This window comes from Triticum urartu, chromosome 3, assembly GCF_003073215.2.
Source record: "Triticum urartu cultivar G1812 chromosome 3, Tu2.1, whole genome shotgun sequence".
Taxonomy (NCBI): domain Eukaryota; kingdom Viridiplantae; phylum Streptophyta; class Magnoliopsida; order Poales; family Poaceae; genus Triticum; species Triticum urartu.
This window is the reverse complement of record NC_053024.1, coordinates 98,461,717-98,531,297: the sequence shown is the minus strand read 5'-3', so window position 1 is coordinate 98,531,297 and position 69,581 is coordinate 98,461,717. Positions and strand designations below refer to the sequence as shown.

The 69,581-nt window shown below is 45.2% G+C and overlaps 3 protein-coding genes across 4 annotated transcripts; all 3 read left to right on the top strand.

Moving 5' to 3' along the window:
* Positions 1-17,225: 17,225 nt before the first annotated feature.
* On the top strand, positions 17,226-18,254 carry LOC125548070 (lachrymatory-factor synthase-like). Its single transcript, XM_048711757.1, has one exon. The coding sequence runs from the start codon at positions 17,466-17,468 to the stop codon at positions 18,000-18,002; it is 537 nt and encodes a 178-aa protein (XP_048567714.1). The 5' UTR covers positions 17,226-17,465; the 3' UTR covers positions 18,003-18,254.
* A 13,392-nt stretch (positions 18,255-31,646) lies between these two features.
* LOC125543099 (CASP-like protein 3A1) lies at positions 31,647-35,259 on the top strand. Its single transcript, XM_048706346.1, has 4 exons — positions 31,647-31,782; positions 32,614-32,987; positions 33,074-33,209; positions 34,854-35,259. The coding sequence occupies exons 2-4, from the start codon at positions 32,716-32,718 to the stop codon at positions 35,067-35,069; spliced, it is 624 nt and encodes a 207-aa protein (XP_048562303.1). The 5' UTR covers positions 31,647-31,782; positions 32,614-32,715; the 3' UTR covers positions 35,070-35,259.
* A 246-nt stretch (positions 35,260-35,505) lies between these two features.
* On the top strand, positions 35,506-38,715 carry LOC125543098 (ultraviolet-B receptor UVR8-like). 2 transcript variants are annotated; one of them, XM_048706344.1, is made up of 5 exons: positions 35,506-35,931; positions 36,040-36,222; positions 36,896-36,931; positions 37,045-37,164; positions 37,262-38,715. In XM_048706344.1, exons 1-5 carry the CDS (start codon positions 35,521-35,523, stop codon positions 38,558-38,560), a joined length of 2,049 nt encoding a protein of 682 aa, XP_048562301.1. In that variant the 5' UTR covers positions 35,506-35,520; the 3' UTR covers positions 38,561-38,715. The 2 variants fall into 2 exon arrangements, with proteins under 2 accessions (XP_048562301.1, XP_048562302.1); XM_048706345.1 differs by having other exon boundaries at positions 35,683-35,931; positions 37,037-37,164.
* The last annotated feature ends 30,866 nt before the right edge of the window (positions 38,716-69,581 follow it).

Below are 69,581 nucleotides of genomic sequence, written 5' to 3'. Positions count from 1 at the left end.
TGTGCTCCCATTCAATTTTTAATAACTAGCGAAAGAGCCTGTGCGTTGTAACGGGAGGAAAAATAATAAATGCCCCTAACTAATAACCGTGATTCCAGACCTCAGTAGGTCCATGTTATTTATTCAAACATGGCATCCCATCTGTATTGCCGCTTATCCTTCTCGCACCCTCGCCAATGAAGGCCTCAATGCTCACACAATCACAACGCGTTTGAATGTGATCAATTCTAAGGCGTCTCTCTCTCTCTCCGCATAAGATAAGAAATATGCTTTCCTTTTCCCCGTGTGAGGTTTTGCCGACATGTCCATGCATTGTTACAGATGATTTCTTTCGTATTCAGTCTAATTTTTACTAATGTGTTCATTTTCAATCTGGACTTACACCGATACAAAAAAGGGGTGGATCGTTCATTATTGATTAAGGCAACTCCATAAATAACAATTTAAAAATAGTTATCATGTAAAATAACATCATATTCAGATTCTACAAAAAAATCAAATTTCATATATAATATGTTAAAATAAGAGTTACAGTTTAAAAGATATGACTATTTGAAAAATGTATGATATGCATTGTGGGGTAATCGGGGAGGGGGGGGGGGGTTGCGGGAAGACGCGACGGTGGATGGGCATAAGCGTTCAACACTTTATTAGTCGGTATATATAAAGAGAAACCCAGCGGGTCGAGAAGACGCAACAGTTAAATTGCAAAATCACGGACAACTATCGAAAATATACAATGACATATGTGATACACATATTAGATATAGGACCCCGATAAGTGCCACACATGTGACACGAACACGTGGCAACTCTGAATGTTTTTTGTGGCAAGTTTAGGACGCGAGGATAACAACTTTAGTTGTCAAGCATAGCAACTTCTTTTTAGATGACAAGTTTAGTTTTTTTGGTTTGCCTTTTCTTTTCGGATGGCAACTTTAGTGGTCAAAACCGTCACGACCGGACACATGTACCCTTCTCGTCCCCTACCTTTTACCCTCAGCCATGGACACACTTCCCCTCTCTCTATCCTTTCCCGACTCTCCTCCATGGGGCGCACTCTCCCTTCAACCATGTTCAGTACATTAGATATAATATTTTTTACAAGTGCTGGACACATCTTTCCCAATTTTAATCATAGCGCAACACAATACAGATTGATTACCAGGTTTGCAAACATGGACCTTGTTGCAAACACATGTGCCCACACATGGTGCTTGTTGCGGTCCGCGTCAGACACTTCCTATGTGTGCCATGCCTCCCTCCCCCCGAAGCCCATGCGTTGCCCATCTTTCTCTTCTCCCTTATCCACACACTGCGGCCATCCTTTCCTTTCTTCCCCGATGTGGTCCCCTTCTCGTCTCCTACCTTTTCCCCTCAGCCACGCAATTTCCCTCTATCTATCCTCTCCCGGCTCTCCTCCATGGGACACATGGCTGTCCTGCGCGCCATCCAACGGCTGCCGAGGCAGTTGATTTGATCAGATTATAAGGCCTTTCATACATTTTGTGCTTAGCCACACACACACAACTAAGTTGCCAAATATTCTAAAAAAGGTAAGTTGTCCAATAACAAAACAACAAGTCTTTAGAACTCATAAGACATTATATATATTTTCTACTTACCCACACACCTAGCTAAGTTGTCAAATATTATTAAAAAATGTAAGTTGTCAAATAACATTTTTCACCACAAACAATTTTCTCACCACCATGATTTTGAGAACACGACAAGTCCACCAACAATTTGGACAACACATCCAACCCAACCGAATGTTCTTCTATCCAAACAAAACCTAGCACAATTGACCATTATATTGTTTTAGGAATTTTTAGAACTGAAAGGACACCTTTATCCATTGAGTGTGTCTCGGTAATAATGACGATTGATTAGGGGAGAAATTGTACTCATAATATATGAAAAAGTTATCGGCCTGAAGTAAATGTGGTCGGGGGCTCCAAGCAAAAAGGATAAAAGAAGACAATAACTTTATATTTTGTCGTTTATTTATCTGTTTTCATTTACTAGGGAAACTGTACTATTAACATGAATTGTGAAGGACGAATAATGTTTTTTATTGCCATATACAAATCCTATGCATTTCAAAAAGGCCCGAGATAAAGTCCCAAAATGCACCCCTAATAACTGAAGTAACCAGAAAAGACAACTTAGAACTCCAATCCTACTCCGAGTTTGGGTTGAATTAATCCTTGTGTTCGGTTGGAGTATTTCCCTAATGGACCCGAATATTCGGGATGCCCCAGGGTCTTCGGGTAGGCAAGAATGGCTATGTAATGGGCATATTTTTGGGCCCCATATAAGAGGCGCCCCTTCTATCCTAAATGGAGTGCATACCAGACTTGAGCATTCCACCGTTGTTGACCTATTTGAGCTTACATTCCTTCATCAACAACCAACCAACCTTTGATTTTAGTAAGCGAAAATAAGTAGAAACACTAGGTTTGTGATTCCACGGAGCCAATCTTGAATCTGCATTGAGGTTTTCACAAAGGTTAATACTCTTGGTTTCGTAGGGAGCCCCAGAAGGCTAGAGGTGCTTGGAACCTTCCAAGGTTATGGGAAAGCTTTGGGAAAGTTTATGAAGATGGTGATCACCTCGAGACGCATGCTTAGTGAAAGAGCATGGTGCCCCCAATGTTTTGGGAAAGTTTATCCCGTGAGGTTTTAATACTATGCGTAGTGATTGAGCAAGATACATGGTGACCGAGGCTCAAGGAGAAGAAGCCTAGGTCAATGTGGCTATTGGATATCTTTGTTTTCCAAGCCTCTTCAATGGAGATTATAGTCCTCCCAAGGACTTGAATTTCATGATACATCTTCTTCGTCCTTGTCCCATTAATTAATTTGTTCCCTGTTTTTTGTTACCCGCTTAGTGGTAACCTAACTTGTTTATCTAATTTGCTAGTGTTCTTTGACTTATATGATGATTCTCTTGGTTGCATTTTGGAGAACTCATAATCCCTAAATCCCTAAAATCAACTAAGAAAGTTAAAATTTGTAGTCACCTATTCACCCCTCGCCTTTAATTGACACATTTGATCATTCAAGAAGCATAAGAGAAATACCGCAAAAAGGCAACAACAATGCATTAGTTAATCTTTCATCTTGTGATGAACTATTGAGAAGAGCTTTAACCAACTCATAAGCAGCGCAAAATAGTACAATAACATGCACAATTGACACAAGTGATATATGCCATAAAACCTACTCAAGAGGATGAGTTAAAAACCACGTGACCAACTAATCTACTTCTTCCATTACAATCAATAATGGATACAAAGGAGTTCTTCTCCAGAACCTCTAGAGATTTACAACATCAATAACAACACTTTTAAAGTGCAAGCCTAGTATAATCAACAACAATAACCATAACAACTAGCAAGAGATAAGATAAATATTGAACCAGAGATGATGCAGCTTATGCTCATTGGGTTGTTATCTCACAAACAATTAGCTCCCGGGTCAGAATATTTTCTATGGAGAAGACTACGCAACCACACATTCAAGAGATAAGATAAATCATAGCTTGCATCGCGTCTACGACCCATAGGTTGTTGATTGTTCAGTTGGTCGCTACCTCATCCCCCAGGATGCCGGTCGTTTGGTTTAGTCATCGGTGCTTGCATCACCCTCATGTTCTCCTCTAGTTTGTGCTTGCATCACCCTCCCTACGACCTGGGTGGGGGCATGGTACGACGATGTTGGGTTGGTGGCCTCTTGCTTGGTGACATCATCATTCCTATGCTCGTATAAATTGAAGGAAATATGCCCTAGAGGCAATAATAAAGTTATTATTTATTTCCTTATATCATGATAAATGTTTATTATTCATGCTAGAATTGTATTAACCAGAAACATGATACATGTCGAATACATAGACAAACAGAGTGTCACTAGTATGCCTCTACTTGACTAGATCGTTGATCAAACATGGTGATGTTTCCTAACCATAGACATGAGTTGTCATTTGATAAACGGGATCACATCATTAGGAGAATGATGTGATTGACTTGACCCATTTCGTCAGCTTAGCACTTGATCATTTTAGTTTACTGCTATTGCTTTCTTCATGACTTATACATGTTCCTATGACTATAAGATTATGTAACTCCCGATTACCAGAGGAACACTTTGTGTGCTACCAAACATCACAACATAACTCAGTGATTATAAAGGTGCTCTACAGGTGTCTCCGATGGTACTTGTTGAGTTAACATAGATCAAGATTAGGATTTGTCACTCCAATTGTCGAAGAGGTATCTCTGGGCCCACTCAGTAATGCACATCACTATAAGCCTTGCAAGCATTGTAACTAATGAGTTAGTTGCGGGATGATGCATTACAGAACAAGTAAAAGAGACTTGTCGGTAACGAGATTGAACTAGGTATTGAGATACCAATGATCGAATCTCGGGCAAGTAACATACTGATGACAAAGGGAACAACGTATGCTATTATGCGGTTTGACCGATAAAGATCTTAGTAGAATATGTGGGAGCCAATATGAACATCCAGGTTCTGCTATTAGTTATTGACCGGAGATGTGTCTCGGTCATGTCTACATAGTTCTCGAACCCGTAGGGTCCACACGCTTAAAGTCCGGTGACGGTCGGTATAATGAGTTTTTGTGTTTTGATGTATCGAAGGTAGTTCGGAGTCCCGGATATGATCACGGACATGATGAGTAGTCTTGAAATGGTCGAGACGTAAAAATCGATATATTGGACGACTATATTCAAACACCGGAAGTGTTCCAGGTGATTTCGGAGAAAACCGGAGTGCCGGAGGGTTACCGGACCCCCCCGGGAGAAATAATGGGCCTTATGGGCCTTAGTGGAGAGAGAGAGGGCTGGCCTACGGCAGGCCGCGCGTCCCTTCCCCTCTGGTCTGAATTGGACTAGGAGAGGGGGCGGCGCCCCCTTTCCTTCTCCCTCTTCCCTTCCTTTCCCCCTCTTAGTAGGAGCAGGAAAGAGGGGAGTCCTACTCCTACTAGGAGGAGGACTCCTCCTCCTGGCGCGCCATAGAGGGCTGGCCGCCCCCCCTTGCTCCTTTATATACGGGGGCAGGGGGTGAAGGAAATATGCCCTAGAGGCAATAATAAAGTTATTATTTATTTCCTTATATCATGATAAATGTTTATTATTCATGCTATAATTGTATTAACCGGAAACATAATACATGTGTGAATACATAGACAAACAGAGTGTCACTAGTATGCCTCTACTTGACTAGCTCGTTGATCAAAGATGGTTATGTTTCCTAACCATAGACATGAGTTGTCATTTGATTAACGGGATCACATCATTAGGAGAATGATGTGATTGACTTGACCCATTCCGTTAGCATAGAACTTGATCGTTTAGTTTGTTGCTGTTGCTTTCTTCATGACTTATACATGTTCCTATGACTATGAGATTATGCAACTCCCGTTTACCAGAGGAACACTTTGTGTGCCACCAAACATCACAACGTAACTGGGAGATTATAAAGGTGCTCTACAGGTGTCTCCGAAGGTACTTGTTGGGTTGGCGTATTTCGAGATTAGGATTTGTCACTCCGATTGTCGGAGAGGTATCTCTGGGCCCTCTCGGTAATGCACATCACTTAAGCCTTGCAAGCATTGCAAGTAATGAGTTAGTTGCAGGATGATGTATTACGGAACGAGTAAAGAGACTTGCCGGTAACGAGATTGAACTAGGTATTGAGATATCGACGATCGAATCTCGGGCAAGTAACATACCGATGACAAAGGGAACAACTTATGTTGTTATGCGGTCTGACCGATAAAAGATCTTCGTAGAATATGTAGGAGCCAATATGAGCATCCAGGTTCCGCTATTGGTTATTGATCGGAGACGTGTCTCGGTCATGTCTACATTGTTCTCGAACCCGTAGGGTCCGCACGCTTAACGTTACGATGACAGTTTCATTATGAGTTTATATATTTTGATGTACCGAAGGTTGTTCGAAGTCCCGGATATGATCACGGACATGACGAGGAGTCTCTAAATGGTCGAGACATAAAGATCGATATATTGGACGGCTATATTCGGACACGGAAGTGTTTCGGGTGATTTCGGAGAAAACCGGAGTGTCGGAAGGGTTACCGGAACCCCTCGAGGAAGTATTGGGCCTTAGTGGGCCTGAGGGGAGAGAGAGGGCAGCAGCCCAGGAGATGGCGTGCCCCCTCCCATGGGGAGTCCGAATTGGACTAGGGGAGGGGGGCGCAGCCCCTCTTTCCCTCTCCCTCTCTTTCCTTCCCCCTTCTCTCTTCCTAGTTGGACTAGGAAAGGGGAGTCCTACTCCTACTAGGAGGAGAACTCCCCCCTCCTTGGCGCGCCCCAAGGGCCGGCCGGCCTCTCCCCCTTGCTCATTTATATACAGGGGCAGGGGGCACCTCTAGAGACAACAAGTTGGTCTTCGTGATCGTTCTCTTAGCCGTGTACGGTGCCCCCCTCCACCATAATCCTCGATAATATTGTAGCGGTGCTTAGGCGAAGCCCTGCAACAGTAGAACATCAAGATCGTCACCACGCCGTCGTGCTGACGGAACTCTTCCCCGACACTTTGCTGGATCGGAGTCCGGGGATCGTCATCGAGCTGAACGTGTGCTAGAACTCGGAGGTGCCGTAGTTTCGGTGCTTGATCGGTCGGGCCGTGAAGACGTACGACTACATCAACCGCGTTGTGCTAACGCTTCCACTTCCGGTCTACGAGGGTACGTAGACAACACTCTCCCCTCTCATTGCTATGCATCACCATGATCTTGCGTGTACGTAGGATTTTTTTTTGAAATTACTACGTTCCCCAATAGTGGCATCTGAGCCTAGGTTTTATGCGTTGATGTTATGCACAAGTAGAACACAAGTGAGTTGTGGGTGGTATAAGTCATACTGCTTACCAGCATGTCATACTTTGGTTCGGTGGTATTGTTGGATGAAGCGGCCCAGACCGACATTACGCGTACGCTTACGCGAGACTGGTTCTACCGACGTGCTTTGCACACAGGTGGCTGGCGGGTGTCAGTTTCTCCAACTTTAGTTGAACCGAGTGTGGCTACGCCCGGTCCTTACGAAGGTTAAAACAGCACCAACTTGACAAACTATCATTGTGGTTTTGATGCGTAGGTAAGAACGGTTCTTGCTAAGCCCGTAGCAGCCACGTAAAACTTGCAACAACAAAGTAGAGGATGTCTAACTTGTTTTTGCAGGGCATGTTGTGATGTGATATGGTCAAGACATGATGCTAAATTTTATTGTATGAGATGATCATGTTTTGTAACCGAGTTATCGGCAACTGGCAGGAGCCATTTGGATGTCGCTTTATTATATGCAATGCAATTGCGCTGTAATGCTTTACTTTATCACTAAGCGGTAGCGATAGTCGTGGAAGAATAAGTTTTGGCGAGACAACAACGATGCTACGATGGTGATCAAGGTGTTGCGCCGGTGACGATGGTGATCATGACGGTGCTTCGAAGATGGAGATCACAAGCACAAGATGATGATGGCCATATCATATCAGTTATATTGATTGCATGTGATGTTTATCTTTTATGCATCTTATCTTGCTTTGATTGACGGTAGCATTATAAGATGATCCCTCACTAAATTATCAAAGTATAAGTGTTCTCCCTGAGTATGCACCGTTGCGAAAGTTCTTCGTGCTGAGACACCACGTGATGATCGGGTGTGATAGGCTCTACGTTCAAATACAACGGGTGCAAAATAGTTGCACACGCGGAATACTTAGGTTTAACTTGACGAGCCTAGCATATAACAGATATGGCCTCGGAACACGGAGACCGAAAGGTCGAGCGTGAATCATATAGTAGATATAATCAACATATTGATGTTCACCATTGATACTACTCCATCTCACGTGATGATCGGACATGGTTTAGTTGATTTGGATAACGTGATCACTTAGAGGATTAGAGGGATATTTTTCTAAGTGGGAGTTCTTAAGTAATATGATTAATTGAACTCTAATTTATCATGAACTTAGTCCTGGTAGTATTAGCATATCTATGTTGTAGATCAATAGCTCGCGTTTAGCTCCCCTGTTTTATTTTTGATATGTTCCTAGAGAAAACTAAGTTGAAAGATGTTAGTAGCAATGATGCGGATTGGATCCGTGATCTGAGGTTTATCTTCATTGCTGCACAGAAGAATTATGTCTTTGATGCACCGCTAGGTGACAAACCTATTGCAGGAGCAGATGCAGATGTTATGAACATTTGGCTAGCTCAATATGATGACTACTTGATAGTTTAGTGCACCATGCTTAAACGGCTTAGAATCGGGACTTCAAAGACGTTTTGAACGTCATGGACCATATGAGATGTTCCAGGAGTTGAAGTTAATATTTTAAGCAAATACCCTAGTTGAGAGATATGAAGTCTCCAACAAGTTCTATAGCTAAAAGATGGAGGAGAATAGCTCAAGTAGTGAGCATGTGCTCAGATTGTCTGGGTACTACAATCACTTGAATCAAGTGGGAGTCAATCTTCCAGATAAAATAGTGATTGACAGAATTCTCTAGTCACCATCACCAAGTTAGTAGAACTTCGTGATGAACTATGATATGCAAGGGATAACGGAAACGATTCCCAAGCTCTTCGTAATGCTGAAATCAACGAAGGTAGAAATCAAGAAAATTATCAAGTGTTGATGGTAGACAAGACCACTAGTTTCAAGAAAAGGGCAAAGGGAAGAAGGGGAACTTCAAGAAGAATGGCAAGCAAGTTGCTGCTCAAGTGAAGAAGCCCAAGTCTGGTCCTAAGCCTGAGACTAAGTGCTTCTACTGCAAAGGGACTGGTCACTGGAAGCGGAACTGCTCCAAGTATTTGGCGGATAAGAAGGATGGCAAAGTGAACAAAGGTATATTTGATATGCAGATTATTGATGTGTATTTTACTAGTGTTCGTAGCAACCCCTCGGTATTTGATATTGGTTCAGTTGCTAAGAGTAGTGACTCAAAACGGGAGTTGCAGAATGAACATAGACTAGTTAAGGGTGAAGTGACGATGTGTGTTGGAAGTGGTTCCAAGATTGATATGATCATCATCGCACACTCCCTATACTTTTGGGATTAGTGTTGAACCTAAATAAGTGTTATTTGGTGTTTGCGTTGAGCATGAATATGATTTGATCATGTTTATTGCAATACGGTTATTCATTTAAGTAAAGAGAATAAACTGTTGTTCTGTTTACATGAATAAAACCTTATATGGTTACACACCCAATGAAAATGGTTCGTTGGATCTCGACCGTAGTGATACACATATTCATAATATTGAAACCAAAAGATGCAAAGTTAATAATGATGGTGCAACTTATTTGTGGCACTGCCGTTTAGGTCATATTGGTGTAAAGCGCATGAAGAAAATCCATGCTGATGGGTTTTTGGAATCACTTGATTATGAATCAGTTGATGCTTGCGAACCATGCCTCATGGGCAAGATGACTATGACTCCGTTCTCCGGAACAATGGAGCGAGCAACAGATTTGTTGGAAATCATACATACTGATGTATGTGGTCCGATGAATATTGAGGCTCATGGCAGGTATCATTATTTTCTGATCTTCACAGATGATTTGAGCAGATATGAGTATATCTACTTGATGAAACACAAGTCTGAAACATTTGAAAAGTTCAAAGAATTTCAGAGTGAAGTGGAGAATCATCGTAACAAAAATAAAAGTTTCTACAATATGATCGCAGAAGTAAAATATTTGAGTTACGAGTTTGGCCTTCAGTTAAAAACAATGTGAAATAGTTTCACTACTCACGCCACCTGGAACACCACAGTGTAATGGTGTGTCCGAATGTCATAACCGTATTTTATTAGATATGGTGCGATCTATGATGTCTCTTACCGATCTACCACTGTCGTTTTGGGGTTATGCATTAGAGACAGCTGCATTCACGTTAAATAGGGCACCATCTAAATCCGTTGAGACAACACCGTATGAACTATGGTTTGGCAAGAACCTAAGCTGTCGTTTCTTAAAGTTTGAGGTTGCAATGCTTATGTGAAAAAGTTTCAACCTGATAAGCTCTAACCCAAATCAGAGAAGTGCGTCTTCATAGGATACCCAAAAGAAAATGTTGGGTACACCTTCTATCACAGATCCGAAGGCAATATATTCGTTGCTTTGAATGGATCCTTTCTAGAAAAGGAGTTTCTCTCGAAAGAAGTGAGTGGGAGGAAAGTAGAACTTGATGAGGTAACTGTACCTGCTCCCTTATTGGAAAGTAGTTCATCACAGAAATCTGTTCCTGTGACTACTACACCAATTAGTGAGGAAGCTAATGATGATGATCATGTAACTTCAGATCAAGTTACTACCGAACCTCGTAGGTAAACCAGAGTGAGATCCACACCAGAGTGGTACGGTAATCCTGTTCTGGAGGTCATGTTACTTGACCATGACGAGCCTACGAACTATGAGGAAGCGATGATGAGCCCAGATTCCGTGAAATGGCTTGAGGCCATGAAATCTGAGATGAGATCCATGTATGAGAACAAAGTATGGACTTTGATTGACTTGCCCAATGATCGGCGAGCCATTAAGATTAAATGGATCTTCAAGAGGAAGACAGACGCTGATAGTAGTGTTACTATCTACAAAGCTAGAATTGTCGCAAAAAGGTTTTCGACAAGTTCAAGGTGTTGACTACGATGAGAGTTTCTCACTCGTATCTATGCTTAAGTCTGTCCGAATCATATTAGCAATTGCCGCATTTTATGAAATCTGGGAAATGGATAAACAAAACTACATTCCTTAATGGATTTATTAAAGAAGAGTTGTATATGATGCAACCAGAAGGTTTTGTCAATCCTAAAGGTACTAACAAAATATGCAAGCTCCAGCGATCCATCTATGGACTGGTGCAAGCATCTCGGAGTTGGAATATACGCTTTGATAAGTTGATCAAAGCATATAGTTTTATACAGACTTGCGGTGAAGCCTGTATTTACAAGAAAGTGAGTGGGAGCACTACAACATTTCTGATAAGTATATGCATGACATATTGTTGATCGGAAATGATGTAGAATTATTCTGCAAAGCATAAAGGAATGTTTGAAAGGAGTTTTTTCAAAGAAAGACCTCGGTGAAGCTGGTTACATATTGAGCATCAAGATCTATAGAGATAGATCAAGACGCTTGATAAGTTTTTCAATGAGTACATACCTTGACAAGATTTTGAAATAGTTCAAAATGAAACAGTCAAAGAAGGAGTTCTTGCCTGTGTTACAAGGTGTGAAGTTGAGTAAGACTCAAAAAACCCGACCACGGCAGAAGATAGAGAGAGAATGAAAGTCATTCCCTATGCCTCAGCCATAGGTTCTATAAAGTATGCCATGTTGTGTACCAGACCTATTGTATACCCTGCCCTGAGTTTGGCAAAGGAGTACAATAGTGATCTAGGAGTAGATCACTGGACATTGGTCAAAATTATCCTTAGTGGAATAAGGATATGTTTCTCGATTATGGAAGTGACAAAAGGTTCGTCGTAAAGGGTTACGTCGATGCAAATTTTGACACTGATCCAGATGACTTTGAACTCAATCTGGATACATATTGAAAGTGGGAGCAATTAGCTAGAGTAGCTCTGTGTAGAGCATTGTTGACATAGAAATTTGCAAAATACTTATGGATCTGAATGTGGCATACCCGTTGACTAAACTTCTCTCACAAGCAAAATATGATCACACCTCAGTACTCTTTGGGTGTTAATCACATAGCGATGTGAACTAGATTATTGACTCTAGTAAACCCTTTGGGTGTTGGCCACATGTCGATGTGAACTATGGGTGTAATCACATGGTGATCTGAACTATTGGTATTAAATCACATGGCGATGTGAACTAGATTATTGACTCTAGTGCAAGTGGGAGACTGAAGGAAATATGCCCTAGAGGCAATAATAAAGTTATTATTTATTTCCTTATATCATGATAAATATTTATTATTCATGCTAGAATTGTATTAACCGGAAACATAATACATGTGTGAATACATAGACAAACAGAGTGTCACTAGTATGCCTCTACTTGACTAGCTCGTTGATCAAAGATGGTTATGTTTCCTAACTATAGACATGAGTTGTCATTTGATTAACGGGATCACATCATTAGGATAATGATGTGATTGACTTGACCCATTCCGTTAGCATAGCACTTGATCGTTTAGTTTGTTGCTATTGCTTTCTTCATGACTTATACATGTTCCTATGACTATGAGATTATGCAACTCCCGTTTACCGGAGGAACACTTTGTGTGCCACCAAACGTCACAACATAACTGGGTGATTATAAAGGTGCTCTACAGGTGTCTCCAAAGGTACATGTTGGGTTGGCGTATTTCGAGATTAGGATTTGTCACTCCGATTGTCGGAGAGGTATCGCTGGGCACATCACTTAAGCCTTGAAAGCATTGCAACTAATTTGTTAGTTGCAGGATGATGTATTACGGAACGAGTAAAGAGACTTGCCGGTAATGAGATTGAACTAGGTATTGAGATACCGACGATCGAATCTCGGGCAAGTAACATGATGGGTTTTGTAGTAATTTCAAAAAAATTCCTACGCACACGCAAGATCATGGTGATGTATAGCAACGAGAGGGGGAGAGTGTGATCTACGTACCCTTGTAGATCGACAACGGAAGCGTTAACTTGGTTGATGTAGTCGTACGTCTTCACGGCCCGACCGATCAAGCACCGAGACTAGGGCACCTTCGAGTTCTAGCACACGTTCAGCTCGATGACGATCCCCGGACTTCGATCCAACAAAGTGTCGGGGAAGAGTTCTGTCAGCACGACGGCGTGGTGACGATCTTGATGTACTACTGTTGCAGGGCTTCGCCTAAGCACCGCTACAATATTATCGAGGACTATGGTGGAAGGGGGCACCGCACACGGCTAAGAATATGATCACGTGGATCAACTTGTGTCTCTAGGGGGTGCCCCTGCCTCCGTATATAAAGGCTCAAGGGAGGGGGGCCGTCCGGCCATCATAGGGCGCGCCAGGAGGAGTCCTACTCCCTCCGGGAGTAGGACTCCCCCCCTTTCCTAGTTGGAATAGGATTCGCGGAGGGGGAAAAAGAGGAGAGAGAGGAGGAAGGGGGCCGGCCCCCTCTCCTTGTCCTATTCGGACCAAGGGGGGAGGGGCGTGCGGCCCATCTCTGGCCACCTCTCCTCTCTTCCACTAAGGCCCACTAAGGCCCACATACCTCCCGGGGGGTTCCGGTAACCTCCCGGTACTCCGGTAAAATCCCGATTTCACCCGGAACACTTCCGATATCCAAACATAGGCTTCCAATATATCAATCTTTATGTCTCGACCATTTCGAGACTCCTCGTCATGTCCGTGATCACATCAGGGACTCCGAACAACCTTCGGTACATCAAAATGCATAAACTCATAATATAACTGTCATCGTAACCTTAAGCATGCGGACCCTACGGGTTCGAGAACAATGTAGACATGACCGAGACATGTCTCCGGTCAATAACCAATAGCGGAACCTGGATGCTCATATTGGCTCCTACATATTCTACGAAGATCTTTTATCGGTCAGACCGCATAACAACATACGTTGTTCCCTTTGTCATCGGTATGTTTACTTGCCCAAGATTCGATCGTCGGTATCCTATACCTAGTTCAATCTCGTTACCGGCAAATCTCTTTACTCGTTCCGTAATACATCATCCCGCAACTAACTCATTAGTTGCAATGCTTGCAAGGCTTAAGTGATGTGCATTACCGAAAGGGCCCAGAGATACCTCTCCGACAATCGGAGTGACAAATCCTAATCTCGAAATACGCCAACCCAACATGTACCTTTGGAGACACCTGTAGAGCTCCTTTATAATCACCCAGTTACGTTGTGACGTTTGGTAGCACACAAAGTGTTCCTCTGGCAAACGGGAGCTGCATAATCTCATAGTCATAGGAACATGTATAAGTCATGAAGAAAGCAATAGCAACATACTAAACGATCGGGTGCTAAGCTAATGGAATGGGTCATGTCAATCAGATCATTCAACTAATGATGTGATCCCGTTAATCAAATAACAACTCTTTGTCCATGGTTAGGAAACATAACCATCTTTGATTAACGAGCTAGTCAAGTAGAGGCATACTAGTGACACTCTGTTTGTCTATGTATTCACATATGTATTATGTTTCCGGTTAATACAATTCTAGCATGAATAATAAACTTTTATCATGATATAAGGAAATAAATAATAACTTTATTATTGCCTCTAGGGCATATTTCCTTCATAACATACCGATGACAAAGGGAACAATGTATGTTGTTATGCGGTCTGACCGATAAAAGATCTTCGTAGAATATGTAGGAGCCAATATGAGCATCCAGGTTCCGCTATTGGTTATTGACCGGAGACGTGTCTCGATCATGTCTACATTGTTCTCGAACCCGTAGGGTCCGCATGCTTAACGTTACGATTACAGTTTCATTATGAGTTTATATATTTTGATGTACCGAAGGTTGTTCGGAGTCCCGGATATGATCACGGACATGACGAGGAGTCTCGAAATGGTCGAGACATAAAGATCGATATATTGGACGGCTATATTCGGACACCGGAAGTGTTTCGGGTGATTTCGGAGAAAACCGGAGTGCCGGAAGGGTTACCGGAACCCCCCGTGAAAGTATTGGGCCTTAGTGGGCCTGAGAGGAGAGAGAGGGAAGCAGCCCAGGAGGTGGCGCGCCCCCTCCCATGGGGAGTCCGAATTGGACTAGGGGAGGGGGGCGCGGCCCCTCTTTCCCTCTCCCTCTCCCTCTCTTTCCTTCCCCCTTCTCTCTTCCTAGTTGGACTAGGAAAGGGGAGTCCTACTCCTACTAGGAGGAGGACTCCCCCCTCCTTGGCGCGCCCCAAGGGCCGGCCGGCCTCTCCCCCTTGCTCCTTTATATACAGGGGCAGGGGGGCACCTCTAGAGACAACAAGTTGATCTTCGTGATCGTTCTCTTAGCCGTGTGCGGTGCCTCCCTCCATCATAATCCTCGATAATATTGTAGAGGTGCTTAGGCGAAGCCCTACGATGGTAGAACATCAAGATCGTCACCACGCCGTCGTGCTGACGGAACTCTTCCCCGACACTTTGCTGGATCGGAGTCCGGGGATCGTCATCGAGCTGAACGTGTGCTAGAACACGGAGGTGCCGTAGTTTCGGTGCTTGATCGGTCGGGCCATGAAGACGTACGACTACATCAACCGCGTTGTGCCAACGCTTCCGATTCCGGTCTACGAGGGTACATAGACAACACTCTCCCCTCTCGTTACTATGCATCACCATGATCTTGCGTGTACGTAGGAATTTTTTTGAAATTACTACGTTCCCCTCCTCCTTGTTCCTTTATATATGGGGGGCAAGGGGGCACCCCGTAGACACACAAGTTGATCATTGATCCCTTAGCCGTGTGTGGTGCCCCCCTCTACCATAATCCACCTCGATCATATCGTAGCAGTGCTTAGGCGAAACCCTGCGTCGGTAGCAACATCATCACCGTCAACACGCCGTCGTGCTGACGGAACTCTCCCGTGAAGCCCTACTGGATCGGAGTTCGTGGGACGTCATCGAGCTAAACATGTGCTGAACTCGGAGGTGCCGTGCGTTCGGTACTTGGATCGGTCGGATCGTGAAGACGTTCGACTACATCAACCGCGTTCTCATAACGCTTCCGCTTACGGTCTACGAGGGTACGTGGGCGATACTCTTCCCTCTCGTTGCTATGCATCACCATGATCTTGCGTGTGCGTAGGAATTTTTTGAAATTACTACGTTCCCCAACATAAATAGTGTTGCTTTAGACTGGAGGCGGTTTTGTCCTTGTGATGCGTGTGCTTCAGTCACAACCGACATCATTTTTGGGTCATGTTGCGACTGGCTAATGTTTAAGCCCTTGCAGTGGAGGTTTCTCACTTTTCATGTATTGTGCTGTACTTTGCTCAAGTGCAGATTGTCTTGGGTCGTCGTGTTGTTTAGGCCACAGCATCTTTGGCGATGCAAGAGAGTGTTGACAGGTTGCGGCATTTTTGGTGATGTATGGGCCGTGTCATCTTGGGTGTTGTACTCTCTTTCTTCTTAATGAATTACATGCAACTCTCATATATGATTGTTTTTTTATAGCCAAGCAATTCTACAGGCTCCTCACAAAATTTTGAATGTTCCACACCGTTTTACTGCCTATCCGAACTCATCTCTCCACCTTTTTTTGTCGGTTGTAGTGCTTTATGGTGTTCTCTCCTCTCATAGTGGCATCCCCTCAACCATGATAAAGGTTGTCGGGGGTCTTCTTTTCCTATTACTCCCTCTCCTTTCCGGTTTACAGGGCCCAAATCTGAAATTTCATCATTCAAGGCAGATGATGAGTGGAGAAATGTATCTCGTACTTTACAAAACTACCCATATTAAACTAATGCATTAAGCCACTAAATGACTAGGAACATTACATGCATTTGTGAGTTTCTTTTTAATTCTTGCATGCAAAGATTTAATGTGCCTCGGAATCCCAATAGAAGATGGAGATGAGCCTTTTAAATTGAAAAAACGAAAAAATTAAGATAAGCCCTCTAAACCAAAAAGAAAAGAGTATTACTGTAATTCTCAAGGAGATATCCCATCCATTAGATGGAGCTGAGATTATTGTGCTGCCAGTTCACTCCATGTGGAGGGGTTAGCCCAACAATTGAATCATTTTCTGGAGGTGGCAGCCTGGATAAAAGGTGCACTGACCAGTCACTTACAAAATTGTAATGTTTACGCATTGGACATCACATCAGCACATTAGTACCCGGTGCTGAACTGGCACGATCAAAAGAGGCGGAAAGAGCAACGCATCATCTTCTCCCGTGACAGAACATGTGAGCTAGTATGCGCCTTTGCTTTTGGAAGCGGGTATTCGACATGCATGAGCATATATACAAACCGTATACATCTGGTGCCACATCAAAAGCTGGCAAATTTTAAGTAGCCCAGCCACGTAACCCCACTTCTAAGAGGCCCTACAACACAAAGTGACAAGCTTCTCCCGTGGACTCATGTCCATTCGTGCCAGCTAGAGAGAATATGTTGACAATACACATGCACTTTATTTTATGGTTCACAAGCCATGCAATGCAAGCAGCGCGCGCATCTAGCTAAGCTGGTAGGAGGCACCCAGCAGTTTCCACCAGTCCGCCACTGGACACGCATGCGGTTGGACGTACGACCTGCCAACTAATCCTCTCGCGGGTCACGTTGTGTATCTACTACACGGCTGGTGAGCTAGACGCCCCCTCCTCTCCCTCACGAGTCGTGACCCTCAGTTCCTCATCATATTCACCACGATCCCGACGTTGCACTTGCACGAATCACGCACCTGACGGCGACACCCGCGATCTAGCTGCCCAGGCGCCGGCACATGGCGCCTCACGGTCACGGCCCGGACAGTGAAACGGCGGCGCCCGAGTGGCGCGGCACCGTGCGCGCCGCGGCGGCGGGGCCGACGCCCGACCAGGCGTGGGCCCTGCTGGGAGACTTCTGCTCCCTCGACAAGTGGGTGTCCCTGGTGCAGACGTGCCGGAGGCTGGAGGGCGACGACGGCCGGCCCGGGTGCGTCCGGTACTGCGCGGGGCCGGTGAACATGGCGGCACCGGGGGAGGCGGTCGGCTGGTCCAAGGAGCGGCTCCTCGAGGTCGACGCCGCGGGGCGGTCCTACAGCTACGAGGTGGTGGAGACCAACAAGGGGTTCGGCCGGTACCGGGCGACCATCGGCGTGGAGCCCGACCCGGCCGGGTGCGCGGTCAGGTGGTCGTTCGAGGCCGATCCCGTCGAGGGGTGGACGCTGGAAGGCTTCGTGGGTTTCCTGGAGAAGCTCGCGCATGGCATTGCCAAGAGGCTCGAAGAGGAGATCATGGCGAACGTCGATGGTGATCCTGCTGCTTTGCGAGTATTTTGATCTTGTTTTCCGCTTGTCCTAGTGATACTGGCGACAGTATGTTCGATCACAAGTCCATGCCCTTTTGATTCAAAGCAATTTCATGGAAATTTTGGAGAATTTTACTTGGAAAATTTTCTTCTAGATATTCTTTGATTTGTTTAAATTTAGAACTATCGAAAAGATCTTCTAAAAAAACTTTATATGATACATGCCCTATGTGGTAAGTTACCATAAATTCAATATATACCAGCATAAAAGGCGGATATTCAATTTGGCTCTAGGGAGTACATGATCCTGCATGCTAAAAATGAATTTTTACAAATAATTTTTTTTGAAAAAAATAGATATGTTCATTGTCGCACCCAAATGGTACATGCAATTTTGTTAGTGAAAAAGTTAAGCATTTTGACTTGTGCAAAAAAAACAAGTCGAACGCCAAATGTTACACTTAATTTTGTTTTTTTTTCACCGACAAAGCACTGCTATCCCATATGGCATGAGACTTGTCAAGCACACTTGCCACACTAATATGAACATCTAAAAAAATCAGAATTTTTAAAATTTATTTACAAAGCATATGCTCCCAAAGCCAAAAATCCGCGTCCCGTAAAACAAACTCTCCAAAATATGTTCCGCGGACTACTTGGCAGACAATCTTTTGGATATGATTATGAGGAATTGGCACGAGAGTATTGAGTGTTGCTTTTTCACAAAGCTAAGAATGTCAAACAATTGCTTCATACATGTCCCCTCTCACACATACCCCCCCCCCCCCCCCCCCCCCCCCCCCCCGCATTGATCAAACAAACCCTCACCTCCTTGTTTAGCTTTGCCTATGGATTCTCTCCTCATAGCATATCTCAATCTCAACCAAATCAGAAAAATTCTGGTTGAAATACATACATAAAGTTGGCCCCATTGCAACGCACGGGTATTTAGCTAGTTGTTTCTAAATTGACGGTTCTCTCTTGTTTTATGGTATGAGCTTTAGCCGGTATCTAATGTTTATTCACAACGTAGCGTTGCTCATATGCATGTGAATATGTTGTTTTCGTATTGATAAAAGGTTAGGTGTTTTTGTTGGGTTATATATATGTAGCTATGCAGGAAGAACATACTTTTAACAAAAGGTGTATTTATTCACCCATGCAAATTATGTACTCATGTCACTACCACCTAATACACGCGGACACCTTGTACTCATGTCACTCCGAATTGTCGGAGAGGTATCTCTGGGCACTCGGTAATGCACATCACTATAAAGCCCTTGAAAGCATTGTAACTAATGCGTTAGTTGCGGAATTGATGTATTACGGAACGAGTAAAAGAGACTTGCCGGTAACGATATTGGAACTAGGTATTGAGAATACCGACGATCGAATCTTGGGCAAGTACGTACGATGATAAAGGGAACAACGTATGTTGTTATGCGGTTTGACCGATAAAGATCTTCGTAGAATATGTGGGAGCAATATGAGCATCCAGGTTCCGCTATTGGTTATTGGACCAGAGACGTGTCTCGATCATGTCTACATAGTTCTCGAACCCGTAGGGTCCGCACGCTTAAAGTTCGTGACGATCGTATTATGATTTTTTGTGTTTTTTATGTACCGAAGGTAGTTCGGAGTCCCGGATATTATCACGGACATGACGAGGAAGTCTCGAAATGGTCGAGACGTAAAGATCGATATATTGGACGAATATATTCGGACATCGAAGTATTCCGGGTGATTTCGATAAAACCGGAGTGCAGAGGGTTACGGGAACCCCCAGGGCGAAATAATAGGCCGTATGGGCCTTAGTGAAGAGAGAGAGGGGGCTGGCCTAGGGTAGGCCGCGCCCCTCCCCCTCTGTTCCGAATTGGACTAGGAGAGGGGGGGGGGGGGCGGCCCTTTCCTTCTCCCTCCCTCCCTTCCTTTCCCCCTCCTAGTAGGAGTAGGAAAGAGGGGAGTCCTACTACTAGGAGGAGGACTCCTCCTCCTGGCGCCATAGAGGGTAGACCGGCCTCCACCTCTTGCTCCTTTATATACCGGGGGCAGGGGCACCTCTAGACACACAAGTTGATCATTGATCCCCTAGCCGTGTCTGGTGCCCCCTTCCACCATAATACCTCGATTATATCATAGCGATGCTTAGGCGAAGCCCTGCGTCGGTAGCATCATCATCACCGTCACCACGCCGTCGTGCCTGACGAAAACTCCTCCTGTGAAGCTTGCTGGATTGAGCTCGCGGGGACGTCATCGAGTTGAACGTGTGCAGAAACTCGGAGGTGCCGTTGCGTCGTACTTGGATCGATTGGATCGTGAGACGTACGACTACATCAACCACGTTGTGCCTAACGCTTCGCATTCGGTCTACGAGGGTACGTGGACGATACTCTTCCCTCTCGTTGCTATGCATCACCATGATCTTCTGTGTGCGTATGAATTTTTTTGAAATTACTACGTTCCCCAACAACCCGCCCCCCTGCGTTGACTTCTTCTTCTTCTTCTTCTTCTTCTTCTTCACCGCACGCCCACCTTGGCCGCTCCTACCGTCAGCGACTACCTGTTGGGGAACGTAGCAGAATTCAAAATTTCCTACGTGTCACAAGATCTATCTATGGAGAAACCAGCAACGAGGGGAAGGAGAGTGCATCTACCATACCTTGTAGATCGCTAAGCGGAAGCGTTCAGAGAACGGGGTTGAAGAGTCGTACTCGTCGTGATCCAAATCACCGAGATCCTAGTGCCGAACGGACGGCACCTTCCGCGTTCAACACACGTACAAGCCCGGTGACGTCTCCCATGCCTTGATCAGCAAGGAGAGAGGAGAGGTTGAGGAGACTCATCCAGCAGCAGCACAAACGCGTGGTGGTGGTGACGAGCGTGGTCCTCCAGCAGGCTTCGCAAGCACCGCAAGAGACGAGGAGGAGGAGAGGTAGGCTGCAAGGGAGAGATCAAATCGTATGTTGGGCAGCCCAAACCCCACTATTTATAGGGAGGAGGGGAGGGGTGCGCCCCCTCTAGGGTTCCCCCCTAGGGGGGCGGCCAGGCCCTAGAGGGTTGAGGGGGGCGCGCCCTAGGTGGGCCTTAGGCCCATCTGCGCCTAGGGTTTCCCCTTTCTCCTCCTAGCTGCGCCTTGGGCCTTGTGGGAGGCGCACCAGCCCACTCAGGGGCTGGTCCCTTCCCACTCTTGGCCCATGCAAGCCTCCGGGGCTGGTGGCCCCACTTGGTGGACCCCCGGGACCCTCCCGGTGGTCCCGGTACGTTACCGATAAAACCCGAAACTTTTCCGGTGACCAAAATAGGACTTTCCATATATAAATCTTTACCTCCGGACCATTCCGGAACTCCTCGTGATGTCCGGGATTCTCATCCGGGACTCCGAACAACATTCGGTAACCACGTATATCTATTCCTTATAACCCTAGCGTCATCAAACCTTAAGTGTGTAGACCCTACGGGTTCGGGAACCATGCAGACATGACCGAGACGTTCTCCGGTCAATAACCAACAGCGGGATCTGGATACCCATGTTGGTTCCTACATGTTCCACGATGATCTCATCGGATGAACCACGATGTCGAGGATTCGATCAATCCCGTATACAATTCCCTTTGTCTAGCGGTACGATACTTGCCCGAGATTCGATCGTCGGTATCCCGATACCTTGTTCAATCTCGTTACCGGCAAGTCTCTTTACTCGTTCCGTAACACATCATCACGTGATCAACTCCTTGATCATATTGTGCACATTATGATGATGTCCTACCGAGTGGGCCCAGAGATACCTCTCCGTCACACGGAGTGACAAATCCCAGTCTCGATTCGTGCCAACCTAATAGACACTTTCGGAGATACCTGTAGTGTACCTTTATAGCCACCCAGTTACGTTGTGACGTTTGGCACACCCAAACTATTCCTACGGTATCCGGGAGTTGCACAATCTCATGGTCTAAGGAAATGATACTTGACATTAGAAAAGCTTTAGCATGCGAACTACACGATCTATGTGCTAGGCTTAGGATTGGGTCTTGTCCATCACATCATTCTCCCAATGATGTGATCCCGTTATCAACGACATCCAATGTCCATGGTCAGAAAACCGTAACCATCTATTGATCAATGAGCTAGTCAACTAGAGGCTTACTAGGGACATGGTGTTGTCTATGTATCCACACATGTATCTGAGTTTCCTATCAATACAATTCTAGCATGGATAATAAACGATTATCATGAACAAGGAAATATAATAATAATCAATTTATTATTGCCTCTAGGGCATATTTCCAACAGTCTCCCACTTGCACTAGAGTCAATAATCTAGTTCACATCGCCATGTGATTAACACTCACAGGTCACATCACCATGTGACCAACATCCAAAGAGCTTACTAGTGTCACTAAACTAGTTCACATCATTATGTGATTAAGACTCAATGAGTTCTGGGTTTGATCATGTTTTGCTTGTGAGAGAGGTTTTAGTCAACGGGTCTGCAACATTCAGATCCGTATGTACTTCGCTAATCTCTAGGTCATATTATAATTGCTGCTTCCACGCTCCACTTGGAGCTATTCCAAATGGTTGCTCCACTATACGTATTCGGTTTGCTACTCAGAATCATTCGGATAGGTGTTAAAGCTTGCATCGATGTAACCCTTTACGCCGAACTCTTTATCACCTCCATAATCGAGAAACATGTCCTTATTACTCCAAGGACAATTTTGACCGCTATTTAGTGATCCACTCCTGGATCACCTTTGTACCCTCTTGCCAGACATGTGGCAAGGCACACATCAGGTGCGGTACTCAGCATGGCATACCGTATAGAGCCTATGACAAAAGCATAGGGGACGACATTCGTCCTTTTTCTTTCTTCTGCCGTGGTCGAGCTTTAAGTCTTAACTTCATACCTTACAACTCAGGCAAGAACTCCTTCTTTGACTGATACATCTTGAACACCTTCAAGATCATGTCAAGGTATGTGCTCATTTGAAAGTACCATTAAGCGTTTTGATCTATCCTTATAGATCTTGATGCTCAATGTTCAAGTAGCTTAATCCAGGCTTTCCATTGAAAAACACTTTTCAAATAACTCTGCATGCTTTCTAGAAATTCTACATCATTTCCGATCAACAACATGTTAACAACACATACTCATCGAAAATTCTATAGTGCTCGCACTCACTTCTTTGGAAATACAAGTTTCTCATAAACTTTGTATACACCCAAAATCTTTGATCATCTCATCAAAGCATACATTCCAACTCCGAGATGCTTACTCCAGCCCTTAGAAGGATTGCTAGAGCTTTGCATACTTATTAGCATCTTTTAGGATTGACAAAACCTTCCGGTTGTATCACATACAACCTTTTCTCAAGAAAATCGTCGAGGAAACAATGTTTGACATCCTATCTGCAAGATTTCATAAATAATGCTAATATAATTCCAACAGACTCTTAGCATCGCTACGAGTGAGAAAGTCTCATCGTAGTCAACTCCTTGAACTTGTCGAAAAACATCTTAACGACAAGTCGAGCTTTCTTAATGGTCACATTTACCATCATTGTCCGTCTTCCTTTTAAAATCCATCTATACTTAACAGCCTTACGACCATCGAGCCGTTCTGCCAAAGTCTACACTTTGTTTTCATACATGGATCCTCTCTCGGATTTTATGGCCTCGAGCCATTTATCGGAATCCGGGCCCACCATCGCTTTTCCATAGCTCGTAGGTTCATTGTTGTCTAGCAACATGACTTCCAAGACAGGATTACGTACCACTCTGAAGTAGTACGCATCCTTGTCATCCTACGAGGTTTGGGAGTGACTTGATCCGAAGTCTCATGATCAATATCATAAGCTTCCACTTCAATTGGTGTAGGTGCCACAGGAACAACTCTTTGTGCCCTGCTATACACTAGTTGAAGTGACGGTTCAATAACCTCATCAAGTCTCCACCATCCTCCCACTCAATTCCTTCGAGAGAAACTTTTCCTCGAGAAAGGACCTGATTCTAGAAACAATCCCTTATTGCTTTCGGATCTGAGACAGGAGGTATACCCAACTGTTTTGGGTGTCCTATGAAGATGCATTTATCCGCTTTGGGTTCGAGCTTATCAGCCCGAAACTTTTTCACATAAGCGTCGCAGCCCCAAACCTTTAAGAAATGACAGCTTAGGTTTCTCTAAACCATAGTTCATACGGTGTCATCTCATCAGAATTACGTGGTGCCCTATTTAAAGTAAATGTGGTTGTCTCTAATGCCTAACCCATAAACTATCGTGATAATTCGATAAGAGACATCATGGTATGCATCATATCCAATAGGATGCAGTTATGATGTTCGGACACACCATCACACTATGGCGTTCCAGGCTGTATTAGTTGTGAAACAATTTCCACAATGTCTTAATTCTGTGCCAAACTCGTAATTCAGATATTCATCTCTATGATCATATCATAGATCTTTTATCCCCTTGTCACGACGATCTTTCAACTTCACCCTGAAATTACTTGAACCTTTCAATAATTCAGACTTATGTTTCATTAAGTAAATATACTCAGTATCTACTCAAATCATCTATGAAGTAAGAACATAACGATATCCACTACATGCCTCAGCACTCATTGGACTGTACACATCAAAATGTATTACTTCCAACAAGTTGCTTTCTAGTTCCATTTTACTGAAAATGAGGCTTTCAGTCATCTTGCCCATGTGGTATGATTTGCATGTCTCAAGTGATTCAAAATCAAGTGAGTCCAAGTGGTCCATTTGCATGGAGTTTCTTCATGCATATATACCAATAGACATGGTTCGCATGTCTCAAACTTTTCAAAAACGAGTGAGCCCAAAGATCCATCAACATGGAGCTTCTTCATGCGTTTTATACCGATATGACTTATGTGGTAGTGCCACAAGTAGGTGGTACTATCATTACTATCTTATATCTTTTGGCATGAACATGTGTATCACTATGATCGAGATTCAATAAACCATTCATTTTAGGTGCAAGACCATTGAAGGTATTATTCAAATAAATAGAGTAACCATTATTCTCCTTAAATGAATAACCATATTGCGATAGACATAATCCAATCATGTCTATGCTCAACGCAAACACCAATCTTGATGGTAGAGGGAGCGTACGATATTTGATCAACCTTGGAAATACTTCCAACACATATCGTCATCTCACCTTTAGCTAGTCTTCATTTATTCCGTAGCTTTTATTTCGAGTTACTAACACTTAGCAACCGAACCGGTATTTAATACCCTGGTGCTACTAGGAGTACTAGTAAAGTACACATTAACATAATGTATATCAAATATACTTCTACCGACCTTGCCAGCCTTCTCATCTACCAAGTATCTAGGGTAATTCTGCTCCAGTGGCTGTTCCCCTTATTACAGAAGCACTTAGTCTCGGGTTTGGGTACAACTTTGGGTTTCTTCACTAGAGCAGCAGCTAATTTGCCGTTTCATGAAGTATCCCTTTTTGCCCTTGCCCTTCTTGAGACTGGTGGTTTCATCAACCATCAACAATTGATGCTCCTTCTTGATTTCTACTTTTGTGGTGTCAAACATCACGAATATCTCAAGGATCATCATATATGTCCCCGATACATTATAGTTCATCACGAAGCTCTAGCAGCTTGGTGGTAATGACTTCGGAGAAACATCACTATCTCATCTGGAAGATCAACTCCCACTTGATTCAAATGATTGTTGTACTCAGAAAATCTGAGCACAAGTTCAACAATTGAGCTTTTCTCCCTTAGTTTGCAGGCTAAGAAAATCGTCGGAGGTCTTATACCTCTTGACGTGGGCACGAGCCTGAAATCCCAATTTCAGCCCTCGAAACATCTCATATGTTTCGCGACGTTTCAAAACGTCTTCGGTGCCTCAACTCTAAACCATTTAACTGAACTATCATGTAGTTATCAAAAATGTGTATGTCAGATGTTCGCAACATCCACAAACGACGTTCGAGGTTCAGCACACCGAGAGGTGCATTAAGGACATAAGCCTTCTATGAAGCAATGAGGACAATCCTCAGTTTACGGACCTAGTCCACATAATTGCTACTATCAACTTTCAACTAAATTTTCTGTAGGAACATATCTAAACAGTAGAACTGAAGCGCGAGCTACGACATAATTTGCGAAGATCTTTTGACTATGTTCAGGATAATCAAGTTCATCTTATGAACTCCCACCCAGATAGACATCCCTCTAGTCATCTAAGTGATTACATGATCCGAGTCAACTAGGCCGTGTCCGATCATCACGTGAGACGGACTAGTCATCATCGGTGAACATCTTCATGTTGATCGTATCTACCATACGACTCATGCTCGACCTTTCGGTCTCTTGTGTTCCGAGGCCATGTCTGTACATGCTAGGCTCGTCAAGTCAACCTAAGTGTTTCGCGTGTGTAAATTTGTCTTACACTCGTTGTATGTGAACGTTAGAATCTATCACACCCGATCATCACGTGGTGCTTCGAAACAACGAACTGTCGCAACGGTGCACAGTTAGGGGGAACACTTTCTTGAAATTATTATGAGGGATCATCTTATTTACTACCGCCGGTCTAAGTAAACAAGATGCAAAAACATGATAAACATCACATGCAATCAAATAATAATGACATGATATGGCCAATATCATATAGCTCCTTTGATCTCCATCTTGGGGCTCCATGATCATCTTGTCACCGGCATGACACCATGATCTCTATCATCATGATCTCCATCATCGTGTCTCCATGAAGTTGCTCGCTAACTATTACTTCTACTACTATGGCTACCGGTTAGCAATAAAGTAAAGTAATTACATGGCGTTGTTCAATGACACGCAGGTCATACAATAAATAAAGACAACTCCTATGGCTCTTGCCGGTTGTCATACTCATCGACATGCAAGTCGTGATTCCTATTACAAGAACATGATCAATCTCATACATCACATATATCATTCATCACATCCTTTTGGCCATATCACATCACATGGCATACCCTGCAAAAACAAGTTAGACGTCCTCTAATTGTTGTTTGCATGTTTTACGTGGCTGCTATGGGTTTCTTGCAAGAACGTTTCTTACCTACGCAAAAACCACAACGTGATATGCCAATTGCTATTTACCCTTCATAAGGACCCTTTTCATCGAATCCGATCCGACTAAAGTGGGAGAGACAGACACCCGCTAGCCACCTTATGCAACTAGTGCATGTCAGTCGGTGGAACCAGTCTCACGTAAGAGTACGTGTAAGGTCGGTCCGGGCCGCTTCATCCCACAATGCCGCCGAATCAAGATTGGACTAGTAACGGTAAGCATATTGAACAAAATCAACGCCCACAACTACTTTGTGTTCTACTCGTGCATAGAATCTACGCAATAGACCTAGCTCATGATGCCACTGTTGGGGAACGTAGCAGAAATTCAAAATTTCCCTACGTGTCACCAAGATCTATCTATGGAGAAACCAGCAACGAGGGGAAGGAGAGTGCATCTACATACCCTTGTAGATCGCTAAGCGGAAGCGTTCAAGAGAACGGGGTTGAAGGAGTCGTACTCGTCGTGATCCAAATCACCGGAGATCCTAGTGCCGAACGGACGGCACCTCCGCGTTCAACACACGTACAGCCCGGTGACGTCTCCCATGCCTTGATCCAGCAAGGAGAGAGGGAGAGGTTGAGGAAGACTCCATCCAGCAGCAGCACAACGGCGTGGTGGTGGTGGAGGAGCGTGGTCCTCCAGCAGGGCTTCGCCAAGCACCGCAAGAGACGAGGAGGAGAGAGGTAGGGCTGCACCAGGGAGAGATCAAATCGTCTATGTTGGGCAGCCCAAAACCCCCACTATTTATAGGAGGAGGGGAGGAGGGTGCGCCCCCTCTAGGGTTCCCACCCCTAGGGGGGCGGCAGCCCTAGATGGGTTTGAGGGGGGCGCGCCCTAGGGTGGGCCTTAGGCCCATCTGCGCCTAGGGTTTCCCCTTTCTCCTCCTAGCTGCGCCTTGGGCCTTGTGGGAGGCGCACCAGCCCACTCAGGGGCTGGTCCCTTCCCACTCTTGGCCCATGCAAGCCTCCGGGGCTGGTGGCTCCACTTGGTGGACCCCCGGGACCCTCTCGGTGGTCCCGGTACGTTACTGATAAAACCCGAAACTTTTCCGGTGACCAAAACAGGACTTCCCATATATAAATCTTTACCTCCGGACCATTCCGGAACTCCTCGTGATGTTCGGGATCTCATCCGGGACTCCGAACAACATTTGGTAACCACGTATATCTATTCCTTATAACCCTAGCGTCATCGAACCTTAAGTGTGTAGACCCTACGGGTTCGGGAACCATGCAGACATGGCCGAGACGTTCTCCGGTCAATAACCAACAGCGGGATCTGGATACCCATGTTGGTTCCTACATGTTCCACGATGATCTCATCGGATGAACCACGATGTCGAGGATTCGATCAATCCCGTATACAATTCCCTTTGTCTAGGGGTACGATACTTGCCCGAGATTCGATCGTCGGTATCCCGATACCTTGTTCAATCTCGTTACCGGCAAGTCTCTTTACTCGTTCCGTAACACATCATCACGTGATCAACTCCTTGATCATATTGTGCACATTATGGATGTCCTACCGAGTGGGCCCAGAGATACCTCTCCGTTTACACGGAGTGATAAATCCCAGTCTCGATTCGTGCCAACCCAACAGACACTTTCGGAGATACCTGTAGTGTACCTTTATAGCCACCCAGTTACGTTGTGACGTTTGGCACACCCAAAATATTCCTACGGCATCCGGGAGTTGCACAATCTCATGGTCTAAGTAAATGATACTTGACATTAGAAAAGCTTTAGCATGCGAATTACACGATCTATGTGCTAGGCTTAGGATTGGGTCTTGTCCATCACATCATTCTCCCAATGATGTGATCCCGTTATCAACGACATCCAATGTCCATGGTCAGAAACCGTAACCATCTATTGATCAACGAGCTAGTCAACTAGAGGCTTACTAGGGACATGGTGTTGTCTATGTATCCACACATGTATCTGGGTTTCCTATCAGTACAATTCTAGCATGGATAATAAACGATTATCATGAACAAGGAAATATAATAATAATCAATTTATTATTGCCTCTAGGGCATATTTCCAACACTACCCCCCTCACCTGGACCTCCTTCCCCCCGCAATCCCACATCATTGGATGCGCTCTCCGTCCCCATTGCCGTCGGTTGCCGTCCTCTTCGCCGTCGCAGCATCCGTACTCGCCCCCCCGGTCCAGCAGGAAGCCCTCGCCCCTCACACCGGCACCCTCTGTCATTGCGGCACCTAGTAGCTGCCATCGTTGTTGCATTGTCGTGTCACCGACGCAGCTCTCAATGTCGCCGCTCGCTGCCATTGGTGAGTCAGGTTGAAGCTTTTTATCTCATCGACTGAAGCTTTTTCTATGCCGGTTGAAGCTTTTCTCGCAGATTAAAGCTTTCCACCGTACCAATTGAAGCTTTTTTTCACCTAGGACTGAAGCTTTTTTCACAAGGGTTGCAACTTTTTTATTTTGATTTTGCTGGTTGAAGCTTCCCCTGTTGATGGTTGAAGCCTTTTTCTATATACACTTAAACCTTTTTTTGTCAATGGTTGCAACACTCGTATCGTGGTTGAAGCTTTTCTGTCAAAATGGTTGCAATTCTTTTCCGCTTGCGTGGTGCCGTGATTGAAGCTTTTCTCTATCTATGATTGAAGCTTTTGTGTGAAATGGTTGCAACTTTTCCTTGTTGGGCAGTCCGATTGAAGCTTTTCCTATCTACGGTTGAAGCTTCTTTAACAACTATTAGAGTTGTTTTATGTGACGGTTGCAACATTTGAATAGGCATGGGTCCGTCCATGGCAGGAGGAGGCCATGTCATCTCCCGTGGCTCAGCCCAGCGCCGACGATGGTACCCTCCTCCTTTGTACCTCATCGCTCCTCGCAGCGCTGCTGGTCGGAGGCATTCCGGTGCCAGGTCCTTGTCGTGTGCGGCCATGGTGAAGGCCGTAGGTCATGGCGACGGGCGCGTCCATGGCGAGGGGCCGGAGGCGGTGCACGAGTTCACTGGGCGATGGTCGGGCATCAAAAAAGGCGCGAGGGTGCGCGGTGGTGCCGGCGCAGGGGACACGAGCGGGCGACGACAGTCCTATACAAGGGGCGCACGTGATTCACATCCGCATGTGACGCGACTGGCCCGAGTTTCGGCCGGCGCGCCGCGGGGAAACGTTTCCCTAAGAAAAACATTTGGAGGTATCGAAAACATGTTTTGCGGTACTAATTTTTACGGTCTGCTAGAGATGGTCTAATCTGTCCTGACTGCGCGATCTGCCCTTATACCACTGTCTCTCTTCGATTACGATTCAAAATTTACAGTGTTGCCGGTATGCGCGCCCTTGACGCCCCCGTCTCCTCCCGCTCTCGCGATCCGGGGCGCAACCCGACCCCCTCCGGCCTCCCCACCCCTCCTCCATTGTAGATGACGCCGACGTCGCGGCGTTTCGGCTCGATCCATGTGCCGACGAGCGCCTCCCGCCGCGGTTCCAGGCCCGCCTGCTCCGGCCACGGCCTCCTCCTCCTCCCCTTCCACTGGAACGCCCTCACACGAGCCTACGTACGCCTCGGCTCTCCCCGCGCCGCGCTCTACGTGGCGATCCACATGTTCCGCCACGGCGCTCACCCCAATCGCTGCACCTTCCTGCTCGCACTCAAGGCGGCAGCCCAGGCCGAGCCCCCCACCACCAGCTTGCGCTGCCAGCTCCACGCTGCCGCCTCCAAGCGCGGCCTCGCGCGTCACCCCTTCACAGAGAGCGCTCTCATTATCTGCCACGCCAAAGCTGGCGACCTGGATGCCGCCCGCAGGGTGTTTGACGGAAATCCGCACCGGGGACTCGGTTCGTGGAACGCCATCATAATTCATAAGCGGCCTCTGTCAGGCTGGGAAATCCAAAGAGCCGTTGGCTTTGTTTATCAAGCTGCGGTGGTGTGGCGTCGTACCAGATGATTTGACCATGGCGAGTCTCATGTCGTCTTGCTGTGCCGTTGGAGATATTCGCTTGGTAGAGCAGCTGCACAAGTGCATGTTACAATGCAAGTGATCAGGCCGGCTTCACGCGACCCTCTCCAACTCGTTGGTCGATAGGAATGCCAAGTGCGGCCGCACAGACCTTGCAGGGAGGGTATTCACGAGAATGCCTCTCAAGGATGTGTCGTCGTGGACAACCATGATTACAGGACTTGCAACGCATGGTGAGGAGCAGCGTGCACTAAGCATGTTTGATGAAATGAGGAATGAAGGGGTGCCGCCAAACAGGGTGACGATGTTGGCAGTGCTCTCTGCTTGCTCACACAGAGGGCTGGTAGATACTGGGATGGGCTTGCTGAAGCAAATGGAAGATGGGGAGATTAAGGTAGCACCAACCGTTGAACACTCCGGGTGTGTGGTTGATATGCTTGGTAGAGTTGGTTTGGTGGATAAGGAGCGTGCCTTGGTGGAGCACAGAATGCCGATGGAGGCAAATGTGGTGATATGGGGAACATTGCTTGGTGCATGTGAGAAGCACTGCAATGTGAATGTTGGCAGGTGGGCGGCAGAGCAGCTACTAGCGGCTGTGCCATGGAATGACGGGGTTTATGTAGTGCTGTCCAACATATACGCTGCTGCTGGCATGTGGGGTGAGGTAGAGATGGTGAGGAAGATGATGTCGGAGAGGAAAGTTATGAAGTTCCCAGGCTGCAGCCTATAGCTCTGTAAAATGGCCGCCATTGAACTACTAAAGGTCTGTTCTTTGCTTCACTGATACTTGTTCAATACCTAGTTCTCCAATCTCGTTATCAAAATCATGATGGAAACTCATTTGCAGATACGGTCGTTGTTGTAGTTTGTCGATCACTGTTTTGATCGCTTTGGTTTTTTTCTTTTCCCTCGCTTAGGTATAAGTTTGGTCTTGTATGACTTTGCTCTTTACCGGCGTGTTTCTTTGGCGAGGTCGCCAAAGAAACACTGTTTTGATCTGCTCCAGTTAGATTTCTCTGACGGTTTTATCCAATGCTAGAGGTGTGTTTTCTAGTGATTACATGGGTACTGAGCGAGATCTTAAATTTTTGTAGTAGATCTCCATTAAAACTGACGCCCACATCTTCCTTAAAGAACCATACTCCAAATCAGTCTTAAAGTAGGCTTACCTAATGATTAGGACAACCGTATTGTATCCCAAATAACTAACCCATGTGACTGCAAATTTTTAGTCTTACTAATTCTGCCTTCTCCTTTCAGTCCACTGCATTTGGTAGAATACGCAGATTCCCACGAATCTTTGGAGAGAAAAGAAAAGATTCCCACGCAATTGCTTTGTTGTTGCAATAACTATAGAACCTAGCACTGTTCTTAATGCACAAATTACACATCCTGCTGACACTTGGCGATAACTGCAGTTGTCAGCTAAAATCTTATCCTAGTGATAGGCTAGCAAACAACTTACAGGTCTTGGGTAGCTCGAAAGCCGTGCTGCTTTTGTCATAGCATGGTGACAGCAAGTACAGAAAACATTCACGGGTGCATCATATATGCATATAACATGGATTCTCAACCAGATACATCTTTTTACTAGAATCCTCCACCCCCCTCCTTCAGTTGCATCACCATGCTAAAAGGAAAAACAGCATAGCCAAAAGCTTCTACGATCAGAAAACCACAACCAGGAGCAAAAGGAATGGGTTCCTTTGCTAATGGCCAGAATGGTTCGGAGCTTGGCATCCAGATGCCGGCCATGGGGAGCAGCGCGGTGCCGGAGCCTCCCACAACATCTGTAGCAGCAAGATGTCCACGGCTGGACATGGCCATGGTGGCCACCAGAGCTGCAGCCCTCGTGATGGCGCTGCTCTCAATGTCGCTCATGGTCTCTGCCAAGCAACGGGGTAGTCTCATCATCTTTGGCATCGAGATTCCACTGTATGCCAAATGGTCCCTCTCTGATTCGCTGAAGTAAGTCTTTGAACTGTTGTAGTTTGAAATCTGTAAATATCTCCGTGCAGAATACTTAGTTCTGATGGTGTTGTTCGTAACTTCAGATCCTTGGTTGGGCTATCTGCGGCAGCAGCTGCCTACTCTCTGGCACAACTTCTGTCGATTGCGTACAAGGCCTTGAAGAAAGTCCCTGTGGTTCCATCCAGGCGCTATGCCTGGATGCTGTTAGCTGGTGATCAGGTATGTTATGATCATTTTGATCTGATTATGCATTTTCTGGTAATTATCATTGTTATTTGTGCTCCGATGATTAGATTTTATTTTTTTAGTCATGTTGTTTCATACTTTATTTCCCTGTTTGTGATGTCTGCATAAAAGTGACAGTTTCCTCTATGTTATGTAATACTCTTATGTATTTTATGGGCGGGTCAGTAGCCAGTACTAGTATAGGCGGTTGGTTGAGTTAGTTCTAAGTTACGACTGAAGAAATCTCATGCTAGCAACTGTCATCTTAGTACAAAATTTATTTAGTCCCTTGTCACTAGCTTGCCATGTCTATATGTTGGCTACATAAAAATAGTTCCGTTACTTTTTTCTTTTCTTGAATGTGCATCATTTTGTGTTAGGAGGAATCACCAAAGATGGTGAGAGTCTTTACAAACCAAACAAAAAACTTGAAGTTGGAAAAAACCCCGCAAAGAGAACAACAAACTAGCAAAAGAAGGAAGGAAGCGGTAAAAAAGTTTCCTTGCTTGATTTAGATGGAATGTTTGTCACTAGCCACAAAAGACTACAGAAAATGAATCCTTTTTATAGCTTACAGAGAAATTATTCTTTTTTTGTGTGCATGTGAGTGTTCAATGTTGCAAAGTATTCCTATTCTGTCCTTTATCACTGTACACTGATATCACTTTATAAACATATCACTTTTTTGTGCATGTGAGTGTGCATTTTGTCACCTAGTCTTATGCATTTGAGGAATACACTGATATCACTTTATAAACATATTTTAGATAAGTATATTCTGCACTTTTATTAGAAATAGGCACGAGCAAAATTGAGTATCATGTACATGCGCGGCGGTATAGGGATTCAATTGTGCTAAATATACAATAAAAGTCCATAAGGGCTGTTTGTTTTTTCTTGAAGATATTGAGAATTAAACTCCACAGTGGCACGCAACTAGGTGAAGAGCAAAGGCAAATCATATTTGAGCAAACTAATGTTTGTACAGAAAAACTTTTTCTGAATTTTCTTATACATAGTTGGTATGGCGTTTCTTCAGTGGCCCTCGTAGCAGTTGATACATGGTAAATGCACATCTTGTTTTTTTGGCATTGATATTGGAGTACAAAGGTAATTCGACATTGTTTTCTCATGCTATCTATAAGATGGAGAATGATTTATAATAACCATAAATTAAATCTCAGTAAACGAACTACCAAGTAATTCATTACCGATTCCTTACTAGCATCTTGCATATGATTATTTTCGCACCCCTCCCAATCAAAATTAATGCTGCTTAAAAGACACATTTATCTGTTTCTTTTGAGCACTGATGCATTCTCTATGCCGTTTGACAAGTCACATTGAAGTGATTGAAGAAATTTGAAAGTATACCACATAAAAAATAGTCACCGAATCATTCCAGTAAACCCTATCAATGGGAAGCCCAGGAGACCAGGACTTTTTGCAAGCTTTCTGTACGATGTTTGTCCTTAGGCGTTTGTTTGCTTCCAAACTTTGTTTCCCAGGTAATAGCGCCTTCAGTAGCTCATGACCCTCTGTTAGCTTTGACAAATAACATCTGAACTTTCTGAACTCTGCTAGTGTCTGACATTTCCATGGAACTGAAGAATTATACGGCTGGTGCATCCTTGGCAGGTCTTTGCGTATGCGATGCTGAGCGGGGGGTCAGCAGCGGCGGGCGTCGCAAATTTGAACCGCACCGGCATCCGGCACACGGCGCTTCCCAACTTCTGCAAGCCCTTGCCACGTTTTTGCGACCTATCAGCAGCCTCCATCGCGTGCGCCTTTCTCAGCTGCGCCTTCCTTGCCGCATCCGCTATAATCGATGTTATCTGGCTGTCAAATCTGTGAGAATGTGAGATAGATGGTGGCAAACTAGTACACCCCTTGGCAGGGAGTTCAACTTTCAGGGTGCTGTGCCTTTAGATGATGCGCCGAACCTGAACCTGTAAAGTGTCCTGAAGTCCTGTGAGTTGGCTGCTTGTACAAATTGGAGCCCCCTTGGTGCAATGGATGGCATCACCTGGATGTTGATTGTTGATTTGCAGTGTTGCGAGTTTGCGTTTTTGGAGTAGTGTCATGAGTTTTTTCTCCAGGATGCTCTGATCATATATGCAGAGTTTGGTTTGGTTGCCGCTTCAGTTCAGTAAAAACATTGACAATTCCACGCGCACCCCAAAAAAGAAAGTTAACACTGCCACTTGTCTACATTGATGACAGTAGTGAGTACACATGAACACCTGTCCACATCGCACTCCCAATCAGCACACCTACCCACCTTTTCCTAAATTCCAACCACTTAATGGCGCTTATCATCATGGTAGCAGCAGCCATATCTGCATCTGCGGTGACGCAGCGGCAGCTAGGCGCGCGACACGCCCAAACCGATACGTATCGCAGGATAGCTCCGGAGAAAAAGCGAAGACGACAGCGCGGGCGAGCCCGAAGATATCGGCACGCTCGCACGCACGCAACTCTCACACTGACTTTGCCGTTTCGATTCATTCACTCGAGTGAGTCGACTCCTTTATCGTCTTCCTCTCCTCTCCTCCACGAGCTTCCTTTTCAACCGCCACCTTCCTCTCGCGGCCAATTCTTCCACTTGTACGGTTGTACCCCTGCCGTCTCCGCCACTCCACCGCTGCCCCCCCGCAGATGCCGCCCAAGGTGTCCGCCGTCGCCGCCGGCGAGGCCCACACGCTCGCCCTCACCAGTAAGCACCCCCGACCCCCGCCCCACGTGGCCACTTTTGTCACGCGGATTCTTCCGGGCATCGCCGGAATTCGGGATCTGAAGGGTGGTTTTCGTTCGTGGCTTGCAGGTAACGGGGAGCTGTACTCATGGGGGCGGGGCACGTTCGGCCGCCTTGGCACCGGTCGCGAGGCGGACGTGCACGTGCCCACCGCTGTCGTGCCCGCCGTCGCTGCTGCTCCTGCTGCGGGGAGGCAGCGGCCCAGGTTCACCGCCGTCGCCGCCGGCGCGTACCACAGCCTCGCGCTCGACGGTTCGTGCTCTATGCCTCTATCTCGTCCGCTTCTTCTACTACTGTACTCCTCTTCGTGGTAGTAAAAGCGAAACTAGACATTGTTGTACGGCAATTTGGGTCGGGAAAATACTGTCTGAAGTACTTGCAGCATTCTGAATTTATGATGTCTGTGCGGCTTGTGGAGAGTGGTAGATGCACTAGCCTGAAAAGAAAACTGGAATTGATCTTACAGTGGCTCAAAACGTGGGACTGCCTGATTCCACTTTATGGTTGTCACTAAACTGGCAGTTTTATTTGCTGGTGATGCAGTCTGCAAGTTGAAATGATGCCCAGGGTCCAGGCCATGTGTGATTTCTCTTGATTTCACAAGCAATTGGGCTTTCATACGATGTGTGCATGCATGTGCATTGAATTTTTCTACCGTTGATTTGTGTAACTGTTCGTGTGGTCTTGACCTGACCATGCATTACTGACTGAACTGATACAGTGAGAGTATCCCGTACACAAAACATCCCTTGTTTCTCTAGACTCTTGGTGCATGAGAAATAAGTTGTTTCATTTGTTGTGAGTCTTATCTGTAAATGATTTCTTAACTTCAACGGTAGTGAAACACCCTTGCCAAATAGTAATATAGTATGATGAAGGTTGATAGTGAAATGTCATTGGTAATGAATACTCTTCAACATTGCAGATGAAGGCTCACTCTGGTCATGGGGCTACAATATCTGTATCCTTTATACTGCTTGTCTTATTTTGAGTTTTGTCATATCGAAATCACTCTAGTAATATCCTTGTCATTATCGACTATTTTACTTTCTTGACTACCTAACGGACGGTCAGCTTGGCTATGGGGAAGAGAATTCCCTTTCTCCATGTTTGGTCGACGGTTTTCAAGATTTGGGTTCCCCTGAAACACTGCAGGATGAAGAACAGAACACTCTTGCAGGGACTCCTTTGAAGGTATAAAAGAAGCACCCCTTTTCAGCAATCAACAGTTTGCAGACTCTAAGCTTGAGAGCTTTCTGCTTGATTGATCCCGTTGTATGTTCTGTTACAGTTGTCTTCCGTGAAAGCTGGGGGCATGATGTCATTCGCAATAGACAGTCTTGGGGCCCTGTGGATGTGGGGGAATTGCCCCCAGCAGACTGATGATGGGGAGTTTTGTATAGCAGCTACCTCAGCCCCACTGCCTGTGTGGGATTTCCATGGTCACACTGTGGTTAAGGTTGCCTGCGGTAATGAGCATGTTGTAGCTGCTGTCAGTGCTGGAGAGACATATACAGGAGGTGACCTTGTCTGTTATTCCTGGGGTAACAACAACCATGGGCAGTTGGGTCTAGGTGACAAGGAAAGTAGGTCTCGCCCCGTGCTTATCTCAGAATTTGGTGAAGGCTCTTCATGGGAGGTGTATGAAATTGCATGCGGAGCTTGGCACACTGCTGTGCTCACCAATAAGAAGTCCTTTGATCAGGATCTTGAATCTCGGTGCTGGACATTTGGCATTGGTGACAATGGGCAGCTTGGCCATGGAACAACTGCCACCATCTGCTCCCCGCAGCCTGTTGACGGCTTGCCCACTGGTTCCTTCCTCATCTCTCTTGATTGTGGATTGTTCCACACGGCAGTGGTCTCCTCCGACGGAGAGGTGTGGTGCTGGGGAATGGAGAGAGGCCTCGGATTGTGCCCAGATGCTAGCTTTTCAGGAATGGACGCAGGGGATGCTCTGTACCCCATAAGGGTTCAGTCTCCTGAGACGAATGGGTTCAAGTTTCTGGGGCCAGTGCAGGTTGCCTGTGGAGCTGCCCACACTGTTCTTGTTGCCGGTGACGGGTACAGGATGTGGGCATGGGGCCGAGGCCGCAGCGGCGTGCTTGGGAGAGACCAGACTACTGACAGTTACACTCCATGCGTTGTGATGTGGCCTCCTCTTGATGAGAACTTCCAAGAGATTCATGGGGACCAAGCGCAGGCGTCGACATCAAGAGCGAATGATCGCACTAGCACCGAGCTGGAGCTGAAGTTATCTGCTGCCTCAGAGGAGCTACAGTTCCTTAGGTCAAAACTGACACTCATGGAGAGATATGCCAACATACTCCACATTTCAATATTCCGCAAGCCAATGGACGAACGGACGCTTCCTCGCTCACTTCAAGAGTCTGCAGTCTTTGATATCAGGAAGGAATTTGAGAACATCTTGGATTCGTCAGATACCGATGAACTCGCTCGCTTGGAGATGTTTTACCGTAGCATGCTTTCTGGTGTGAAGGACAAGCTTCTCAAGAGAAAAGTTCAGGTGATGGTCCAAGAATGCATTGTTTCACTCTCTGCAGGGAGGCAAACCCCGCGTGGTCAGTGAGTTGGAAGACAGTTGTTATAAACTGCATTTTCACTGTACAGAATCGAACTTATATTATACAGTATGTGTTAAAATCGCAATAAGCTCTCTGTGCAAACCTGTTGTTTCACCTATTTTGTCAACTTTCTACCGCAACGTAGACAAATTATTTGGTATATCACCTATCACTGATGGTCACTTGGCTGACCATTTTATGGGCACGATCTGTGCTATCGTATAATTGTAGGGTTAATCGTGTTATTTTCTCTGTGTTAAATATTCTCAGTATGTACATACATTATCTAAGATCAGCTATATATATGGCAACACTAACAACTAAAAAACCATAGTTAGGAAGGTAGCAGCAGGCAAATATAGTGTCTTTTGATGTTTTATCATCAGACAACTTACTCAAGTGAATATCTATCTCGCTTAATATAAAAATATGATCCTTGTGTCATGAACCTAAAATAGGCTTTTATCGATTATTTGCATTGTTCTTTCATTCAACATTGTTGTTCTGTTGGAAGCGATATGTTTTAAAAGGTGACATGAGTTCTCTTGAAGTAGCTTGGGAGTTGATTTGCACCAAACAGCTGGTGATCTCAGTAGCTTTGGAAACTGACTAGCAGGCAGAGGCACGGCGTGTCGCCGCGTCCATGAAAGAGCATGTTCAAATGCTTGTTGCTTTGGCAAGGGAAAAACAATTTTGTATAAATATCACATGATCAAACTTCTGTCTAGCCTTTGTCGGGCCTACTGTATATCAACCAGTCTCAATACATATCGCAGTAAATATGAAAGAGAATTTATGCTTCCGTAGAAGTAGCCACTTCTTATCTTAGGTCTGAAACTACCCTAAACATCCAAAAACAATAGGAAAATTGTTGCAGGAATTTTAAAATCCTTACAAATATGCTTACAATACGGGAAAGTAAGCACTACCTTGCAGCAAACAATTACCTTATGTAGTCTCATTTTACATCACGGTCTTGTTTTGTTTTCAATGAAAACAGAAGCAGGGGTGGTGCCCTTGAAGATCATTCTTTTTACATCATGTTCGTTTGCAAGACTGAGTCGATCATTCTGAGCATTGGCACCATTGTTCAAAAAATCAAGTAAAAGCAGTGTGGTAGACAGGGCCGGATGAATGGAGAAGTAGAATGGTGTCACATAGGCACACCTAGGACCTGCACTTTTCTTCAATATAGTGTCTACCAATAATGAAAATACTTGATCATTTACCCTTGTGCGTCCTGTAAACATGGCCAAACTGGGCCAATATCTTCACTGATGCTAATGCGTCTAATGGAGTACAGTCCCTAATAATGTGCTCTTCTTCTCACTTGTTTATTTGTGTACACCAAAACAAGGTTGTCAAAATGGCGATTTCGAATCAGATCGGAGCTCCAATGGTAGGATCATAAATCATAGAATCTTAACTATTAGGATTGTAGAAACATAGATTCTATGAACTAAAATTATAGAATCGGAGGGGTTAGATTGTATCATAAAGTCATAGAATCGCATAATAGAATCGCGATTCTGACAACCTTATGACCAAAATCACTATATCAAACAGACAACCAGTCCATAAGCATCGTCGAGTACCGATAGGGAGAAACAATAAAAAAACATGATCCATATAAGTTCCTACTACTCAGAGCCAACTTAAAGAAATCTCAGAGTCTAATAGCTGAGCCGGATCTCTTCCTTCTCCCCAAACTCCAACAGATAGATGGCGCACTCTGACAAGGTCTTCTCCCCCTCCCCAGCTGCCACGGATGTCGAGCCCTTGAGTGGCGCTATAGCCGCCACCACGACGTCGTCATACGCCAGCTTCGGAAGTGCCATGAACCCCCCCCCCCCCCCCCCCTTGTTCGCCGTGGACGCGTCAAATCTGAAGGAGGCACACCAAGCGAGAGCGCACGTAGCTAGTCAAGCCGTCGGGTGGAGGAGAGCCCCGTGTGCTGCAGCGGATCTCCCCTCTCTCTCTCTTGTTGCCTCTGTATGCACTACAAAAAAGACACATCCGTGACATTATGGCTTAGAACGAATTTTTTCTGTCATGGTTATGACACTTCTATGACGATAATTGTGACAAAAACACGTTTCATCATAGATGTGGTGGGCTCCTACTTCTATGACTAAAAACATGACAGAAAATGAGCTTTTCGTCATGGGTGGGCCGAGGACGCACCCGCATGACATTCTTTGGGCCGTCCATGACATAAAAAATCATGGCAGAAATGAGGGCGAGGAAATTTTCGCGAACTTTCCGATTATGGTGGGTGGTCGGGGCCGAGCGATGCAGTGTGGTTTGTGTGTTTCTCTCTCATACGCGCATGTGGTGCGAGTCGTGTCCGCTGTAACTGAAGACGAGCCAGAGGTCTTCTCTTACTGAACCCGAGCGATCACATTGCTACGTACTGAAGCCGATCGATCGATCCCTTTGTTGTTAACTAAACCCGACCGACTCCTTTGCTGCTAACTGAACCCGATCGATCGCGGCTGCTGCTTACTGAAGCCGACCGAACCCCCATGCGAGATTTAGCTAGCCGGTTGGTTTGCCTCTGGACGAACAGTGCATGTTGTTGCCGCATGCGTGATACGTAGAACGAGTCGAGGCGTGTTGAGTCCAACTGGTTGGTTGGCTATGGATGAACAGTTCCCGATGTGGGTTGGATGAATAGGACCCCAGTCGTGTGTAGGCGGTTGCCGCTGGATGAACAAGACCCGTTGGTAGTAGGCAGTTGGATTTATGATGATCTCCATGACAGCTGGGACCCACCAACTTTATTATGATCCATTTCGCGAAAATATAGATTGTACCAAAGATGCTAAATAGTTTTCGTTTTATTCTTACTCGAAAAAGAAGAAATTTAAAAAACCAGAAAACATTTTCGCACGCAAAGAAGTGTCACCTTATTACGCACAAAAAATAATTCCCCCTGCTAGCTGGGACCCACCAGATTTGGAGGCTGACTTGTGGGCCTACTAAGTTGACGCATATGCAGAGCTTTGTCAACTTAGTCAATAAACTATTTCTAGCTTCAGTGACCGTTAGATGTTAAGCCAATGGCCATGTTGCATCTTTAACCTTTGCTCTTGCTCCAGCCGCCCAAACCAGCGCCCACCGTACTGCCTACTCCAGCCTCCCGTGGTCGGCTATGCTGCCATGCATGCCTCACCGCTCGACCATACTACCACTGGCTAGGCCTTCCCTCTACTCACCCACACTCCCTATTATTCTCCGACGATGGCAGCCTTACACCATAGCCGACCAGTGAACCCTCGTACTCCCCTCCGCGTGGGCATCCACCTGGCTCGTCTTCTCTAGCTCCGCGTCGTTCCCTTCCTAGGCCTCGCCGTCGTCCAGCGCCTTGATGCTCTCGGCGCGGCGTGGTCAACAAGGTCGACGAACGACAACCATCGGAAGAGGACTGTAGGCGGTGAGGCTGACAGTTGGACCCACCAGCTACATCTTCGAACACAAGGAAGTACCTCCTTATTACTCGCAAAATAAAAATGATTCATTCCCTGACAGACGGGACCCAATAGCTATATCTTGCATGTAAGGAAGTGTGTCCTTATCCTCCCTGACAGCTGGGACCCGCCTGGTCGAAGCGTACGTAACGTTGTATGTCTCATCGCAAACGTGTACGTACATACTAGTCGATCGGTCTCTCTGCAATGATGAATCGTGACCAAGTAGCGGCACGTGTTATAGTAGATCCCCCAACGTAGTAGTTCAGGTAGTCCCGTCTAAATCGTGTACACGTATGTACAGCCACATGCCAAAAAATACGGCCTTGTACATACATACAGGCAGGGTCTCGAACACGTACTCACGCATACGTACGGCCAGGGCTCGTGTACATGGAGAGGCAATGGACGGCAGCAACGGCGTCCTATTCATCGGTATCTAACCGGCTAGGTATGAACGGAGAAACAACGTCGTGTTAACTAGGAGGCAACAGAATGTGTCCTATTCATCATGAGCCAACCGGCTTGGACGGAACAGCCGAAATGGGGCCTAGCGTATCGCAAAACGGAGGAAACGACCTTCTGTTCGACCGCCTACGGTCGAAACGGAATCATGTTCATCGGAAGGGGTCTGCCATACCACAAAACGGAGCAAACAGACTTTTGTTCAAGCACCTATGACCGAAACGTGGTCCTGTTGATCGGGAGGGGTCTGACATACAGCAAAACGAAGGAAACGAACTTCTGTTGGAGCGCCTACGGTCGAAACGGGTCATGTTCGTCGGGAGGGTGTGGCGTATCGCAAAACGGGACTCCACAAGCTACTGTTCATCCACCGTCGACTTCCTCTAGCCTCCACCAACCATTGTTCATCCACGGGCTACTGTTCATCCAGCCTCCACCGACTACTTTTCAACCAGCCTCCACGGGCTCCTGTTCATCCACTCCCAACCGGCTGCGGTGTGTGGCGGCTTCCTCGGGGTCCTATTCATCCATCGACAACCGCGTACTACCACGGGGTCCTGTTCATCCAGTGGCAACTGCCTACACACGGTCGGGTCATGTTCATCCAACCCCCACCAGAGTCGTTCATCCACAGCTAACTAATCGGCCGGACTCACCACGTCTCGACTTGTTCTACGTATCGCGCGCACGCGATAGCAACGGGCACTGTTCATTCAGAGGCAACTCAAATGGCTACCTACGTCTCGCATGGGGCTTCGATCGGGTTCAGTTAGCAGCAGCGATTGATTGGGTTCGGTTAGCAGCAGCAGCGATCAATCGGGTTCAGTTAGCAGCGAAGGAGTCGGTCGGGTTCAGTTATCGGCGAAGGGATCGATCGATCGACTTCAGTACGTTGCAGTGCGATCATTCAGGTTCAGTAAGCAAACGCTTCTTGCTCGGGTTCAGTTATAGCGACACGGCTCACACCACGCGCGCGTACGAGAGAGAAACACATAAACCACACTCCATCGCTCGGCCCCGACCACCCACCATAACCGGGAACTCCACGAAAATTTCCTCGCCCTCACTTCTATCACGACTATTATGTCATGGACGGCCCAAAAAATGTCATGCAGGTGCGTCCCCGACCCACCCAGGATGAAAAACCCATTTTCTGTCATGATTTTTTGTCATAGAAGTAGGAGCCCACCACATCTATGATGATACGCGTTTTTGTCACAATTATCATCATAGAAGTGTCATAACCATGATAGAGAAAAAATTTGTTCGGACCTTAATGTCACGGATGTGTCTTTTTTTGTAGTGTAAGAACTTTGGAGTGATTCTTTGTCACATGTTGAGAGACGGTTATATGATTCAATTATGTTAGCACTATTGAGAGATTGCGCTCAGGAAAGTAGGAACCCTAGGCCTTGTTTTTAAGAATTAATATACCGTTTTGCTCGCTGTTTGCTAATTGCTACCTTGCTGTTTTTATTATTTCAGTTTACAAAAACCTATATCTACTATCCATACTACACTTGTATCACCATCTTTTCGCCAAACTAGTGCACCTATACAATTTGCCATTGTATTGGGTGTGTTGGGGACACAAGAGATTTCTTGTACTCCCTCCATCCCAAAATTCTTGTCTTAGATTTGTCTAGATACGGATGTATCTAATACTAAATTGTGACTTGATACATTCATATCTAGACAAATCTAAGACAAGAATTTTGGGAAGGAGGGAGTATTTGATTGCAGTGTTATTTGAGAGAGACCATCTTCATCCTACACCTCCCATGGACTAATAAACCTTAGGTCATCCATTTGAGGGAAATTTTCTGTTATCCTATAAAACTCTACGCTTGGAGGCCCAACATAGTCTACAAGAAGAAAGTTGCATAGTGACATCAATCACGTCTTCGGTCTCCGTACTAATCTCTGTGCAAGGGGTTAGCCACATCCCTCAAAGAAGGCGACGATCTACATCTTCCAGGCGCAACCGGACTATGAGACAAATGAACTGCCTTAGTGCGGACGAACGCGCTATGAATGTGATGGCGAGACTGTGAAACAACTGCATTTTGGGACATGGTTGTCTTAAACAGCGCTTGGATCTACCGAATCCCTTCTTCCACCATCGAGTCGGCCATAAGTTCCTCCATCTGCTCCCAAGTGAGGGGTTGGGGAACGTACTGCTTGTGGCCAGGAGAGTGGTCATCCCCGTGGTCGTCGTTGGCGCGCCCATGTGAAGCACCCTCGAGGCCATCGCGGGCGCTCGTTGATGTCGCTTGAAACTACGTCGGTATTTCCCCAAAGAGGAAGGGATGATGCAGTACAGCTACAATAGGTATTTCCCTCAGTTGTGAAACCAAGGTATCAACCCAGTAGGAGAACCAAGCAACCTTATATAAATAGTACATGCACACAAAGAACAAATACTTGCAACCCGACGCGTAAGAGGGGTTGTCAATCCCTCCTCGGGTAAAAGATAGATTGGTTTGTATGATTATGGCTAAATATATCTTGCAATAACACAAAATAAAAAATATGCAGCAAGGTATTTTGGGGTTTTTGGAATAATAAATTTGAAAAGAAAAGCGAATAAAAACATATCTCAAAGCAAATATGATAAAGAATAGACCCCGGGGCCGTAGATTTCACTAGTGGCTTCTCTCAAGAAATAGCACACGGTGGGTAAACAAATTACTATTAGGCAATTGATAGAAGATCGAATAATTATGACGATATCCAAGGCAATGATCAATATATAGGCATCACATCCAAGATTAGTAGACCGACTCCTCCCTGCATCTACTACTATTACTCAACACATCGACCGCTATCAAGTATGCATCTAGTGTATTAAGTTCATGGAGAAATGGAGTAATGCAATAAGAACGATGACATGATGTAGACGAGATCTATTAATGTAGGAATATCCCCCATCTTGTTATCCTTAATAGCAACAATACATGCGTGTCTTGCTGCCCCTTCTGTCACTGGGAAAGAACACCACAAGATCGAACCCATCATAAAGCACCTCTTCCCATGGCAAGAAAAATCGATCTAGTAGGTATAACTAAACCAAATATTCGAAGAAGAAATATGAGGCTATAAATAATCATGCATATAAGAGATCAAAGAAGACTCAAATAATATTCATGGATATAGATCTGATCATAAACTCAAAGTTCATCGGATCGCAACAAACACACCGCAAAAAGAGTTACATCAAATAGATCTCCAAGAGACCATTGTATTGAGAATCAAGAGAGAGAGAGAGAGAGGAAGCCATCTAGCTACTGCCTACGGACCCTTATGTCTACGGTGGACTACTCGCGCATCATCGGAGAGGCACCGATGAGGATGATGAACCCCTCCATCATGGTGTTAGATTGGATCTCGTGGTTCTGGAGCTTGCGGCAGCTGGAATTGTGTTTCATCGACTCCCCTAGGTTTTCTGAAATATTTGGGAATTTATAGGGCAAAGAGGTGCAGGGGGGCTCTGTGGGGGCACAACTCACTGGGCGCGCCCTGGTGGGTTGTGCTCCCCACGGGCCTCCCCTCTGGTACTTCTTTGGCCCATTGGGTGTCTTCTGGTCCAGAAAATATCTCCAAAAAAATTCGCTGCATTTGGACTCCGTTCGGTACTGATATTCTGTGAAGTAAAAAACAAGCAAAACTGGCACTAGGCACTATGTCAATAGGTTAGTCCCAAAAATGATATAAAGTTGCTATAAAACGATTGTAAAACATTCAAGAATGATAATATAACAACATGGAACAATAAAAAATTATAGATATGTTGGAGACGTATCAGCATCCCCAAGTTTAATTCCTGCTCATCCGCGAGTAGGTAAATGATAAAAACTGAATTTTTTATGTGGAATGCTGACTAACATGTTCATCACATATTCTTTTCTTTTGTAGCATGGACATTTGGACTTTAATATGGTTCAAAGCAATAGTCTAGTTTTGACATGAAGATTTCAATACTCAAGCATATCAACAACCAACCATGTCATTCAAAATATCAACACTAAAGAAAGTTATCCCTAGCCCATCATGCTCAATCATTGATCCATGCATGAAACACACTCGCATATTAGCTACACCCAATGCTCAAGTACGGTCATAGTGCCCATTAGTTGGTGCTTTATAAGAGAAGATGGAGACTCAAATAAAAATAAAAATTTCATAAAGTAAATAGATAGGCCCTTCACAGAGGGAAGTAGTGGTTTGTAGAGGTGCGAGAGCTCAAAGGTTAAATTAAGAGATAAATGTTTTGAGAGGCCTACATTTCCTGTCAATGAAAATGTCCGAGTAATTCCCAACACATTCCATGCTAGATATATCATAGGCAGTTCCCAAACATAAAATAAAATTTATTCCCTTTTCCACCATTCTTTCATATTCCACGACTAGTCGTATCCACGGTTACAGTCCATACCAACACTTCTAAGGAATTTATTATTTCACAACATAAAGTAAATTTCTTTTTCATTTCAGAACTGGGCATCCCTATTACCGCCGTACTCTCGTGCAATGACAAGTGAATAAACACTCATCTTGAGAATAACATATCTAGCATGGAAAAAAATGGCCACCCCCTGCCGGTTCATGAGCGATACGAGCACACAAAAAGGAAATTCATTTTGAAAGTTAGAGATGGCACATACAAATTTTCTTAGAACAGCACGGAAATACCGCATATAGGTAGGTATGGTGGACTCATATGGCAAAACCGGGTTTAAAGATTTTGGATGCACAAGTAGTATTTCTACTTAGTACAAGTGGAGGCTAGCAAATAGATTGAGAAGCAACCAACCAAGAAACAAAAAATCACATAAGCGAGCATTAAGCATAACTAACACCGGATAATGCACCATAAGTAGGATGTAATTTCATTGCATAAATATTGACTTTCGGGCTTGCATATAGAATCGCAACCCTTAACACAATTATTCTTACTAAAGCATAGTTACTCACCAACATGACTCACATATCACTATCATCATATCTCAAAACTATTACAATGAATCAAGTTTATTTTGTCCAATGATCTTCATGAAAGATTTTATTATATCCCTCTTGAATATCTATCACTTTGGGACTAGTTTAATATGTTGCTTTTGATAAGCTCAAACAAATTTAAGTGAAGAACATGAGCATAAAAATTTTCTTCTCTCAAAATAATATAAGTGAAGCATGAGAGAATTTCTTCAAAAATTTTACTAACTCTCAAATAAATCTAAGTGAAGCATGAGAATATTTCTTCAAGAATATTAAAGCACACCATGCTCAAAAAGATATAAGTGAAGCACTAGAGCAATTCCGTAGTTCAAAAAAATTAATTGAAGCATAGAGAGCAAGTCTAACAAATCATAGCATAATTTTGGCTCTCTCAAATAGGTGTGTCCAGCAAGGATACTTGTGAAAAAATAAAAATCAAAATAAGAAAATACTCATATAATACAAGACGCTCCAAGAAAAACTCATGATATGTGACGAATAAAAATCTAGCTACAAGTAAAATACCAATGGTCGTTAGAAGAAAGAGGGGATGCCTTCTGGGGCATCCCCAAGCTTAGTTGCATAGTTCTCCTTGAATAATAACTTGGGGTGACATGGGGCATCCCCAAGTTTAGGCTCTTTTCACTCCTTATTCCTTTCATCCATCGTGATCTCACCCAAAACTTGAAATCTTCAATCACACAAAACTTAACAAAGCTTCGTGAGATCCGTTACTATAACAAAGCAAATCACCACTCTAAGTACTATTTCAAACCCATTCATATTTTATTTTTGCATTGTACCTACTGTATTCTAAATTTACCATGGCTTATAACCCCCAATACAATCCATAGATTCATCAAACTAAGTGCACAACGCAAAGAAAAACAGAATTCGTCAAAAACAGAACAGTGTGTAGAAATCTGGAAACTTTGTATACTTATATAACTCTAGAAATTCTGAAAATTAGAAATATGTATAAAATTTGTATATAAATCTTTTGTAAAAAATTCAGAAACTTTCGTCACCTATGTGATTTATGAAAATTATTTTACTAGACGCAAAATTTTCCGTTTTCCACCTAGATCAAATCAGCTATCACCAAACATAATCCAAAAGGCTTTACTTGGCACAAAACTTAATTGAAACATAAAAACACAATCATAACAGTAGCATAATTGTGCAAACACTAAAAGCAGAAATAAAAAGGCAAAAATAATTTTTATTCATTGGGTTGCCTCCCAACAAGCGCTATCGTTTTATGCCCCTAGCTAGGCATAATGCATAGATTCAAGTATTGTCATCTTTCTTCTTATTTTCCATAGCCGTGTTTTTGTTAGGAGATTTTGAAAAAATAACTTGGAACACATTATCCATAGAAATTTTAGCATTATCAAGTTGCCCATCTACGTATCCCCTTTGATTTCTGGCCACAATCCAAGAATATTGTTGATTAAGATCATTAAAAACTTGTTGGATTGTATCTAAAACGGGGATTTCCTTTTTAAGGTTCTCATAAAAAATTTGATTATTTCCAAGCAAATGTCTCAACATATAATCACTATTATAAAGGGTCTCATCTATCACCGGGTTTTCACGGCTCATACCATAAAAATCAAAAATTTCCCTAGCTTCCCGTACTATGTAATCAAATTCATTCATAACAACAAGGGTGGCTAACTTTTTAGCTTTGGGATCCTTTACAACGGGCAGCTCATAAAACAATCTTTGCAAGGTAGGATGGGTACGGATAAATCTATTTTCAAGTTTCAGAACTAGCGTTGAAATAGCCTCCGCATAAGATTTAGTTCTCTTTGTCGGGAAACATTGCATGGAAAAACAAAAAAAATCTATGCACACACAAGATCTATCCATGGAGATGATTAGCAATGAGAGGGGAGAGTGTGTCTACGTACCCTCGTAGACCGTAAGCGGAAGACACGATTGATGTAGTCGAACTTCTTCGCGATCCAACCGATCGAGTACCGAACATACGACACCTCCGCGTTCAGCACACGTTCAGCTCGGTGACGTCCTCGCCTTCTTGATCCAGAAAGACGGAGAAGTAGTGGATGAGTTCCAGCATCACGACGGCGTGGTGACGGTGATGGTGATGCTATCTCCGCAGGGCTTCGCCTAAGCACTATGAAAATATGAGCGAGGAACGAAACTGTGGAGGGGGCGCCGCACACGGCTAAGAGATTGTCATGGTTATGTGTGGCACCCCCTCCCACATATATATATATATAGGTGGGGGAGGAGGGAGAAGCCAAGGAGGCGCCCCAAGTAGGCTGAATCCTACTTGCGGTCCTCCCCAAGCCGTCCCCTTTCCTTATTAGGTGGGCGGGGAAAGGCAGGGGAGGGAGGCGCCCCCCTTTCCTTTCTCCCATGAGAAGGGGAAGGCAGGAGGGGGGCGCCTACCTTCCCTAGGCCGGCAGCCAGGGAGAGGGGCGCGCCAGCCCCCTTGTGGGCTGGTCTGTCCCCCCTTGGCCCATTAGGCCCATACACCTACCAGGGGTGTCCGGAACCCCTTCCGGCGATCCAATGACTACCCAGTGAACTTCGAAACTCTTCCGGTGTCCGAATATCAACGTCCTGTATATCAATATTTACCTCTGGACCATTCTGGAGCTCCTCCCCATGTCCATTATCTCATCCAGGACTCCGAACAACACCGACCACCAAATCATATAACTCATATAACACTAAATCGTCAACGAACGTTAAGCGTGCGGACCCTACGGGTTCAAGAACTATGTAGACATGACCGAGACACCTCTCCAGTCAATAACCAATAACGGAACCTGGATGCCCATATTGGCTCCTACATATTCTACGAAGATCTTTCTCGGTCGAACCTTATGACAACATACGTAATTCCCTTTGTCCATAGGTATGTTACTTGCCTGAAATTTGATCGTCGGTATCTTCATACCTAGTTCAATCTCGTTACCGGCAAGTCTCTTTACTCGTTATGTAATGCAACATCTTGTAACTAACTCCTTATTCAATTTGCTTGCAAGGCATCTTATGATGTGTATTACCGAGAGGGCCCAGAGATACCTCTCCGATACACAGAGTGACAAATCCTAATCTCGATCTATGCCAACTCAACAAACACCTTTGGAGATACCTGTAGAGCATCTTTATGATCACCCAGTTATGTTGTGACGTTTGATAGCACACAAGGTATTCCTCTGGTATCCGGGAGTTGCATAATCTCATAGTCGAAGGAATATGTATTTGACATTAAGAAAGAAATAGCAATAAACTAAACGATCAAATGCTAAGCTAACACATTGGTCTTGTCCATCACATCATTCTCCTAATGTTGTGATCCCGTTAGAAAATGACAACTCATGTCTATGGTTAGGAAACCTTAAACATCTTTGATCAACGAGCTAGTCTAGTAGAGGCTCACCTGGGACACAATATTTGTTTATGTATTCACACATGTATTTAAGTTTCCGATCAATACAATTATAGCATGAATAATAAACCTTTATCATGAATACGGAAATATAAAATAACAACTTTATTATTGCCTCTAGGGCATATTTCCTCCAGTCTCCCACTTGCCCTAGAGTCAATAATCTAGATTACATTGTAATGAATCTAACACCCATGGAGTCTTGGTGCTGATCATGTTTTGCTCGCGGAAGAGGCTTAGTCAACGGGTCCGTATGTATTTGCTACCTCTTGAGCTTGCGTTGGCTTTTACCTTGAAGAGTAAAGGGTGATGCAGCAAAGTAGAGTAAGTATTTCCCTCAGCTTTTGAGAACCAAGGTATCAATCCAGTAGGAGACAACGCACAAGCCACCGAATATCTGCACAAACAAACACCAACTTGCACCCAATGCGACAAAGGGGTTGTCAATCCCTTCACTGTTATTTGCAAAGTGAGATCTGATATAGATGGATAAACGGTAAAGTAATATTTTTGGTTTATAGATCGGAAAGTAAAAGATTGCAAAGAAAGTAAATAGGAAACTAAAATTATAGATCGAAACTTGTATGGTGGAAAATAGAAGATTATATGATGGAAAATAGACCCAGGGGCCATAGGTTTCACTAGAGGCTTCTCTCAAGATAGAAAATATTGCGGTGGGTGAACAAATTACTGCCGAGCAATTGATAGAAAAGCGCAAAGTTATGACGATATCTAGGGCAATGATCATGAATATAGGCATCACGTCCGTGTCAAGTAGACCGAAAAGATTCCGCATCTACTACTATTACTCCACACATCGACCGATTCCTGCCTGCATCTAGAGTATTAAGTTCATAAGAACAGAGTAACGCATTAAGTAAGATGACATGATGTAGCGGGATAAAATCAAGAAATATGATGAAAACCCCATCTTGTTGTCCTCGATGGCAACAATACAATACGTGTTGGTTCCCCTTCTGTTACTAGTATCGAGCACCACAAGATTGAACCCAAAGCTAAGCACTTCACCAATTGCAAGAAAAGCCAATCTAGTTGGCTAAACCAAATCGATAGTTCGAAGAGAATTGCAAAGATATCAAATCATGCATATAAGACTTCAGAGAAGATTCAAATAATATTCATAGATAAGCTCATCATAAATCCACAATTCATCGGATCTCGGCAAACACACCGCAAAAGAGTATTACATTGAATAGATATCCAAGAACATCGAGGAGAACATGGTATTGAGAACCAAAGAGAGAGAAGAAGCCATCTAGCTACTAGCTATGGACCCATAGGTCTATGGTAAACTACTCACGCTTCATTGGAGAGGCAATGGTGTTGATGTAGAACCCCTCCGTGATCGAATCCCCATCCGACAGGACGCCAGAAAAGGCCCCTAGATGGGATCTCACGAGTACAGAAGGTTGCGGCGGTGGAAAAGTGGTTTCGTGGCTCCCCTGGAAGGTTTGGGATATTGGAGAATATATAGGCGGAAGAAATAGGTCGGCGGAGTCACGAGGGGCCCACAAGGGTGGGGGCGCGCCCTACCCCCTGGGCGCGCCCTCCGTCCTTGTGGTTGCCTCGTGGCTTCCCTGACGTGTACTCCAACTCCTCTGGATGTCTTCTGGTCCAAGAAAAATCATCACGAAAGTTTCATTCCGTTTGGACTCTGTTTGGTATTCCTTTTATGCGAAACTCTAAAACAAGGAAAAAACAGGAACTGGCACCGGGCTCTCGGTTAATAGGTTAGTCCCAAAAATAATATAAAATAGCATATTAATGCATATAAAACATCCAAAACAGATAATATAATAGCAAGGAACAATCAAAAATTATAGATATGTTGGAGACGTATCAAGCATCCCCAAGCTTAATTCCTGCTCGTTCTCGAGTAGGTAGATGATAAAAACAGAATTTTTGATGTGGAATGCTACCTAACATATTTATCCATGTAATTCTCTTAAATGTGGCATGAATGTTCAGATCCATATGATTCAAAACAAAAGTTTAATATTGACATAAAAATAATAATACTTCAAGCATACTAACAAAATAATTATGTCTTCTGAAAATAACATGGCTAAAGAAAGCTTATCCCTACAAAATCATATAGTCTGGCTATGCTCCATCTTCATCACACAAAATATTCAAATCATGCACAACCCCGATGACAAGCCAAGCAATTGTTTCATACTTTTGATGTTCTCAAACCTTTTCAACTTTCATGCAATACATGAACGTGAGCCATGGACATAGTACTATAGGTGGAATAGAAGGTGGTTGTGGAGAAGACAAAAAGAAGGAGATAGTCTCACGTCAACTAGGCGTATCAACGGGCTATGGAGATGGCCATCAATAGATATCAATGTGAGTAGGGATTGGCATGCAGCGGATGCACTAGAGCTATAAGTTTATGAAAGCTCAAAAAAGAAACTAAGTGGGTGTGCATCCAACTTACTTGCTCATGAAGACCTAGGGCATTTTGAGGAAGCCCATCGTTGGAATATATAAGCCAAGTTCTATAATGAAAAATTCCCACTAGTATATGAAAGTGACAATATAGGAGACTCTCTATCATGAAGATCATGGTGCTACTTTGAAGCACAAGTGTGGCTAAAGGATAGTAACGTTGTCCCTTCTCTCTTTTCTCTGATTTTTTGGGGCCTTATTTTTTTGGCCTTTCTCTCTTTTTTTATTTCCTCACATGGGACAATGCTCTAATAATGAATATCATCACACTTTTATTTACTTACAACTCAAAAATTACAACTCGATACTTAGAACAAAATATGACTATATATGAATGCCTCCAGCGTGTACCGGGATGTGCAATGAATCAAGGGCGACATGTATAAAAAATGATGAACGGTGGCTTTGCCACAAATACGATGTTAACTATAGGATCATGCAAAGCAATATGACAATGATGAAGCGTGTCATAATAAACAGAACGGTGGAAAGTTGGATGGCGATATATCTCAGAATGGCTATGGAAATGCCATAATAGGTAGGTATGGTGGCTCTTTTGAGGAAGGTATGTGGTGGGTTTATGGTACCGGCGAAGGTTGTGCGATACTAAAGAGGCTAGCAACGGCGGAAAGGTGAGAGTGCGTATAATCGATGGCCTCAACATTAGTCATAAAGAACTCACATACTTATTGAAAAAATCTATTAGTCATTGAAACAAAGTACTACACGCATGTCCTAGGGGGATAGATTGGTAGGAAAAGACCATCGCTCGTCCTCGACCGCCACTCATAAGGAAGACAATCAAAAAATATCTCATGCTCCAACTTCGTTACATAACGGTTTACCATACGTGCATGCTACGGGACTCACAAACCTTAACACAAGTATTTATCAAATTCACAACTACTCACTAGCATGACTCTAATATGACCATCTTCATATGTCAAAACAATCATAAGGAATCAAACTTCTCATAGTATTCAATGCACTTTATATGAAAGTTTTTATTATATCCCTCTTGGATGTCTATCATATTAGGACTAGTTTTATAACCAAAGCAAATTACCATGTTGTTTTAAAGACTCTAAAAATAATATAAGTGAAGTGTGAGAGTTCAAAAATTTCTATAAAATAAAACCACCGTCGTGCTCTAAAAAGATATAAGTGAAGCACTACAGCAAATTTGCCTAGCTCAAAAGATATAAGTGAAGCACATAGAGTATTCTAATAAATCACTATTCATGTGTGTCTCTCTCAAAAGGTGTGTACAACAAGGATGATTGTGGCAAACTAAAAATCAAAGACTCAAATCATACAAGATGCTCCAAGCAAAACATATATCATGTGGTGAATAAAAATATAGCCTCAAGTAAAGTTACCGATAGACGAAGGCGAAAGAGGGGATGCCTTCCGGGGCATCCACAAGCTTAGGCTTTTGGTTGTCCTTGAATATTACCTTGGGGTGCCTTGGACATCCCCAAGCTTAGGCTCTTGCCACTCCTTATTCCATAGTCCATCAAATCCTTACCCAAAACTTGAAAACTTCACAACACAAAATTCAACAGAAAATCTCATAAGCTCCGTTAGTATAAGAAAATAAATTACCACTTTTGATACTGTTGTGAACTCATTATTTGTTTATATTGGTGTAATATATACTGTATTCCAACTGTTCCATGGTTCATACCCCCCAATACTAGCCATAGATGCATCAAAATAAGCAAACAACACACGAAAAATAGAATCTGTCAAAAACAGAACAGTCTGTAGTAATCTGTAAACCTCCCAAAATCCTAAAAAATTAGGACGACCTAAAAAATTTGTTTATTAATCTTGTGTAAAAAATTCAAGAATTTATCGCATTCCAGTAGCTCAGATCAATTCTGTCACTGAGCGCAAAAGTTTCTGTTTTTCAGCAAGATCAAATCAACTATCATCATAAGCTATCCTAAAGGTGTTACTTGGCATAAACACTAACTAAAACATAAAAACCACATCTAACCAGAGGCTAGATAAATTATTTAATGCAAAATAGGACCTAAAAGGCAAGAACAAAAATAAAATTGGGTTGCCTCCCAACAAGCGCTATTGTTTAATGCCCTTAGCTAGGCATAAAACATGAATAGGTCTAAGTATTATCATCTTTGGCATGCAATCCACAGTACAAAAGAGACACATCCATGACATTTTGGGACGAACAAATTTTTTTCTGTCATGCTTATGACACTTCTATGACGATAATTGTGACAAAACCCGGTATCATCATAGATGTGGTGGGCTCCCACTTCTATGACAAAAAATTATGACAGAAAATGGGCTTTTCATCCTGGGTGGGCCGGAGACGCAGCTGCATGACATTCTTTGGGTCGTGCATGACGAAAAAACTGTGATAGAAGCGAGGGCGAGGAAATTATCGGGGAGTTCCCGGTTATAGTGGGTGGTCGGGGCCGAGCGATGCACGTTTCTCTCATACACGTACGCGCGTGCGGGTGCGAGGTGTTGGGCTCTAACTAAACCCAAGCGAGGCGTTTTCCTACTGAACCCGAGCGATTGCACTGCAGGCTACGCATTACTGAACCCGAGCGATCGATCGATGGCTGATAACTGAACCCGATCGAGAGATTCCTTTGCTACTGCTGCTAACTGAAACCGATTGATGCTGCCTCTGGATGAACAGTGGGCGTTGTTGGGGGGGGGGTTGGATGAACAGTTCCCGGTGGGGTTGGATGAACAGGACCCTGTGGTAGCAGAGGTCGTTGCCGCTGGATGAACAAGACCCCAATCGAGCTGGTTGGGGATGGATGAACAAGACCACATGAAGGGCTGGTTGAACAGTAGCCGGTGTAGGACTGGATGAACAGTAGCCTATGGAGGGGTGGTTGAACAGGACCCCGTGAAGAGGGCTGGTTAAACAGTAGCCGATGGAGGAGCGGTGGAGGCTGGATGAACAGGAGCCCGTGGCTAAACAGTCGCAGGTGGAGGCTGGAGGAGATCGACGGTGGATGAACAGTAGCCCGTGGAGGCTGGAGGAGGTCGACGATGGAGATGAACAGTATCCCGTGGAGTCCCGTTTTGCGGTACACCACACCCCTCCCGATGAATAGGACCCTTGTTTCGATCATAGCACTCCAACACAAGTCTGTTTCCTCTGTTTTGCGGTACGCCACACCCCTCCCGATCAACAAGACCCTGTTTCGACCGTAGGAGATCCAAGAGAAGTCCATTTCTGCCGTTTTGCGGTACGCCAGACCCCTCCCGATGAACAGGATCCTGTTTCGACCGTGGCTGGTCGAACACAAGGTTGTTTCCTCCGTTCTGTGGTACGCCAGGCCTCGTTTCCATCGGCTGTTCTGTCCAAGACGGTTGGCTCCCGATGAACACCACGTATTCTGTTGCCTCCCCATGAACACGATGACGACGCATTTTCTCTGTTCCGACCCAGCCATGTACACGAGCCCTGGCCGTACGTATGCGCGAGTAGGCATTCAAGACCCCACCCGTATGTACGTACGTGGCCGTATTTACTTTCTTGCACCCTGGTCGCTGTACGTACATGTATATGCTACGTGCGCGCCTCTATACGACACGTGTCCTTCCTTACACGGCCATGGTTCATCACTGCAGCCTGCAGACAGACCGATCGTATGTACGTACACGTTCGCGACCAGAATGACAATGCTACATACGCTTCGACCAGGTGGGTCCTGACTGTCACGCACTTCCTTCCGTGCGAAGATGTAGCTAGTGGGTCCCAGCAGTCAGGGGGGAAACGTTTTTTCATGAAATACGGTGGCCCATCTGATGGGTCCCTGCTGTCAAGGGGAGGAATTATTATTTTGCACGTAATAAGGAGGCAATTCCTTGCTGCTGCCGTGAACCCAGCCATCGGCCTCTCCACGTACAGTACTCTTCCGATGGAAGTCGTTCCTTGACCACGTTGAACATGGCGCGCCGAGAGCACCAGGGCGGTGGACGACGGTGAGGCCTAGGAAGGGGACGGCGCGGAGCCGGGGAAGATGCGGCAGTGGATGCCCACGTGGAGGGGAGTATGTGGGTTGACTGCTTTGGCTGCGGTGTGAGGCTGCCGTCGCTGGAGAATAACAGGAGGTGTGGGTGAGTATAGAGGGATGGCATGGCCAGCGGTGGTAGCACAGTCGGACACGGGAGGCAGGAGCAGGCGGAACGGCCGACGCTTGTTTGGGCGGTTGGAGCAAGAAGACTAGAGGTTGAAGAAGCACTACGGCCGTTGGATGGACATCGTACGGTCACTGGAGCTAGAATCGTTCATATTGACTAAGTTGACAAAGCCCTCCATCCCCGTCATCTTAGTAGGCCCACAAGTCAGCCTCCCACTATGGTGGGTCCCAGCTAGCAGGAGGAGTATTCATTTTTTTGCGTAATAAGGAGGCACTTCCTTGCGTGCGAAGATATAGCTGGTAGGTCCGACCTGTAAGCGGGGGTACGTTTTTTTCGTGAAATATGGAGGCCCTTCCGGTGGGTCCCAACTGTCAGGTGGAGGAATCATTATTTTGCGCATAGTAAGGAGGCATTTCCTTGTGTGCGGCTGTGGACCCAGCTGTCAGCCTCTCCACGTACAGTCCACTTCCGATGCATGTCGTTCGTTGACCACGTTGACCACGCCGTGCTGAGAGCACCAGGGTGGTGGACGACGGTGAGGCCTAGGAAGGGAACAACACGGAGCCAGGGAAGACTCGGCAGTTGTTTCCCACGCGGAGGGGAGTACAAGGGTTTACTGGTTCGTCTGCCGTTGCCGAAGAATAACAACAGGTGTGGGTGAGTAGAGGGATGGCTAGGCCAGCGATGGGAGTATAGTGGGGCGGTGAGGCCTACGCGGCAGCACAGCCGGCCACGGGAGGAGGGACCAGGCAGTCCCGCCGGCGCTTGTTTGAGCGGCTGGAGCAGGAAGAGCAGATATTGAAGAAGCACGACAGTCGTTGGATGGACATACAACAGTCACTGCTTGCGCGTCAACCTTTTTTTTACAAAAGCCTCAAATCTGTGGAAAACAACATACAACCCATCTGCCATTATTTCTAATAATTTACATACCATTTGCTAATTCTTAAGGTTTTTTTGGAGCCCATATTATTTTTGTTAGCATTACAACCCATATTGTGGCCAGGGTTAAAAAAATATACGAAATTTTACAGAATTTTGCATATTTCGGTGCGGTCCGAACTGTTTTTAATCCCAAAATTTCGAGTCACATTCAAACTGATTTTAAAAATAAATGTATATCAATATAAAATCCAAAAATTGTCCACACATAAGAATCAATGCAATTTAAAATCTTGAAATGAAAAAAAGAAATTTGAAACTAATTGCCGGTTTGATGTGTTTTGAAAATGCATAGCCCATTTCTCATTACTGATAAGACATTTTCTCGGCCATCCGAGTGAAGCTCTCCTTGTCTTGAAAGATTTGCAACCCAACAGGGCTGACAAAGCGACTTGACAAATCACAAAAAAACTAGGCTAGCCATTTTCAAAAAGAAAAAAAAACTACTAGGCTGGTCTGTGGTAAACATAAAAGAAAAGGCTGTCTAGACGGGCCAAAGTGCCCCGCACAGCCCAGTTGACACCCTGCTTCCATCTAAAAAACAAACGAGTGCGTCAACGCTGCATGTCCTTTTCTTCCCCGGCGGATCTGTGATCACCGGTGAGGAGGGAGAGAGAGGCTGTCTTTTTTAGATCTGGAGAGAGGATGATAGTGTGGGAAGCAAGTGGGCAACCCTTAGCAAGAAAGCGTTGAAGCTCCAGCCTATATATCTTTTTTGTACTACTAGTACTAGAGGTGCAGTAGTGGTAGAGTAGTTTATATTTTCTCTGCATACAGTACCAGTTAGTCGTGCTTCAAAACTGAACGGTACACCATTAAAAAATAAAGGTTGATAACTAATGTGGCCTCGGGCCAACATGGCCAGATCGCATTTTGCACGAGAAATTACACACCATGTTTCGTTGACATGTGGTCCCATTCCAACATGTCAGTGAGACGACAGCGGGTCCTTTTGTACAATTTCCGAATGGACGTCTATGTAGGCCGGGGCGCCTCTTCATGTACCGTGGCAACCGTCCACCGACTCTTCGCCTTTCCCTCTCAATTTGGAACTTTTGTCGCACGCTCTTCCTCCCTCCTCCATTTGCCTTCACCCTTCCTTCTTCCATTGTTCGATCGCCTTCTCCATGGAGGGAATAGGCTAGAAATGACCGCATTATTCTTGTCCCGATCTAAATGATGACGCGATGGAGGAACTCATTGATCGGTGCGAAGTCATCACCTCGGCTAGCATGGCAGGTTCATTCAACACGATTCTCGACTCAACTAATAACATCATTACAAGGAACCCAAGGATCCAGGAGCGGTTTGATCTCCCCTATCTTCTTCATCATGACCCTGCCGACTGGCGCACAGACGATGGAGGCCTCGCCTTCTTCAAGTTGATGCCGCTTGATAATGATACGTGTGATGTTAAGATGCCATCGCTTGAGGGTAAGGCTTGGGCAGGTGCAAATGGAGATTGGGTTGTTTATATTGGGTACAACTGCGAGTGGGAACTTGTGAATGTGTACACTCGTCACCGTGTTCCACTTCCAAAAATCTCAGACTGCCCAGAGGTTGAGCACACCGGTATTCTACGTACGTTCAACTACGATCATGGTGACTGTCGTCTACAGAAGATAGCAATTTGTCGAGTTCCCGATCTCTCTTGGGGTTATAGGAATGCTTGTGTTGTCGCTATCTTTGACAAGCTTGTTGCTGTCCTTCATAGTTCAACTCGATGGATATTGCTCAAAAATCAGTTTCTATACACATGCGAGTACTGTGATGCAATTCAATACGAGGGTCTTGTGTTTGCTGCCACCACTCGTGGCACTGTTTTTGCATGGAATCCTTATGCTTTCGGTACGTTTCTCTTCCACCGTAATTATAATTGTTTCATCCACATGCATGCGGGTTAGCTAGTTTCCTTCTACTAATTAACCTTCTTATGTTTCCAAGGTCCCGTGAACATTCCACCACCTATATCTGAAAAAAATTATAACCAAGGGGGGATGACAATGATGATGATCACGAGCATGAGGACCCATATACTCAGTGGCGCCTGACAACTTATTCCGATGGTCACGTCTTCTTGTCTGTATACAGGGCAGTGCTGATGTTACTAAGGAAGCAGGTGTTGTCTCCCATGGTCGCACTCTCCGGACCTATTCCAACATCTATTGCAGGGTATTCGGGATGGATATTACTGTGTTAGCGCCAACACCTTATAGCGACCCGACCCGAGTGGATCAAGTCTCTGTGCATAAGTGTCATCCCTGGATCGGTAATGCTGACACACACAGTACTTGAAGGATTTATAACATAATGCAATCACATACTTATTACATCGAATATCTCAAAAGAGAGCTTATTACAATAATATGGCTTAAGGCCATCTAAATAAGATGACTGCGGAAGCATCAAAGATAAATGAGTCCATCAACTCCAACGGCATAGCTGAGTGCACGACAACGACCTAGCGCACCTTACTCTTCGTCTGAAAAGTCTACAACATAATACGTTGCAGCCCGAAACGGGTCAGCACGTGGAATATGCTGGCAAAATAACACTATAGAGCAATGAACAGGTAATAGCTATAACTATATGCATATATGGCAAGTGGAGGCTCTATGGTTATCATGTTTTTGCGAAGAGGCAATTTTTTCCTACAACAAAGGAATATATTTTGTTTAACTATCATGGTGGTTGATAAACATTGAAAAGGTTCCTCCAACTCAATCCCAATTAAACAGTATTAAGAACCCAACAAATTAATTTAGAGTGATGAGATCAAATCAATAATTCACGAACTAGATACTCAAGATGTCCATAACCGAGGACACGGCTAACCATGATTAGTTTGTACACTTTGCAGAGGTTTGTGCACTTTTTGCCACAAGACTCGATCTCCTCCGTTTAATTTCTCGCACTGCATGATGTTTGAGAAACGGATGACCAAGACACAGTCTTTCAGAAGCATTAGCTCTTTACTCTGGGTAGACAGTACCACCTACATCCCCTACATCTGCTAGTCTACCACTGAAAGAGGTCACACAACATACTCAACTATGCCAGAGCCCATAATGGCTTGTGGCTGCACACGGAAGTTTCTAGCATGAATAGTCTTATGACCCCTTTGAGCCTGGGTGGCAAACCGTAGGATGATCACACAGGTACTCCGGGATATCCTAGGACAACACTGGATTCTCCGGGTGCCCGCAACCAATCCACCCAGATCTATATTAAAGTAGCCACCTTAAGTTAACCATTAATTAACAACTCTCACATCTATCATGAATACACTCAACCAATCCACGTCTACAAGCATAGCATAGCAGTGAAAGCATAATGTAGAAGTAACTCCCATGGTTTGATATAAAGGACAATAGGTTCTACCTCATCATCTACTTCCCAATACCACATGTTATCAATCCTACACATGCAATGTTTGAGGGTTGAAACTAATGCATAAAAACTGGGTAATAAAGGGGTATGATCAAAGTGTTACTTGCCTTGCTGACGATCTAAAAATCCTAGTGACTCGTAGTAGCACGCTTCGCACTCCGGAAATTCTATCACAAACAGACAATAGCATACATAAGAAATCAAGCATATATGCAAGGGTAAACTCAGATAAAAAATCCAAACTAAAAGTCTTCGATATGCAAAAAGAATCAATCAAAACGGAGCTACGAAACTCAAACTACGATCAAAAGAAGTTCGAATTCAAATCTACTTGCAACCAAATTTTAATTTGCTAAAACCATGTTCAAGTTGATTAGCTGGAAAGAGGGGTTCGAGACGAAGATTTTGGCGTTGGTTTCACTAGATTTGGACAAACGGTTGAAAAACTGCGAGGGTTTGAAGATCACGGGCTAATCTGCGATACAAATAATCGCGGATAGGTCCCTGGCCGAAAATAGAAATAAAAAGAAAAAACTACGGTGCGAACGTTCGCTAACAGAACTAATCTAACGAAAATCGTTCACTAACAGATCTAAACAAACGAACGTTCGTTAAATAGATAAACCCTAAAAAAATAAACCGATCTAACTAAAACCGAAAAAACTGTTGGGTCGGCCGGTTCTTACCGGTTCAATGAAAACGACTGGAGGCAGCGAGATCGAATTGGTGACGGCGTCGGGCGGCGGTGGCGGTTGCTCCTGCGGTGGCGAGGGGTGGCAGCGACGTGGGACGGCGGCGACGGCATGTGGTGACGGCGGCGCGGGGCGCTGTGGCGGCGCGGCGATGGCGGCTGCTGCTGCTTGCGGGAGGCGGGCGAGGCAAGGTGGCGGAGGGCGGCGGCGGCGCGTATATAAGGGGGGCGGGGGCGGCGTTGGCTGGGGGGGGGGGCCCGCTCGGGGAGGAGTCCGGCTCGGACTCCCCTCGGCGTCCGTGTGCGGCACGGCGGCGGGGAAGGCGGCGACGCGTGGGAGTTGGGCCGGCTGGGTTTCGGCCCAGTCGGTCCGGAAACTTTTTTTTATAAATAATTTCCGCCGAATAAAAATCCTATTAAAATATAAAAAATAAAAAATGCCAAAAACAATTTTCACCGTCTAAATAAAATATTTAGAACAAAGTGAACATTTTTTGGCCTAAAAATGCAATTTTGAAAAATGCATATTTTTGCAATTCAAATAAAATCTCGAATAAAATCCAAATAAAAAATTTATTTGATTTTAAAATCTTTCCTCCAATATTCCTCTCTTTTTGAAGAAGTCATATTATCTTCTCTCTTTTATTTTAATATTTGAAATATTCAGAGAGAAAAATGATTAAAACCAAAATGTTCCTCTTTTCAAATTTGAGAAAAGTCAAATATGAAAGTAAATGAAATCCCCAACTCTCTCCGTGGGTCTTTGAGTTGCTTAAGATTTCTAGGATCACAAACAAAATGCAAATAAAATGTGATATGCATATGATGACCTATGTATAACATCCAAATTGAAAATTGGGATGTTACACACCTTCTCCCTGGTTTAGTATTGATACTCTTGGAGGAAACTCGCTCTTTCTTGGACAAAACTATCCAATGATGGTGAAAGGCGATCCAACTGCTATTGACACAACGCTACTACCATTTATGAGAAGCAATTGTATCTATACCTCGGACATTGCTATGGTTCCCTACCGTGGCTATCACAATATGTGTCCTGACATAGGCCGCCTCAGCCTGGATGATCAGTCATGCGTTGGTCTCGAGATTTACAGTAGCCGCCCCTTCCCAGAGAATCACTTCTGGTTCAAAGCAAGCATTTCCAACACCGAGGATTGGTTGAGCTGAAGTTCATTTCATTGCTTGCTATTTGTTGTGCGATGAAAACTTTAGTATTTATAATGTATCCTCGTTGTTGTTGTGGGTTCATGACCCGTTATATGTAATAAAATGATATGCCTGTGATAAACTTACAAATTTATGAATGGCTTTCGAGTCGCTTCTCTGAGTGGGTGCTGCAATGAGGCAAAAAAATATTTTTCGAATACATAATTGTACATGCATTGCAATAGGTTATCGGATGAGTCCAATCAACAATAGTACTACTATTTGTACTAGCTTCACATGCTTCGCGTGTCGGGCGGGTGTTTTTACTGTAGCTACGAATCCCACCATCCTAGGTCCTTGGATGAGTCCCGTAGAAATTACATTATGATGTTTGGGTTCAAACTTTCAAAACTGCTGCACTATCTCTACGTCTATGTATACGCAACAAGTTTTAAACTTGAGACCAGCCACCCACCCTCACAAAGAACACTTTTTAACCTAGCACAGACTCCAGGAAATTTGGCCACAGTGTGAGGTGGGCCATATGTTAATGTGTTCACTGTACGTAACCAACACCTCAAATCCTCGATATATAGTAGGGTGGCATGGGCCAGAACAAGCATTCACGTCCAGGAGTACGGCACACACCACGAGCACGACTTCCATTTGACACCATATTTCCTAGAGTCCATGCTACAACTATCTCTTCAACCTCCTCGTTTCTCTAACTCAGCCATCGTGCGTAGGGTGAGGTGGGGGTTTGCCGATAGTCAGTTTCCTCAACCGCGGTCCTACTTGTAAGGCCAACTCCAATGCACGACCCCAAATGGACCTCTGTTTTGCCCAGATTCTATCAGTTTGGGTAGGGCAATGGGGTCGTGTTCATGCCATTTCTCGGATGCAGTGGTCGTGTGCCGAACGCGCGGACGCATCCCGACCACGTACATTTTTCTTTGCAAACACATATCTTTTTTTCATCATTGATTTTTGGTACATGGAAATATATCACCAAAATTTGACTAGAAAAGCAAGACCAAAGAAAACAAGAACCACAAGAATACATTTTAGAAGATATCCAACTTCCATAACTGCTCCTGTAAGTTGGGTTAGTGCCCTCTCGATGAATTCATTGTTGATCTGTGGAGGCTCGATCTTGTGCGCTTCTTCCTTGTTCGAGTGTAAAGAAGTAGACGTTGCTTCCTCGCATCTAATCTCATGTCTAGCCTCTATTCTATCAACAAGTGCACTAGTTTCATCTCTAGCCTCTATGCTAGCTAAAAGTGCTAGAACATCTACTAAATTGCGCTCTATCAATATATCTATGTACTCTTCTTCCCAATACCAAAACTTGCATCCATTCTACACAATAAAATTTTAAGTTAGCACAACTAGTCTAATCTGAGAGCACAACCGAAGCTAAAGTAGCACATGCCCCATCGGTTGAGCATTTGATGAACACCCATCCGGGATGTTCCGGTGTTGTAGACACGCGACACAAGACCTTCTTTGGGCAGTCGTCGCACGTAATGAGTGGCAACGGTGCGCCGTCGAGCTTTTGGGCCAGCACCGAGCCCGGCCGACCGCCATTCATGTATCTGCCGGTGGACCGCTGATAGTGTAGATCTGAGTGGCTAGATGAGGAGTCAGTACCTGCATGCGGCCTCGCGGCCTTGCCATGGCCTTTCGGCCCGGTGCCCGGCCAGTCCATGGCACGGCGTGGCCTCCCATAGCCGGGAGAGCTCAAACCTGACCAGATCCGCTCCAAATCTGGCTGCAGGGTGCGCAAAACATGTAGCCGTGGTTGGGTAGCTCCGGGGAGTCGAGGGAAAGTGGGCTGAGCGAGCGCGCGTCTGAGCTGCACGCGCTGGAGTTGGCCTAGCGGCGTGGCGGACCAACCGTGTGGGGGTGCGAAGTGGCTTCGCTCGTGTGGGGGACGGAAGCCATCCCGTGCGGGCGCTAGGTCTGACAGGACGGCCTTGTCGTCCGTGTATGACCTCTGTGGCAACCGTCCGCTCCCCACTAGCCTCTTCGTTGACATGTGGTCCCATTCCAACATGTCAGTGAGACGACGGCGAGTCCTTTTGTACTATTTCTAAACGGACGTCTATGTAGGCCTGGGGGTGCCTCTTCGTGTACTGTGGCAACCGTCCATCGACTCTTCGCCTTTCCCGCTCGATTTGGAACTGCTGTCGCACGCTTTTCCTCCCTCCTCCATTTGCCTTCACCCTTCCTTCTGCCACTGTTCGATCATCTTCTCCATGGAGGGAACAGGCCGGAAATGACCCCGTTATTCTTGCCCCGATCTGAATGATGACGTGGTGGAGGAACTCATTGATCGGTGTGACATCATCACCTCGGCTAGCATGGAAGGTTCGTTCAAGACCATTCTCGACTCAACTAATATCATCATTACAACGAACCCAAGGGTCTAGGATCGGTTTTATCTCCCCTATCTTCTTCACTGTGACCCTGCTCACTGGCGCGTGGACGACGGAGGCCTCGCCTTGTGCAAGTTGGTACCGCTTGATAATTGTACGTGTGATGTTTAGATGCAATCGCTTGAGGGTAAGGCTTGGGCAGGCACAAATGGAGATTGTGTTGTTTATATTGGGTCCAACTGTGAGTGGGAACTTGTGAATGTGTACACTCGTCACCGGGTTCCACTTCCAAAAATCTCAGACTGCCTAGAGGTTGAGCACACCGGTTATCTACGTACATTCAACTATGGTCATGGTGACTGTCGTCTACATAAGATAACAACTTGTCAAGTTCCCGACCGCTCTTGGGATTTAATGGACTATGGAGTTGTTGCTATCTTCGACAAGCTTGTTGCCTTCCTTCATAGTTTGACTGGATGGATATTGCTCAAAAATCAGTTTCTATACACGGATGAGTACTGTGATGCAATTCAATACGAGGGTCTTGTGTTTGCTACCACCACTCGTGGCACTGTTTTTGCATGGAATCCTTATGCTTTCGGTATGTTTGTCTTCCATCATAATTATAATTGTTTCATCCACATGCATGCGGATTAGCTAGTTTCCCTTTACTAATTAACCTTCTTGTATTTCCAAGGTCCTGTGAACATTCCACCACCTATACTTGAAAATTTTTATAACCCAGGGGGAGATGACGATGACGATGATCACGAGCATGAGGACCCATATACTCAGTGGCGCCTGGCAACACTACAAAAAAAGACACATTTGTGACATTTTGGGTCGAACGAAATTTTTTCTGTCATCCCTATGACACTTCTTTGACGATAATTGTGACAAAACCCGGTATCATCATAGATGTGGTGGGCTCCTACTTCTATGACAAAAAACATGACAGAAAATGGGCTTTTCGTCCTGGGCGGGCCGGAGATGCAGCTGCATGACATTCTTTGGGCCGTCCATGATGGAAAAAATTGTGGTAGAAGCGAGGGCGAGGAAAATATCAGGGAGTTCTCAGTTACGGTGGGTGGTCGGGGGCCGAGCGATGCGCGTTTCTCTCATTCACGTACGTGCGTGGGTGCGAGGCGTTGGGCTCTAACTGAACCCGAGCGAGGCATTCGCCTAACTGAACCCGAGCGATTGCACTGCAGGCTACGCGTTACTGAACTCGAGCGATCGATCAAACCCTTGCTGTTAACTGAACCCGAGTGATTCCTTCGCTACTGCTGCTAACTAAAGCCAATCGATGTTGCCTCTGGATGAAAAGTGAGCGTTGTTGGGGGGGGGGGGGTTGGATGAACAATTCCTGGTGGGGGGTTGGATGAACAGGACCCCGTGGTAGTAGATGTCGTTGCTGCTGGATGAACAGTATCCCGATCGATCGAGCCGATGGATGAACAGGACCCCATGGAGGGTTGGATGAACAGGACCCCGTGGAGGGCTGGATGAACAGGACCCCGTGGAGGGCTGGTTGAACAGTAGCCGGTGGAGGGCTGGATGAACAGTAGCCCGTGGAGGGGTGGTTGAACAGGACCCCCTAGAGAGGGCTAGTTGAACAGTAGCCAGTGGAGGAGCGCGCGGTGGAGGATGGATGAATAGGAGCCCGTGGATGAACAGCCACAGGTGGAGGCTGGAGGAGGTCGACGGTGGATGAACAGTAGCCCATGGAGGCAGTCGACGGTGGAGATGAACAGTATCCCATGGAGTCCCATTTTGCGGTATGCTACACCCCTCCCGATGAACAGGACCCCCATTTCGACCTAGCGCTCCAACACATGTCTGTTTCCTCTGTTTTGCGGTACGCCACACCCCTCCCAATCAACAGGACCCCGTTTTGATCGTTTTGCGGTATGCCAGACCCCTCCCGATGAATAGGATCCCATTTCAACCAGGGCTGGTCGAACATAAGGCTGTTTCCTCCGTTCTGCGGTACGCCAGGCCTCGTTTCCATCGGCTGTTCCATCCAAGCCGGTTGGCTCATGATGAACATGACGTATTCCGTTGCCTCCAGATGAACATGACGCATTCCGTTGCCTCCCCATGAACATGACGACGGCGCAGCTTCTCCATTCTGACCCAGCCATGTACACGAGCCCTGGTCGAAAGTATGCACGAATAGGCGTTCGAGACCCCGCCCGTATGTACTTGTGTGGCCGTATTTTCTTTCTTGCACCCTGTCCATTGTACGTACGTGTACATGTTACGTGCGCGCCTCTACTACGACACGTGCACGCCTCTACTACGACACGTGCGCGCCTCTACATCGACCAGTATGTACACGTTCACGACCAGAATGACAACGCTACGTACGCTTTGACCAGGTGGGTCCCGACTATCAGGCACTTCCTTGCGTGCGAATATGTAGCAGGTGGGTCCCAGCAGTCAGGGGGCAATCATTTTTTTGCCCGTAATATGGACGCACTTTCTTGCGTACGAAGATGTAGCTGGTGGGTCCCAGCAGTCGGGGGAAAATATTTTTTTTGTGAAATACAGTGGCCCATCTAGTGGGCCCCTGCTGTCAGGTGGAGGAATAATTATTTTCCGCGTAATAAGGAGGCACTTCCTTGCTGCGGCCGTGGACCCAGTTGTCAGCCTCTCCACGTACAGTACTCTTCCGATGGAAGTTGGTCGTTGACCACGCCACGCTGAGAGCACCAAGGCGGTGGACGATGGCGAGGCCTAGGAAGGGGACGACACGGAGCCGGGGAAGATGCGACAGTGGATGCCCACGTGGAGAGGAGTACGAGGGTTCACTGGTTCGGCTGCGGTGTGAGGATGCCGTCACTGCAGGGCCTAGCCAGCGGTGGGAGTGGTAGGGGGCGGTCAGGCCTCCGCGGCAGCACAGCCGGCCACGGGAGGCAGGAGCAGACGGCATGACCGGCGCTTCTTTGGGCGGCTGGAGCAAGAAGACCAGAGGTTGAAGAATCACGACGGCCGTTGGATGGACATCATATGGTCACTGCAGCTAGAATCGTTTATATTGACTAAGTTGACAAAACTCTTGGTACACGTCAACTTAGTAGGCCCACAGGTCAGCCTCCGAAATAGTGCGCCCCAGATGTCAGGGGGAGGAATCATTTTTTGGGCGGCCGAAGCTAGAATATCTGAGATTGAAGAAGAAGCACGACATCCGTTGGATAGACATCCAACGGACACTGCTGCTAGAACCGTGTGTTGACTATAAGTTGACGAAGCCTTGCATACGCATCAACTTACTTTTTCTTAGGGGAAGCATCAACTTAGTAGGGCCACAAGTGTGTGGCAGAGAACTTATAGTCCATTTGCAATTTGTAAGAATGTACATCCCATTTTTGAATTCTAATGGAATTTACTACATCCCGTTTACAATTTGTTAAAAGTACATCCCATTTTCTAGCTAAGACAACGATTAATAATTTCAACCAACTGTTCAAAACAGAATTC

Coding starts and splice junctions, on each gene's coding strand:
- LOC125548070 (XM_048711757.1), top strand. CDS start 17,466: ATGGCGCCTCACGGTCACGGCCCGGACAGTGAAACGGCGGCGCCCGAG.
- LOC125543098 (XM_048706344.1), top strand. CDS start 35,521: ATGGCGCTTATCATCATGGTAGCAGCAGCCATATCTGCATCTGCGGTG. Junction 35,932..36,039: donor CCACACGCTCGCCCTCACCA/GTAAGCACCCCC, acceptor CGTGGCTTGCAG/GTAACGGGGAGCTGTACTCA. Junction 36,223..36,895: donor CCACAGCCTCGCGCTCGACG/GTTCGTGCTCTA, acceptor TCAACATTGCAG/ATGAAGGCTCACTCTGGTCA.
- LOC125543099 (XM_048706346.1), top strand. CDS start 32,716: ATGGGTTCCTTTGCTAATGGCCAGAATGGTTCGGAGCTTGGCATCCAG. Junction 32,988..33,073: donor TCCCTCTCTGATTCGCTGAA/GTAAGTCTTTGA, acceptor TCGTAACTTCAG/ATCCTTGGTTGGGCTATCTG. Junction 33,210..34,853: donor TGCTGTTAGCTGGTGATCAG/GTATGTTATGAT, acceptor CATCCTTGGCAG/GTCTTTGCGTATGCGATGCT.